The sequence below is a fragment of the Halichoerus grypus genome, chromosome 7 (assembly GCF_964656455.1).
Source record: "Halichoerus grypus chromosome 7, mHalGry1.hap1.1, whole genome shotgun sequence".
Lineage (NCBI taxonomy): Eukaryota > Metazoa > Chordata > Mammalia > Carnivora > Phocidae > Halichoerus > Halichoerus grypus.
The window spans coordinates 99,794,596-99,866,684 of record NC_135718.1 but is presented as its reverse complement, the minus strand read 5'-3'; the positions used below and the strand labels follow the sequence as shown (position 1 = coordinate 99,866,684).

The 72,089-nt window shown below is 39.8% G+C and overlaps 2 protein-coding genes across 4 annotated transcripts; both read left to right on the top strand.

Moving 5' to 3' along the window:
* The first annotated feature begins 11,813 nt into the window (after positions 1-11,813).
* Positions 11,814-20,691, top strand: SELE (selectin E). 2 transcript variants are annotated; one of them, XM_036097985.2, is made up of 14 exons: positions 11,814-11,914; positions 12,249-12,335; positions 12,891-13,277; positions 13,793-13,900; positions 14,114-14,299; positions 15,106-15,291; positions 15,398-15,586; positions 16,531-16,719; positions 16,832-17,020; positions 17,229-17,405; positions 17,912-18,022; positions 18,780-18,801; positions 18,910-18,979; positions 19,656-20,691. In XM_036097985.2, the coding sequence occupies exons 2-13, from the start codon at positions 12,299-12,301 to the stop codon at positions 18,953-18,955; spliced, it is 1,827 nt and encodes a 608-aa protein (XP_035953878.1). In that variant the 5' UTR covers positions 11,814-11,914; positions 12,249-12,298; the 3' UTR covers positions 18,956-18,979; positions 19,656-20,691. The 2 variants fall into 2 exon arrangements, with proteins under 2 accessions (XP_035953878.1, XP_035953877.1); XM_036097984.2 differs by having other exon boundaries at positions 18,907-18,979.
* A 6,257-nt stretch (positions 20,692-26,948) lies between these two features.
* SELL (selectin L) lies at positions 26,949-48,468 on the top strand. Of its 2 annotated transcripts, XM_036097987.2 has the most exons (9): positions 26,949-27,089; positions 27,929-28,010; positions 29,889-30,275; positions 31,185-31,292; positions 35,233-35,418; positions 36,989-37,174; positions 38,471-38,599; positions 43,103-43,121; positions 48,064-48,468. In XM_036097987.2, exons 1-9 carry the CDS (start codon positions 27,087-27,089, stop codon positions 48,080-48,082), a joined length of 1,119 nt encoding a protein of 372 aa, XP_035953880.1. In that variant the 5' UTR covers positions 26,949-27,086; the 3' UTR covers positions 48,083-48,468. The 2 variants fall into 2 exon arrangements, with proteins under 2 accessions (XP_035953880.1, XP_035953879.1); XM_036097986.2 differs by lacking the exon at positions 43,103-43,121.
* Positions 48,469-72,089: the final 23,621 nt, after the last annotated feature.

Sequence of the window (72,089 nt, the reverse complement as noted above, 5' to 3'; positions counted from 1 at the left end):
CAAGAGTCTTATTATTGAATAAAAGAGTATAAACATTTTTTATAACCCTTTCCACATTACTAGGCAAAAGGCCTGTATGAACCTAAGTGACACATACAAATAAGTGTAAAGTTAGATATTTTCAAAAGGAACCCTGCTGTTTTCCATTTCTGGCAATACAATGAATCTCCAAATTAAAATAGCTAACATACCGAAGAAAATATGAAAACTATCTTCTTAAATGAATTACTGACCTGACAAGAAAATAAGGAATCTAACATCCTCAAATTAAAATCAACAACCCCAGAGAGTAAGTAACAAAGCTGGGTCTTCGCTTTAGGTGGCTTGCTCAACACGAAAGAATACTACATTGATGAGGTTGTATTCTTCCCAGCATATCATTTTAGGAGACACATGATTCAGTTTGATCCATTATTGGTTATGTTAAGTTTGATCATTAGAATAAGGTGGTATCTGTCAGATTTCTCCATTGTAAGGGCACCTTTTCTCATTGGTAATTAATAAATTACCGGTAGGGTGATATCTTAAGACTGTATGAATACCTTGTTCCCCAACTATTTTTACTCAATGATAATACATCCATTAATAGTATTCTTGCCTGAAAGAAGGTGATTTCCCCCATCACTTAAGTATTGTTAAATTCAAACTGTTTCAGCCAATTTGCCCTTCTACTAGCAGGGTGTGAGAGTTTCCAACATTCCATATCTTCACCAAGCTTGCTAAGGTCAGACTGACCAAGTTTTATCATCTTAATGGATACGGGATGGTATTTTCTACTGATGGTTAGATTTAGAGGCTTGTTCTAGATTCAGGTTCATTTATTTAGTCAAGAAAACTTCATACATGATGGTGTATACTTCCTGTTATATCACATCAAGAGGCACATAAATGCCTGGTTGTTAATCAACAGGTTCAAATGTGTTTGACCTGATCTACCAATAGACCAGTAAGTTTTCTCATTAAAAAAAAAAAAAAAAAAACTTTGCATATGGTATTATTTATTCTTTTTACAAAACAAAAAGTTTCATATGTGTATCCATATGTCTTTAAAATGCCTGTATTGATTAATACAATTGTCATTTACAAAACAATTTTTCCTCCAGTTCTGTCATTTCTTCTTTATTTATTATTTGATATTCTTCAATAAGTAAGAACTTCCCCTTCTGTTTTCCTCCATGGGCTATGGATTCTTTTTTATTCAAAGTATTATAATCTATTAATCTCAATATTCTTTTTAATGCTCAAATTATCTCAAATTTCACCAGTGAGGATTACTTCAAGCTGTCATGTTTCCCTAAGTTTTTGTGCACTTGCTTATTTCTGGCACAGCAAGAAACTCCTGGCTCACCTTGTACATTACCTGCTTCAGACCTGGAGTCAGTCATTTCCCCAAGGAAACCTTGTTCCATTTGGAGAAAGGTACTTAGAAATCAAGTTCTGTGTAATAGATGCACTTATTTCCACTAGGATATAGCTGAGTCTAAGCCCTGTCAGTGGATAGAACTAGGAGATATATTTTTTTTAAACAATGACTTTATATGGATACCTCACCACAGGGTCTTTCTCTCATTTGTCAAATCCACATTTATATTTCTCTTCTCCCACAGTGATAATCTTAGTTCCTTATAACATCAATATATTTATTCACTTACTCAATCCTATAATACACAAAAAGTAGTTTCTGGATTAGTGTATCAATGTTACTACCAATAAAATCCTACAAGCTAAAGTCCAAGATATTTTTGTAGTTCCTTTTGTCCTTAGAATATATCCACTGAGCATGGACAGAGTACTATGTTCCACTGATATTTGGATTGGCTCTTTTTTTTTCTTCTTTGAGTTTATGTTAGTTTATTTTTATTTTTGAGTATGTAAACATGAATATGGTCTCCCAGTCAAAACCATATGTAGACACATACTCAAAGAAGCCTCATTCTCTTCCACTTTATCCCCACTAACAACAAGGAGATGACCAATCTTATTAGTTTCTGATTTAATCTTCTTGTGCTTATTTGCAAATAAGCAAATGCACACATATTTATCTTATTTCCCTTCTTCTATGCTAAAGGTGCATACTATACACTCCTTGGCACCTTGAGTTTTTAAAATTAACAACATAATTGAACAGCACTCCATTGTAAAGATGTATTATTGTCTATTCATTATGTTTCCTATTTTGTCCATTTAGAATATTCCCAGTATTTTTGCTATTAAAATTATACCCTAATGTATAAACTTGTGCATATATACTTTTATACTGTTAGAGTTATCTTCACCCCAATTTCCTAGAAGTGGGATTGTTTGGTTAAAGAATAAATGCATGTGTAGTTTTGCTATATATTGCCAAATTCTCCTCTATAATGGTGGTACCATCCACACCAGCAACATAGGAAAATGATGTTTCCCCTCAGTCTCACTATAAGAGTGTGCTGTCAAGCTTTTGAAGAGAACCGCCCCCCCACTCTTCAAATAGTTTGATCTCATCTGGTCCCAATTCTCCTTCTTTCTCCCACCTTCCATAATTGTTTCTTTGCTTTGTTGGGACTTTCTTTGGTTCTGTTAAATCTCCAGAAATAGCACAAACTGAGGAGTATATCGTATTTGCCTTGGAATTTTTACATTTGCAACATTTTGAGAGAATCTGCTTCTCTGTAATTAGTCTGGTCTAAGGCAGGAAGGCTCTGTTGCATAGTCTTAGAACATCTAACCAAATAAAAATAGTTCTAAAAATGATTAGTTCTGAAAAATTCACACACTATTATGATGAACTTTGCAAAAGCAAAGCCAAATTTCTTCTGGGATCAGTCACTCAGCAAAACAAATCTCACAAGTTTCTCCTGCCTTGAACTCTTACATGACTATGTGCAAAAGGAAAAATGAGTGTCCAAGCCAATGCCAAAGGTTGTAAGATAGATGGGAAAAAATGATAGGAAAACATCTTATATTTCTGTTTATGTAGGTAGGAGGCTGGAGAATCTTATTCTTGTACAAAATGTTTTCCTTATTTTTATCAACAGGATTATTTTCATTAGAGGAGAACCAATGTTTATAGAAACACTTGTCTATACAGTGGACCCTTGGTTATGAAGGCAATTTATTTGCAGATTTCAGTATTGAAGGGACACAATATTTGGTAATTTATAATTTTGCTAAGACTGGAATTTGAATGGTTTATAGAGCACACAAGAAAGGCAAGTATACATTGGTAGAATGTCCCTTAGCTAGTGGGTAAGTCATTCTCTCTAGGGCTCAGTGAGTTTTAATTATATATACATAGATTATGGTAAAGGGTAAATGCTGTGCATTTTAATTTAGATTGTTCCCAATATTTTGCTTTTAAAAATTATGTCCATAATGAATAACCATGTGAGTTTTTTTTCATACTGTTAGAGGTAGATCAGAGAATGGTGTTGTAGGGGGGAAAGTATCCATAATCAAGTAGATTGGGAACATATTGAGTTAGACAGATGTGAACACACATCTGCTATTCTGAAGGACTTCTCAGAGCCTTTAACATGTTCTTCAAGACTCTTCAAGAAAGGAGCTACATCATGCAGTGTTTCCAAACTTATTTGCCTGTGAGATATATATATATATATATATATATATATATATATATATATATGCACAGGCAATATATTACATCTGTGGAAAGTAGTGTTCTAGGGAATATATTTTGTAAACATATTTTGCTGTGGTGGCATTTATACACCTGGGGACTCTGGTAGGCCTTGGTACCCACTTCACAGGAAGGTCGAGTGTCTTTTCTACTTCACCTTCCAGAGTTCAATCCATCCTCTCCAAACTTTCAGACGGCTGTGTTGCTTTACCATGGGCAGTCTTTCCTATTTCTTTTCCTTCATTCAATCCAGGATCTGTTTCTCAAGGAAAGAGCTTCACAAAGCTAGCCTGGAAATTTCCCACCTGCCCAGGTGGATAGAGTCTACTTTAGGATTCAGGCATTTGCTAACAATTATTTAGTCCTGGTATAAAGGCCAGGCAAATCTTCATTTGCCAGAAATTAACATTTCTATGGGCAACTGGGTGGCTCGGTTGGTTAAGCGTCTGACTCTTGATTTCAGCTCAGGTCATGATCTCAGGGTTGTGAGATTCTCTCTTTCCCTCTGCCCCTCCCTCCCAAAATAAAATAAAATTAGCATTTCTAGCAGTATTTTACGTGGTACTATTTATTGAGTGACTATACACGCTAAGTGCTTTATTCATATTATTTCATCTATTTTTACTTTTTAAAAAAACCCACAGCATTACATTGTAGAAAGAATTCCCATTTTAGATACCATATTATTTTACAGATGATGAACCTGAACTTCAGAGAGATTTAATACCTCACTGAAAATCACACAGCCAGTTTGTGGCATTATCCAAAATGTTTGTTTTGCTGATTTACATAACTACAATGACCAGATTTTTCTTCTACTTCATGCTGCTTCCCAGTAATTCAACAAAGCCAAGACATTAGTCAATTATCTATTAGATACAGAAAACCCAAAAGAATATATTTTTGCTTCAATTTTCTGAATATTTCAAGGGAGGAAAGTGACTCATTTCTGATCACTCCAGATAATTGCCTTATTTCTCTGAGTTTTTTGTCAGTGGGAATTATGGCCAGCTCACACTCCCATCGGAGAAAGTGTTTCATTTCCCTAAGTCAGACAAGGCTCTCTTAATTAAGGGAAACATTCCACTTGTTAGAATCAAAAGACGCTCCCGTGCTAATTACCCTTAGCCAGACTGACTGGAGGCATCTTTCTGTAAGATAAAGCGATAAAACTGAGCTTTTAAAAAGGTATTGTTCATCTCTTCCTGTCTTCCTATCAACTAGAAGCAGAGATGAGGCCTTGCTGGTTTGTGAAACAGCCCTCTGTATTCCTGTAACATTCCCCAGGGGATGACCTGTGGGTTTTTGAGTTCTGTTTTCTCTCCAAAATCAACATTGTTGAACAAGGAAAGGAACCTCTAACCATCGAAGGTCAAGGAAGCCAACATCCAGAGAGCAAGGAAATTCTGTTTTGAAAGTTAGTCCCAAATCTTCTTCCGCAGTCCTCCTTCTGGACAATGCCTGCGTGCTCCTCATTGTCAGATTTATCATCTCTTCACCCTGCATGCTCTGCTCCACACAAACATTAACTTGGCCCCCTACACCACTGGCAAACAAGGTGAAGTGGATGAGGCTGACCGCCTGACTCCTGCATCATACATAGATGGCTCTTGTCTGTAGAAAAGGCACAGTGGTACACACACAGAGGCAGGGCAAGGATGGCTGACTTGGTGTGGGAGGGGCCCAGACCAGGATTCTTCTTTCTAGACATCCTCATCATAAAAGAGATTGGTTTCCTACTTTTGTTCTAGCATTGTCCCGTTTTGACATGAACTTTATAACTTCCCAGAATTAGTTGGGGGAGGTTTCACATATTCTAGTAAAATTTTAAGATTTTTTTTTTTAAGTAGGCTCCATGCCCAGTGTGGAGCACAACATAGGGCTTGAACTCATGACCCTGAGATCAAGACCTGAGCTGTGATCAAGAGTTGAACACTTAACCAACTGAGCCACCCAGAATTTTAGGATATTTTAAAGAAGGTTTACAAATGCTATAGGTCAGAATGATTCCTTATTGAGAAAAATCTCCTACTGCTTTTAGAGATAAAAACACTTCTAATAATTGAGCCTCATTATTTTCAGTGTGGAAGTGTCCCCCTAAAGGAGTGCTCCTTGCTTTCCTGTGATCTGACTACAGGTAGGCACTCAGCATGAAGAGGTATGTGCATAAGCATCATCAATCCTCTCACTTAGCTTCTCAAAGTTGGCATTCAGTTTGGTACTAGGAGATATTGAGGCTGGCAGCTTTTCCCAAATGGTTTTCTGTCTTTACACTGTACAAGATTAAAGTAGAAAGAACACTTCCTTTTTAGGATGCCAACTGTTCTGAAATGCATGATTAGGACACAAAAGCAAATGTTTTAATTTCAAGTGACTTCATTCATTTATTAATTCAACAAATATCTATGATCATTTACTAAAAGCCAGGCAAAGTTGGGAGCTGGGGATACAACAACAAATAAAATACTCTATGAGAAGGCATCATTATGATGTCCAGAATTACCCCCATTTTTCAGGAAAAATTTGAACACCAGCAACTAATGGACAATAAGTAAAACTGGGTTATAGCAAACATCATGTATTGGAAAATGATTCCATACAGTGAATCAGTCCTTCCATATCTCTCTTTCTTAGGACAACTCAGCAAAATAAAACTCCAATTTATTATTAGACAACATTGTTTCACATACACATCACACAGGCCAAAAAATAAGCAGCAAGTTCATAGATCAAAAAAGGGAGAAAAAAAAAGCTTTTATCTTTGGCCTTGTTAACCATTTTATACAAACCAACTCTTGATAGTACAGCTAAGCATAAACACACAAAAAAGTTATGGAATGTTCAGAATAAGATTTTTTGTTGTTGTTGTTTTTGCCTTTTTTATAAGTTTTATTTTTCTCCTTTGAGATTACAGCAAATATGGTCACACCATAAGTAGAGTCAGAAGTAGGACAGAAAACATGCTGAAGCCTGGTTAGGTCATCTGAGATCCTTAAAAATGGCTGACTCCTAACAACATGTATAAAAATATAAAATGCAAATAAAAATTACAACTGTCCTTTTTTAAAGCACTTTCAACAAAAAAAGCATGGCCTTGGGAATCTTGGTTCCTCTGTCCTTCCCCATTTCAAATCCACACAGAAGTGGTGGCCAGAAAAGCAATGAGGCAGAAGAAGTTGGAGAGATTTGAGAGAAGGATTCAGCCACTGCTGAGTTTGGAAGGTGAAGGGGTCATAAACCAGGGAATGTAGGTGGCCCCTAGACACTGAGAGTGACTCCTGGCTGACAGCCAGCAAGGAAACAGGGACCTCAGTACTACAACCATAAAAATCTGTATTCTGTCAACCATCTGAATGACCTTGGAAGTAGATTCTTCCCAGAGTCTCCCAAGAAGAGCCCAACTGACTTACACTTTGATTTTGACAAAATGAAACCCAGAGCAGAGAAACCATCCACCATACTTCCGACCTATAGAAACCATGAAATAATAAATTTGGGTTGTTTTCAGCCATCAGATTTGCAGTAATTTGTTACAGCAGTGGTAGGAAACTAACACATCCATCTTGTCCCAACACGACATACAGAAGTCAGATCATGTCATTTCCACTTGCAAGCACCTGCCACTCACTGTGGTGGGCTTTGTCTGGCCTCAGGAATCAATTTGGAAGTGCAGAAATTAACCACCTCCTCCCAGGGTCAGCCTTCAGCCAATGACAGACTGGAATTGGTAGGTCCACCCCAGCTCCCTCACCCCTCCTTTGGGCTATAGTTAGATATCTCCCAGAGCTCCCTGCAGGGGGTGGGCCGCTGAGGCCTTGTTCCCACAGTGGTAACCTGCCTATTAGCATACACTTTACCAGGTTCCTTCCTTTCCCTGTCTTACTTCCTCACTTGTTTACTATGCTCCTTGGATCATCTCCCAAATAAACGATTTTCACCCACATCCTTGTCTTAGGGTCTACTATGAAAGGATCCCAACCAAAGACACTGAATTTACAGGGCCAGCTAGGGGTATGGGAAGTGAAAGAGGTTGCTTTAACACTTTTTTCACACAAAAACTCAGGTATATTTCCTTCTGGGGTTTCTGTCTGAGCAGGCATGGAATGAACACAAAGGATGTGGTCTTTAGAAGAACACAAACATGGATTTGAATCCCTGCTGACCATTTAGTAACTCAAAAACACCACAGGCACATTGTTTAACTTCTCTAGGTCCATGTTTCATCCTCTGCAAAATGAAATTAATAATGTCTGCCTTTTATTATGTGAAATGTGTATGAAGTAATGTATGTAAAGCACTTGGTATCCATTAGGTGCTTTATATATGATATCATTATTGATTATTACCTAAAAACGTCACAGCTAGGAAAAATAATGAATAGTTGGATTTAAATTGGTGTCCTTTCCTATTATTTTTTTAATAGTTTTTTTTATTATGTTATGCTAATCACCATACATTACAACATTAGTTTTTGATGTAGTGTTCCATGATTCATTGTTTGCGTATAACACCCAGTGCTCCATGCAATATGTGCCCTCTTTAATACCCACCACCAGGCTAACCCATCCTCCCACCCCCCTCCCCTCTGGAACCCTCAGTTTGTTCCTCAGAGTCCGTAGTCTCTCATGGTTCGTCTTCCTATTATTACACAGTATGTTATAATATATTATAGCAGCAAGGACTTAATCAAACACCTTTGGTTCTCAGATGGGAAATCTAGGGCTTGAAGAGACAAAAAATCTTGCTCCACACCGCCACGGAGCTAACTAGTATGAAACAGCAATCTCTTGGTATTCAGTGACCAGACCCCAACTTTTCTGATATGAAGCACTGAGAGCAAAGCTAAGAATAGTCCTTTAGGAAACCTCTATGTTACAAAACAAGCAGCGCTGGGGCCAAGGAAAACAAGCAAGGGGACTTTTCTGAAAACCAGGGATATTTTCTGCAGCCAGTTACCCAGTGTCGGCAAACAGTCTGGCTACACTCAGGAAAAGCTCTGTCAATCCACCAGGCTGCCCGCACTTGTTTCTTCTGCTTTGGGAATTCACCGCAGTTGGCTCATTTTGAAGATATTCCCATTAGTTAGTTCTTAGATCCCAAAACAGAAACCGGAAACTTCAAGATAAGGTACTGCCAGATAGGAAGCAAGGAAACACATCAAATTTGTAAGTCTCAGAATTGTTTAGGAAGTTCATAATGGTGACTTAGTGGAAATACAGGGTCCTTTTGAAGGAAGGTAGGAAATTAACTGAATATCTCCATACTCACATCATTTCTTCAGCAGCTATTCTCTTTCTTTGGTTAAAAACCATTTACTTTTCATGTATAAGAACTCAGAGCATCCACTCATCCCAAATGTTCCTTGTTTGGGACCAGCACTGTTATAAGCAGAGCCTCTAGCTTTTCAGCAGAGAAGGTGTCAGGATTGGCTACAGTGACATTTTGGTCGAAATTCTGGTACCTGTAATTGAGCACCAGCCATAGGGTCTTCTTGATATTCTCTCCTAACTTAGGTGGCCTTGGGCTGTTCTATCTCAAACTGTGGTGGGGTTTGGGCATCTGTCTCAGAATCACCTGAGATGTTCATTGATAGTGTACATTCCTGGGCCCACCCAGACCCACTGAATCAGAGTCTCTGAAGTGTTGGACCTGAAGGCATGCATTTTAAACAAGCTCCCTGGGTATGGGAGCTCAGACAGAGAAAGCCCAGGGCTCCTGCCTGACCCAGGTGTTCTAAGATAGCTACAAATCCCAGATGAGTGAACATGCCTTCCTGGGGAATAAATCCAGAGGGAACCAGACCAGTTTTCCATCAAATAGTCTTATGCTCTGACGAAACAAGAAATGCCATTTTTATACCATGATATTGTTAATTTTATTTCACAATGTTGGGTGTGTGAGAAATATCAGATTTTTATTCTGTAAATAGAATTATATCCATATTGGGATTTCTTCTCCCCACATTAGACTCTGCAGAAGCACATTAGGTGTTTGGCAGAGTAGAATGTGGGGGGAAGCTATCAAGGCTTTAAAAAAAAAGTGCCCAACAAAACTGCTCAGACATAAAGGAACCAACTGAAAGCCTTGGGAAGGTCAGTGCCCATACCTTGCAGTTCCCTTCAGCAGTGAGGACCCAAAGCCAAATTCACACCTTGACCGTTGGTCTTGCCCCATGTGGTTATGGCTGGTGCTACCTCCCATTAAACCCAATAGTCTCCTGTCTGTAGCTTTTATTTGTCCCTAGCTATTGGTAGTGTACAGCTTTGGATAAAAATGGAACATTTGTCTTGGCAACCCCCAAATCCTGTTCCTGGCCATCTCTCACTCCCTCGGGGATGCCTCTTCACCATAAAGGTAGGAATGGATCTGGGCACGGAAGGGAAACTTGGTAAAGTCCTTAATGCCCATTAAAGGCTGGAGAGGAGAAGACAAATGACTTCCAGGAAAAAAGATGAAGAAGCCAGGAAGTGTGGCGCCTCACAGATGAAATAGCTCTGGTAGTGGCGCCTGGGGTGAGCCCATGTTTGCACTGTCTTTCCTCTTCCCTTAGCCCTCCCAGTGTGGATGCTGTAAAGGAGTCCATATGAAGCCGGAGTTGAAACCCAGCTACATCTTCAGAGCCTGGGAGATTCAATGGGGCCTTGAAGCACCTCTAGTCAGCCTGTTACTCAGGGAACATAGGTTTATTTGGGGGAGGGGGAGATAACACTCAACATCCCCAACTATTCAGCTCTCACCCAATTTCTTCAACTCATCCTCAATCTCTAGCAAGTGGGTGCCCTCATCAGATCCTGACAGTCACTGTCACCCCCTCCTACCCCTCACTGTGCTGACGTCTCTCCATGAGAGGCAGACTGAGGAAAGCCCCTCAGCCCCCAGTCCCCAGGTGCCTAATTTGCTGGCTCAACCTCAGGGTCATATTCTGGGAGAATGCAGGATAACTTTAAGGGTGAGTGGGTTTGGAATATCCCCCCCATACCTCTAATAATAAATTATCTTTACTCTCAAATTTCTTCCATGTCTTCTTTCTGTTATACCTCCTTCTGGTATTGGGTTCTCTCCCCGAAGTTCTCTCAATGTAAATTTAGCCACAGAGAGAATTTGCTTTGGAATTAGGATCTTCTGGAAGGCACTTGTAGGGGTCAACAACTTTTCCTGTGGAAATTAAAATGATCCCCATTTACTGTGTCTATTGTTTAAATTAGACAAGATGCAGATTTGGAGATATCACCCCAAAGAAATATCACAATGAAGAGCAGAATAAGTGATATTATATATATCTCCTTCAGTTGCATTTGGACACAGGATTCTTTATACTGTGTTATTTTTACTATAAAAGTAATGGAGGGCCATTGCCAAAGTTGGAAAATGCTGAAAATAATCATGAAGAATATAAAACTTACCCCAAGTCTTGCCATGAGAGATAGCCACTGTTAACATTTTGGTATAGTTTTGTTATTCTTTACACATACATATTTTAAAACTGTTAAATAAAATTGGAGTCAAGTAACTATGAGTGCATATAGTTTTCATCTTTATTTTTTCTCACTTAACAAATCATGAATAAGCATTTTCCAGACATGGACAACTAAGTCTGTTTCCCATTTTTGTTATTTTTAAGAAACAAAGCCTTATTTCAAACATTTACCTGGGAGATATTATTTCTAGTAATTTAGCTATAACTATCCACAGAATTTAAGGATTAATATATACCTTGTGATTCATTCCTCTATGAGACAGTGTACCTTAAAATGGGTTGTGCTGGTAGGTGAGAGAGAGAAAAAACAAAAGATTGGTGGTCCACTGTTGATAGCTACAGATAAGAAAATTAAGAATGGTAGCCCACAGATAATAAAACTAAGGCTGAATTTGCTTATGTTCATGAAATTCTGGTTACTACCACAATTACAGGAGAGATGCTGCTAAAGAGCAAAGTTTTCAAATTTTTTAAAGACATCAATTTTATGTTATTTAAAACCCCACATCTGTGCCATATTAATAGGATTCATGTAAAATAAAAAGGCTTGGAGGACTTGAGTTTCTGACATCACTGTAATTTTTTGGTGTTATGGATATTCCCGGGAAAATTTTGGATGCTACTGGGGAATTCCTCTTTACTGGGTTTGGAAATTACTCACAGGAAGCGAGCTTCCCTATAAAGGGGCTCCGGCAGGAGCAGCGCTCTGCTGTTCTTGGCTGACTTCACATCAGAACTGCTAAGTGGCACGAGACAGAAGCAGCAGTGACACAAACAGGATTCCAACGCGGGCACCAAAGCCACCACTTGACAGAACAGTAAGTGCAAAAGAGTCTTTACAAGGGTGGCCTTGAAACAGGATTGTCAATATGAATAGAGATGCAGAAAGCCTTTTGATAAAAGACCTGTGCATGTTCTTGTTGTATCCAGACCAGTTAAACTCTGGCTTTTCTCTTTCACCTAAATGATGAAAACCTTAAATTTTGTATGTATTCATTCCAGTCGACTTCCTTGAAACAAACTAAGATGATGGCGCTGTTATCCTTTAGCTAAAATCTTATGATACTGCTGAAAACATCTTCATAAAATGATCTCAGTAACCAGCTACCTAAAATTTCTTTCTGTAATGAATTCTGTACTTTTTCCCCCCAGAAGGGCATTTCAAGACTCATCTTTTGATAAAAAAAAGAATCCTAGAAGTCATGATCGCTTCACAGCTTCTCCCTGTTCTCACTCTTGGTAAGTCAATATCATTCGTTAGATCAGGGTTTTTCATCCTGGACACTTGGCATTTCAGGCAGGATAATTCCTCTTTGTGGGGGGTCCATGCTTTGTAGGATGTTTAGCAGCATCTCTGGCCTCTCTGCACAATGCATTCCATCCTGGGTTAGGGACAATTTACCTCTTTGTGTCTCAACTTCCTAAAGTGTAAAGTGTTGATCATGAGTGGCCTATTTCTCAGAGGCATTGTGAGGATCCATTATGGAAATGGCCTCAGACAGTTCTGTGGTGCATATTAAGTGCTCAGTAAACTTAGTTATTCTGATTATTATTCTACTGTAGTGGATACCCTGATAGATTGTGGTGAGTGAGTGCAGACAGGCTCAACCACAAAAGATACACACAATAAATGGTTTCTCCATCTATACCTCTTCTTACTTTGGAAAAGGTGAAAAAATTTCAAGTCATTCCAAGGCCACTGGTTGATGAAAATAAGACTGTAAAAAGCCCAGTTAATAGAGTCAAACTATAGCAGGACTAACCTTTCCATGCCTTTCACACTTTCCCTTTTAGTGCTTCTCCTGTTTAAAGAGAGTGAGGCCTGGTCGTACAATGCCTCCACAGAAACCATGACTTTTGACGAAGCTAGTGCTTACTGTCAGCAAAGGTACACGCATCTGGTTGCGATTCAAAACCAAGAAGAAATTAAGTACCTGAACTCCATGCTCAGCTATTCACCAACTTACTACTGGATCGGAATCAGAAAGGTCAATAAGCAGTGGACCTGGATAGGGACCCAGAAGCTTCTGACCGAAGAAGCCAAGAACTGGGCTCCAGGCGAACCGAACAATAAGCAAACCAATGAAGACTGTGTGGAGATCTACATCAAGAGAGACAAGGATACGGGCAAGTGGAATGATGAGAGATGCGACAAAAAGAAGCTTGCCTTGTGTTACACAGGTACGGGACTTGAGGCAGCCGTGGGAGGGAGTTTCAGGCTGAGGGCATCTTGACAAATTATTGCAGTATGCAAAACCTGGTCTCTATTATGGTAATGCTATGTTCTTAAAAAATATAATTTTAAAACATTCTGTTGGCAAATTATATCTTTTTGCTTCTTTGTGTGAATGTAGGCAAGAATGTATGTATATTTGTAGGTCAATACATAGGCAGTGTATGCACATACAATGCATATTTTAGTTACTCATTTATTTGTAGAAGGAAAACTATCTTGAAAGTTTGTGATAAAGAGAATTTTCTAATCTTGATGCCAATGACAGCTGTACCCCTGACACCTGCATATTAACATCAGCTTAGCTTAAAACCCAGCTTTGGCATTGTGTGAAGCACTTCAGCTAAAATCTCTGGACGTCCCTATAAATGGTGACATCTCTGTCACACACTGTTGATCCTCAACCCAAAGAAATGCATTATAAGCACAATGACGATCCTCTTCCTCATTGTGTTTTCTGCAGCTGCCTGTACCCCTACATCCTGCAGCGGCCATGGTGAGTGTGTGGAGACTGTCAACAGCTACACCTGTGAGTGCTACCCCGGCTTCAGTGGACTCAGGTGTGAGCAAGGTAGGTCCCCATCTCACCTGCTCCTTCACTTGAGTCGGTAGCACTTTCCCGTGTCCCAGCTGGCTTGGGTGTCAGGTGTGCATGTCCTCCCTTCCCCGGGCATGTAGTGTCATGTGGTGCTTAAGAGCCCTGGCTTCAAATCCCAGATTTACCACCAGGGCTTTCTCACTTTATGCTAGGCGACAGAGGATCTGATGTGGTTTCTCCTTTCAGTTGTGACCTGTCGAGCACAGGAAGACCCTGGGCACGGAAGCCTGGTTTGCACTCACCCTCTGGGGCACTTCAGCTACAATTCTTCCTGCTCCGTCAGCTGTGAAAAGGGTTACCTCCCAAGCAGCACAGAGACCACGTGGTGTACTTCCACAGGGGACTGGAGTGCTCCTCTTCCAGCCTGCAATGGTAAATCTCTCTCTAAATGCACACAACACTCTCTGACTCATCCCTCGTGGCCTTGGTTGTTTTTTTTTTTTTTTTTTTATCTAACTTATAGCACTTTCAAAACTCTAGGGAAAGTTCTTTTTGTAATGTTGTTCTTAATAAGACCTCTTCTCCCAGCCAATATGTGTTGGTCAGTAGGGTGCCTGCTTGGTTTGAGAGAGGTTTTTAGAAAAACCACCGTGTTTGAGATGGGTGCTTCTGAGGCTCTGGTGATGTGTAAGAGAGTGCCCATAGCGCTGGCACCATGCTCAGGAAATCCTCACGACTCCTGGTCGGCCCTTCTTGATGCAGTAGATGCATAAGACCATGGGAGTCAAGCAGTCCCAACAGCTCTTTTTCTCTCTCAGGCTTATCTTTCTAGGCTGGAGATGAAGACTTTTTGCCTCCAGGTCCTGCTGGGCTGACATAAATGAATGTCCTGTGTATGTCAGTATTTTTGTTTTCACAACTAGTCATAAATCCTGATTGAGAAACTTTTTTTCTTTGTTTTTGCCTTCCGTAAAGTAGATCAGAGACATGAGAGATATGATAACATAGATCAGAGACCACTCAACGTAGTCAAAGTATAAATCAATCAGAGAAGATGAAAGTATTAATAAAAGAGCATAAAAACTTTATAGTGTATGTGCATGTCCCCCCAGATTAATTTAGGACTTTGGGATTTACTGTTTGAAAGCTGCTTCCTTGCCCTCTTATAAATTTCAACTCTCTAGGAAGTGAACATATCATTCTTCTGTAAAATTCACGGTGTTCTTTCAAATCCCCAGTGGTTGAGTGCAATGCTTTGACAAAGCCTGCCAATGGCACTATGGACTGTCTCGAAAGCTCTGGAAACTTCCCATGGAACACAACTTGTGCCTTTGAGTGTGAAGAAGGATTTGAACTAATGGGACCCAAGCGCCTCCAGTGTACCTCATCTGGGAATTGGGACAACAAGAAGCCAACGTGTAAAGGTAGAGTTGCTCCATGTCAAGATTTACTGTAAACGTTCTTTTTCTCAACCTGTACTTGAAATGGTCAGGCCAGACCTGCTAATGTACTTGGGTGTCTATGTTACAGCTGTGACATGTGAGGCCATTGACCATCCTCAGAATGGGTCTGTGAGCTGCAGCCACTCCCCAGCTGGCGAGTTCACCTTCGGGTCCTCCTGCAATTTCACATGCGAGGAAGGCTTCCTGGTGCAGGGGCCAGCCCAACTTGAATGCACCGCACAAGGGAAATGGAATCAGCAAGTCCCAGTTTGTGAAGGTAAGCCCAAGAGCTTCTCCTTTACATACCCCCTTCCTTAAAGGGCAGCAATCTTCGAACTTGGGCAGTTAAAATGAAACCAGATGCTTACTTTAACTAGAGTAATCAGATGTGATGGGCAATGTTCATCTTATGTTTTTGAGTTTCATATAAAAGAACCAATGCTTATCCAGGGAAAGGATTGTACGTACTAAGAGTGGATGCTTTGCCGGTTTCTTGTGCTGTGCTAATGTGGCTTTGTAGACATTGGCACGGAGTAGGCAGACACCTTAATCTAAAGGGAAATCACATGAGAACATTTAAAAGTAGGATTGTGAGAACATGACTTGATTTTAAAACTCTTGTAATACTTTTCTTCTGAAACTGCTCATAATTAGCAGTGACGAGAATGTGCCATGTGTTGTGTCATGTGTGAAGACACCCTTAATACCTACATAAGCACTAAAATTTAATTCACTTTAAAGCAAGAGCAGTGATGTTGAAAACAAGCAGTTTTCATTATCATGTCCTGGTATTTCTGTCGCCAAATATAGCACAGAATGATTTCCAGTGGTAAGAAGCCACAAGACCAAAACCAAACTGCAAAGCAGACCCATTTTTTGTGCTGCCTTCTTACCTTCCTTTTGTGTTTTGGCATCATCTGTTAGCATCCGGGACCCATAATTTGCTCTCTGCTTTCTCTTGACTGTAACTTCTTTCAATGTCAGAACGGTGCTCAGGAACCACTGGTTCTATTAAAGGCTATCCTTTACTGAGTGCCATTATCAATGAAGGGATTGGCATTCAAAGAAAACACCCTCATCTTCCCAGTTGTCCAGGGAGTAATGAAGAGCCTTGAGATCGCTGAGCATTGCTTTGTCCAAAATGAATGGGTTCATTCATCAAATGCTAAGCACTCTCCAGTTCCACTGCAGTATTTTCTGACCATCATTTTGGTATCTCAGCTTTTCAGTGCAAAGCCTTGTCCATCCCAGAGAAAGGCTACATGAGTTGTCTTCCTAGTGCTTCTGGAAATTTCCAAAGTGAGTCCAGCTGTGAGTTCTTCTGTGAGAAGGGATTTGTGTTGAAGGGATCCAAAAAACTCCAGTGTGGCCCCACAGGCGAATGGGACAGTGAGGAGCCCACATGTGAAGGTACAGTTTTTGTTTTTAAGATAAAAACAATTGAAGAGCTAGGGACTTGATGACATGAGAAAACTGTTGCTTCCTGATACAGACTTCTAATGTGCTTACTCATATCTTTCAGCTGTGAAATGTGATGCTGTCCGGCAGCTCCAGCGTGGCTCCGTGAGGTGCGCCCATTCCTCTACTGGAGAGTTCAGCTACAGGTCCTCCTGTGCCTTCAGCTGTGAGGAAGGCTTTGAATTACATGGGTCAGCTCAGCTTGAGTGCACATCTCAGGGACAGTGGACACAGGAGGTCCCCTCCTGCCAAGGTAGGATTGAATTTAGACTTTAAGGGGTAAGGTCAAATATTTCATACGTGTCTGAAGCTAGATTGCCCTAATGGGTGTGATCCTAGTTTCCTACATGCTGAAAACTAAGTAGTGCTTATAAGTTACGTTTATGATGACTTTTCAGCCAGTTTTAGACATTTTCCAGGAGACTTTTGTTAACCTCCACCCATGTGTCCATAATTTGCAGTGGTACAATGTTCAAGTCTGGCAGTTTCTGGAAAGATGAATGTGAGCTGCAGCGGGGAGCCCGTGTTTGGCGCTGTGTGTGCGTTTGCATGTCCTGAAGGATGGACACTCAATGGGTCTGCAGCTCTGACATGTGATGCCACAGGACACTGGTCTGGGATGCCGCCTACCTGTGAAGGTGAAGTACTGATTGGTGCCGGGGCTGTCTGGGAGGGCTAGACAGAAGAAGGGGAAGGTAACGAACCGTTCATTATGTTCACACTAGGAAGGTTCCAAGGTTGAGAAGCTGGTGCATATTTAATATTATGGCGATAGAGAGGAAACAGAAGAGGTGACGGGTGGATGGAATGGGTAGAATTCTGACAAGTGGAAAAAGGAGAGCTAGAGGTCAAAGTAGGGAAAAGGAAGACAAGTAATGGAGAGAGCACGCATGTAGTCTTGACCGAGGTGCAGTGGGTTCTGTGAAGAGCTTGGCAGGTTAGAGGTCTCTTGGCAGTGGCGGGAGACAAGCTGCCACAGGTGGTTTGGGCCCATCTCAGAAGCCTTTAGTCCCTACCATGTCTCCTCCGTATGTATTGAAGTAGACGGCTCATCAGTGTGCAAAGGAAAGGGCAAATGGACAGAACAGAAAGACTTTAAATTCATTTTCTTCTCGTGACAGTTCTTCCCTCTCTGTTTCCCTAGCTCCCACTGAGTCCAATGCTCCCCTGGCAATCGGACTCGCCACTGCTGGGACCTCCCTCTTGACATCAGCCTCATTTCTCCTCTGGCTCCTGAAACGCCTACGCAAGAGAGGTAAGGGAGCTTGGGAGCATACTTCAAAAATGTTCTTGAAAAATGTATTTCTTTTTCTCATTGATGAGTCATGTTCTCTCTTGCACATTAGTAATTTGACTCGAGTTACTAGAGAAACACTAATGAACAGTATAATTGAGCCATGGTCTTAGAGAAAGAGTATATAGTACAACTCAAAGTGGGAAGAGTTTTAGGAAATATACATGTTATTTAACAGTGGACAGCTCCAAGGGATGCCATTCACAGGGAATTCTGTGGCCCCCCTGAGAGTTGTGCAGTGAGGCGATAGGGTTGTGCTCCCAGGAAATGGCGAAAACGTTTCCAAAACATTTATTGGGAATACAGGCTTAAATGTGGGAGTATCTCCTGGGGACCCTGCAAACACATCTAGCCACACTCACAGTTTGTTTGGCTTATGGAATAGTTAACATTTTTTAAAATTAAGTTCTGACATTTATAAAATGGGAAATCTTACATAAAATCTAGATTTGGGACTTCTCATGAAAAACTGGCAGATGAACTCTGCACGCTGAGCCTGCAGCTGTCACTAGCATTAGGAAACTGCTGGGCCCTTAGGATGAGTGTGTGCTTTGCATGTCACCCCCTTGGCACCAAGCTGTGTTTGCACTCTGCTTATCACAGGGGCCCTGAAGGCGTAGAGTTTGCAGTCCCTGGTGAATAGAACCATATTGTTTCTGAATGTGGTATCTCCTTAAAAGTCCTTTAGTCCAAATTAATGGTTTTCTTTTTCTTGCAGCAAAGAAATTTGTTCCTGCCAGGTAAGTTGCACTCTTGTCCAAAGCATGCCCTTGAATATTCTACACATTTTTCTCTGTTTATGTTGGAAAACAGGGCTTAATTTAGTGTTCTCGTGTATTCCGCAGCAGCTGCCAAAGCCTTCAATCAGACGGATCCTTCCACATGCCTTTGTAGTCATTTTAAGTCAAAAGGAATCAGGTAAGACTTGAAATCACATATGATTTTGAAAGAACGTATCCTCTCTTCATGTTCTGTTGCTCCTTGAGCCCTCCAAACCTGCTGGTTTCTTGGGGGAGAATCACCAGCTTCATGGTGTTTTATGGAAGGTTGTTTCATTTCTTTGTAGAAGGAGAGGAAAAAAACAAGATTTGGCCTTTATCGAGTCATTTCACTTTTGAAAGTTAATAATAATAATGCTGATTGTTAACCCTTATGTGGCACTTACTATCTTCTAGAAACTGTTCTAAACTAGGAATTGCATGAGATATGGACTGTTGCTATATAACTAGAATTCTAACATACCCCTGAACCTCCAATGTCTTCTGTTATTAACAACTTGTGTTAGTGTGGCATTTTGTTACAATTGATGGGCCAATACAAATCCATTATTATTAACTAAAGTCCACAGTTTACATTAGAGTTCCCTCTTGTTTTTGTATATTCTATGGGATTTGACAAGTGTATAATGACATGTATCCACCATTCCAGTATCATACAGAATAGTTTCACTGCCCTAACTGAATAGGATTTTGTTGTTCATACTTGGACTCTCCAGTGACAGTGAACACAGTGGTCTGTGCTAGAAGGTGAATTTTGTTGTTGCTATTAATGCAGAATATTAAGTGTCCTGACGGCATGCATTCTTTGTTTGCAGGAACACAGGTACCTCCAGGGAACTAGAGAAATACCCTGATGATGGCAGAGACAGAAAGGGCTCCTTTGGTCTCTGGTACTTCTCAGCTCCTACATCCACTGCTTTTATAGCTGGGAGCATGGCACCCATGAGGACTTCAACGGTCCACACTCTAGTGGGCGAGGCCAGCCTGCCACCAGCAAGACTCAACTTTCTCTTTCCTGTTCTCAGCATCTGGAAAGTGCTGGATGATGGAGGAAAAGCATATTCTCTTCTGGACAAAAGTAAAGAGACTCAGGCTCTGGAATCTCAGAATTCCTGTTTTAACTCTCTCCCCTGCTCACTATGAGATCTCAGTGGAGAAACACAGTATTTTTGGTAGTGTTTCTTTCTTTTGCCCCTCACTGTGTCTCAACTACTGATTACATGGTTGCTGTCACGGGGATGAATAATTCTCAGGAGTTTAGGGAAAACAACTTGGCCAAAGATATTCTATCACCAAAGTGCAAAAAATGATAATTTTTTAATGCCCACAGGCAAGTGCCTGGGGAAATCCTACTTAATACTCTGTGTGAGGATTACTAAGCACAGTCTTAATCACTTTTATCCCTGTGGGACTCAGTGCTTTATAAAGTGCTCTTAGAGATTGTGTTCTTTTATTTGCATTGACTAAAGTACAATCTTCCCTAATTCTTAATTCAATACAAGTGTTGTAGGGACTCTAAAATATGTACATGTTAAGACTATGTTAAGGTAAAAGTTACTTATCCCAGATCTTTGTTTATTAACAAACATAATGTTATGTCTATAGTAAATTTATTTCAAAAAAGGACAAATGCTGTCCCCCAGCAATGTATAATGTTAACCAGTATAAAGTTGTGAATGTTTTACTATAGTTGCTTTTAAAAACATGAGTAGTGGGGCTCCTGCGTGGCTCAGTCTGTTAAGTATCTGACTCCTGATCTCAGCTCAGGTCTTGGTCTCAGGGTCATGAGTTCAAGCTCGCATTGGGCTCCATGCTGGGCATGGAGCCCACTTAAAAAAAAATAAGTAAAAACATGAGTAGTATCAGGAGAGTAGAACCTGAATGGCATACGCTTGTACACTGTCATCTCTGTTTTCAGAGGTATGTGGTTTTCCATGATGAAAAACTTCCATGAGGCCAAGTGTTCTGATTTGAAAAAAAGTGTAAATGCAAACAAATGAAGGTACACTTTTATGCATATCTTTGTTGAAAAAAAATGTAGAAATATGGATGTGCTTTGCATCCCTACAAAGATGTTGTCAGATGCGATGCATCAACATATAATTCTTGCATATTGTGTAAGATTTTAAATTCATGATAGGAACTCACCATGTAAAGGATTTGTCCAGTGGATTTTTTTTTTTAGTGGAGACTTTTAATGTTTATTCCCTAATTGTGTTATTCTGTTTGTTAGGGTGTTCATGAAGAAAGGAAGGTCTGGATGAGCGTGTATTTATATTTATTTATAAAGGAGGTTAAAACTCCTAAGGAATCTCCAGTTATCAGTTGATCATTGGCAGTGAGAAATTCTTGGCCTGTCCAACGCCAGAGCTTCTCACTCCATCCTGCAAATGACATGAGAATCAAAACTCTCCCACACTTTCACTAATCTAGGATGTGTTGAAAAAGCAAAGTTTTGGACAAGTGCTGGCTGTATGTTGGCCAAGGTGAAGCCAAAAGCAAACAGGGAGGAATGCTAAGGGTCAGAAGGTCAGAGATTTTGACAGAGCGAAAGAACTCTGTGAAATAAGGGAGAGAGAAATAAACAACTATTGCAAGCAGGCTACCTATGGAATGGATTATTATTTTCTCTGAAATTGTTCAAATGTTGTAAATATAAATATTTATATATACTGCAATGGAAGTAGCTGTGTGCAATGTAAATGTGGTCTGTGTTTCGGTTTAATAAAGTATTTTAAATTATGATTTAAAATATTTTATAGTTTTTAAAGTATGTATTTATTTAAGCTTATGCCATACCCATTTTGTATTTGATATGGCAGTGCAAAGTTTGATAATAAACATGTTTATATTTAGTTCTGTGTGTAGGTTCTTTCTTAAAAGTTCTATTTTATTTAGATAAAATTCACGTTCCATAAAATTCACCCTTCTTAAGTGAACAGTCCAATAGTTTTGGTATATTCATAAGATGGTTCAACCAACACCACAAGAGAGTTTTGGCTATAATTAAGGGGATTTTGTTCTTCTCCTTACTCTCCCAATGGTGCCAAATCCTTCCTATCAATAGTTCTTGTAATAACCCTTAACCAGCTGTTCTCTCACCGACAGCCTCAGAACAGATCCTTATCACAACCCCTGGATTAAATGATAAAATCTCCGGAGTCTCCAGGCTCTCAGTCTGCTGTTGGGAGGGATTGTGACACAGCCCACAAGTCACACAAAATCTAGTCTTGCCTGTCTCCCATCCTCATTTCACGCCATGCCCCTTCAGGCATTGCACTCCATCCACAATGGAGAGCTGTGTCTGCCCACTTTGATGCCTTTGAACACATCGGCTTCTTTCACCTGCAGTTACCCACCCTCCTCATCAAGGAGTCCGCCATTCTTTGCCTGCTTGACTCCTACTCAGGTTTCAGGTTCTCTGCTCAAAAATCCCTTTATGGCAATTGACTCCTTAGATTAAGTCACCTCTTTAATGCTCTCACAGCCCATATTTTTCTTCCTTCCTTTAATCCTAATTAACTAATTATTGTGTAATTGCTTAATACCTGTCTTTTCTACTAGATTCTAAGTTCCTTAAGGGTAGAAGCAATTTACCTTGTTCATTGCTCTGTTCCTAGAATGTAGCATATTCCTGATATACCATAGATACTTAACAAATATTTTTTGAATGAATGAATGAATATGTGGACAAACAAATGCAGATGGGCTCATGATAAGGAACAGGACCAATTTTCTCAAGTGGAATGAGTTGTCTCAGAAGGCAAGGTTTGAAATCCAGTTATGGAGACAAGATAGGTTTGACAATAGTACAGAACAGAATGGAAATAAAGATGAAATAAAGGAACTAGTTAATGGCCTGGAGGTTCAGTGAGGTATGATTGACAAGGGCTGCAGTGAGATACTTGAGCACCAGATCTACAAGAATAGGCGACCGTGATTAAAGGCAGGGATGCTGGAGTATGTGATTTTGAAGTCGACACAGTTTGAGGCTGTGTCCAAGGGAGAAGGTAGTTCAAGCTGAGTGGAGGAGTAGCATGCTATTGGAGAACTGGGCACCCTGGCTATGGGGTTACTGGTTGTTGTGTGAGACTGTGCATTCCTTCTACCCATGATAAACTCATGTTGGAAACTGCAGTGAACGCAGCTTTGGTTGGCAGCAATGAACAAGTAAGCCTTGCAGTCATCTGTGATGGGGGAGAGGCACAAGGGAAGGCTTCTTCTGTCAGTGGCACTCAATGACCCAAATAGTTCTCCAGCATTGGTTTCAATCTCTCTGGGGTTTTGCGATGGTTTATAATGCTCACCTACTCATTCTAGTTTTGCCCTTTGGGGACCACAGAATAGCCAAATAACCACTCTTCTCCTGACAACCTTCAAGTGGCTGCTAACCTGTCCCATGGCCTTGCCTACCCCAAATCTTCTCTTTAGATTGAATGTGCACTATTTTTAAAATTATTATTATTGAGGTAAGGTTTATATAACATAAAAGCAACCACTTTAAAGTGTACAATTCAGAGTGATATTTAGTACATTCATAGTGTTGTGCAATCACCACCTCTATCTACTTAAAAATATTCTCAGCAAAAGAAAACCCTATACCCATTAAACAGTCAGTCCCTAGTCCTCTCTCCCCAGAGCCCCTGGCAACCACCAGTTTGCTTTCTGTCTCTGTGGATTTGCCTATTCTAGATATTTCATATAAATGGGATCACACAATCTCTGGCCTTTTGTGTCTGGTGTCTTTCACTAAGCCTAATGCATTCAAGGTACATCCACACTATGTCATGTATCAGTACTTCATTCCTTTTCGTGGCTGAATCATATTCCATGGTATAGATGAATGTGTATTAAATTTAAGCTAAATTTGTCACTGTACATTCAAGAAAAGTGTTTTTAGCAAATACAAAATCCATCCATATGACTCAAAAACATCCATATGAAAAATGCTTTGATAAAAGCCAAAAAACACAGATTTGATGGACTCAGTGAGGGGAACTTAGTGAGGGGCTAAGTTGATGTGGTCTGAGTCCTTTAGAAACCTAACTTGATATAAGGCCAGAATTTAAAATGTATAGAAAAGTGAATAAATTGAGTGTATATCTGACAATGTCACTAAATAACCACCCCCACCCTCCCAAAACCCAACTTTGGATGGACCCAAGGTCTCTCCTTCTCTTGGACAAGGGCCTGAAATGTTGGTGTACCTCGTAGACATGGTGCAAGTCGGGAGCTTGAATGTAGTTTTGGCTGGATGCCTGATGACCTAAACCAGCTTTCTGAAGAAAACCCTGGATCTTGGTTTTCAAAGAATAAGAATGTCCAACAAACCAGTAGAACAACAAAGATATCCAACAAAATAATGAGACTAAAAAAAAAAAAAGGAGATAAAGTCTTTCCTTAAAAAAGAAAGGGACATATGCAGTTTATGACCAAAAAGGGGTTTATTTATCCACTTATTCAATTGGCATTTATTGAATGCTAGACCTTCTGCTTCTGAAAATATAGAGGATTAATATTCTGAAAACTCTTCTGCTATAATATTTTAAATTTCTAGGTGAAATTTAAATAAATAAATTTAAATGAATAACTGAGCTTACAAAAAAGAATGGAAATCTCAGAGGACAAAAGTGATTAGGAAGCAGGTGCCTGACCATGTAAGATTTTGTGAGCCAACGTAAGGACTTTAGATTTTACTCTGGGTGGGATGAGAAGCCACTAGAGGGTCTGACGTGTGTTTTCTCTTGCTGGTTATTTTCTTCCCCTCTGCTGCCCTCCCTCACTACCCATCCATTCTCAGGTCTCCCTGCCCTGTGTCCCAGAGGCTGAGCCCTGCAGACTGCATCACTGGCGGGCTGGTGTCTGATTGGTTTGACTAATAAGAGGCTCATACAGGAGATCAAAGAGCAAGAAGAGAGAGTCGTCAGGATATGTCTTACCCAACCTTTGCCTGCACAGGTGTTCTCTCTAGAAGAAGCTGTATCTCTCCTCCAGTATAGCTCCTGATGGGTGGCTTCTCCTTTAGGGTTGCAATTCTCACTGGATTCTAACACCATCTCCTCCTTTGAATCTTCAGTCCCAGAGGTACAGCTGCATCCTGCTACTGCCAGACTCTGGATGCCTCATCCTCTCATGTTTGTTTTCTTAGCCTTGCCCAATCTATGTGAGTGGTCCCTCTAGTAAAGACTCTTCAGTGGGTGAAGAATTCACTCATCTGGGGTGAATTCTGTTTCTGGCTGGGACCCTGAGTGATACACATTTTAACTGAATCATTTAAGTTGTTTTGTTGAAAATAGGCCATAAAAAGAAGAGGGTAGAAACGTGGAGTCTACATGGGGGGACTTCTGCAATAATAGAGGTGAGAGATGATGGTGGTTTGGATGCATAATAGAATGGAAGTGATTGGATATTTTGATAGCAAAGCCAACAAAATTTGCTGACCTATTAGATATAATTTGTCAGAAGAAGAGGGGAATCTCAATTAACTCCAAAAGCTTTGGCTTAAGGAACTTAAAGAATGGAGTTATAATTTACTGAGATGTCAAGAGGCTTGGGAAGAGGAATTCAGAAGTTCAGTTTGGCACGTGTAAAATTTGAGAGGCTTTTTAAACAACTAAATGGAGATATATCAGGTAGGCATTTGGCTGGGAACAGTCCTTGCTGGAAATACAAATTTAGGAGTCATCAAACATTTAGATGCTCTTCAAGGTGAAGAGGCTGGCTTGCATCACCAAGTCAGTGGGGGTAGAAAAGAAAAAAAACAGTGGTGAGCACTGGAGCACTCTGAAGGTTTGCAGAGTGGAGAGATGAGGGCAGACCAACAAATGAAACAGAGAAGGAACAGTCCATGAAGTAGGAGGAGAGCCAAGGGCTGATTGGCCAAATAACATGAGGACAGAGGACCTTGGTGGGAGCAGTCTCAGGGAATTGGTGTGATTGAAAGCCTGATTAGACAAGGGTCAAGTGAGAATTGAAGGAGAAGACTCAGAAATACAAGTCTAGATATTCCTTCGGGGTATGATAGTAAGAACGTCGGCACTTTGCCGGGCTCCTTGGCTCCAGGTTTGTCCCCACATCAACTTATCATTCCAAACTCCTGGCGGAAGATGAGCTCCCTAATCATCAAGAGCATGGGCTTCAGAACTGACTGGCCTGGGTTCAAAACCCCAACTGTGTTTCTTACTAGCTTTGTGACTAAACACAACTTTCTTAAGCTTTCCGACACTCTTTTAAAATGGGGATGATGATAGTGCCTGCTGGGGAATAGTAGTACTTAACCTTCATGAAGACTCAATGAGGTGATCCATGTGTACTGTTCGTTGAGCTCTCCAGCTATTACTGTTATTACTCATCTTCTAAAAACTACAAATGTGATTTTGTCATCACTCTTCCTTTCCACTGCCCTCCATCATATAGGTCCTAATTTCATATGCAGTCTATTTCCTTCACATTTTACACTCCAGAAATGCAAAAGTACTCTAGGCCCCCAAACTCCCCAAGGCAAAAACCTCCCCTGGGCTTTGCTCTCTTTAGGGCTCAACTCTAGGAGATGCCATTACCAGGGATCTCCACTAGGGGGCGAGCAAGGACAGAGGGAGCAGGAACTGTCTACTGAAGCTTGACAGGCATCAGGAATTGGTGTTCTGATCCTGTGGTGTTTGCAGTAATCTGGGGCTCACTACCAAGGATAGCCAAGAGGTAGCACAGGTTTTATCCAAAAAGAAAGGAGGGAAAGAGAGAGAGAGATGGGGGTGGAGGGGAGGGAGGGAGGCAGAGAGAGGGAGAAGGAGGAGGAGAAGACAGGAGGGAAGGAAGGAAGGAAGGTGGGAAAGAAGGAAAGAAGGAAGGAGGGAAGGAAGGAAAGAAGGAAGGAAAGAAAGGAAGGAAGGAAGGAAGGAAGGAAGGAAGGAAGGAAGGAAGGAAGGAAGGAGGGAAAGGAGGGAAGGAGGAGAGAATCTAGCGACAATGCCCCTGGTCAGCAGCTCTTCTTTTCTCAGGGTGGTGACAGAAGGCAGATTAGGAAAGGGGTGGGGAAAGAGGAGCGAGAAGAGGTGGGGAAAGGTGGGGGGAAGGGGAGGAGGATGTGAAACTCAGTCTGAGAAATGAAAAAAAAAGAAGCCTTTCTGGTGGCACTCCACACAGCCTCCCGAAGCACAGCGCACCCAGCTGTGGGCAAGGACCCAGACACCCTGGTGCTGAGTTGAGAGGCTGAAGTCCAGAAGAGCTAAAGAAGGACAAATAAAGCCATGGTGAGCTTTTCATCCTCAAAGATTTCCAGATGTTCAGATAGAACCCCTTGAGATTGCAAAGACAGGTGGCAAAGGACAAGAAACAACACACTTCATTTTTGGTTTTAACAAAGCCAATAATTAAAAATGCTGAGTCTAAAAGGTGCTTCTAGAATCTTTCTTCTCAGATGTGCTGATTTCTCTTCATTGATTTATCTCTGGTGAGATTCTTGAGGAAGTACTATCTTGTTGAAATGAACACTTTTGCAGGTGAACACTGGGGCTACCTGAGAGGTGATACACTTCAGAAAATATGGTTTTAAGGTGTGCAGAGAACTTGTGGTCTGGATTCTGCAAAATGTATTTTTTTAATTGAAAAAGAAATGAACTGCTTTTCTTTATTGATGTCTGGCTATCTAATACTTTTAAGTATTTGAAGCATCGAACCATTGTAATCCAGTGTAAGATTTTAACATTTAAATCTCAGACCTCAATAGTTCATTAAGCATCAAAGAACACCTTGAAAATATACATATTAAATATCAAGTAGTTTCATCTAACAGCTCAGCAGAAAGAAAGTACAAAAAAATATTGAAATGTAGAAAAAAATCAGAGTAGTAATAATCAGCAACCTAAGGCTAAAACATGAAAAAGAAAAGAAACAACTCTGTATCAGTTTTGAAGCAAATTTAATGCTACTTTTTCATGCACATCTAAGAAACCTCTTCCTTCAGACAGGGTTAGTGAGCATATGTATTTTATTTTGAACTTTAAGAAAGTTGCAGCCACCTCCTCAAGGTGCTCTAAAAATTGTGATTTAAGAATATAAATCTAAGTATAATTTTGTATTTTCTTTGCAGATATTTCCATGGAAATGTCAGAGCTCTCAGAGGGGCTCATGGAATATCTTCAAGTTGTGGGTCTGGACAGTGCTATGTTGTGGTACGTTATGGTATTTGTATATTGCTAAGCCCTTTTTAACTTACGCTTATTTTTCTTAAATATCCACTGGGTGCATGTAGTCACAGGGAAGAATATTAGATAGATAGTTGTTAGTTCTATCCTTTCTATGAACGTCCTTTTCTTCTGTTACTTTTAGTACTTCCCCCGGAAACCTTCTAAGCCTGCCACACCCTTGTTGCATGGTCCAGATCCTGATAATCCCACAAAAGTCTTAATTATGAAGAAATAAAGTCAATTAAGGAAAATCTGATGGGACCCTTACAATCCATACCCAATATTTAGCAGGGTACTTTTATTTTTTTTAAAAGATTTTATTTTCAAGTAATCTCTATACCCAACATGGGACTTGAACTCACAAGCCCAAGATCAAGAGTCACATGCTCTTCCAACTCAGCCAGCCGGGTGCTCGGTACTTTCTATTTTTTTTTTTTTCAATAATTTAGTGCATGTCAATGTTATTTCTACAATTATAGTGTGCCTTTTATATATATATTTTTTATTCTTCTCCCATTAGTGTGATAAGTTTTATGTCTGATTCTTGAAGACTCTCCAGCAGTTGTTTTGAACCTTCTTTCCCCTTCCTAAGTAAGTTAGTCCTTCTTACTCCCTGGCTTAGATTTTGAGCTCTGGCCAAGCAAATGTGCTTTTCTCTGCCCCTGACACATTCCTTATGCCATGTCTGCCTCATGTCACCTGCAAAGCTAGTGCTCTTTTCATTCAACAAGTGTTTTCCAAGTTCCTATAATGTGCCAGGCACTGTCCTAGGCACTGAGGATACAGCACTGAACCAAACAGTTTCTTCTCTCTTAGAACTTATATTCTGGTAGAATGTTCCTTCAAAACTCTGTTCCAAATGTTTATTTTATTACATTCCTTACTCATTAATCATATCTGTTTCTCAGTTCTCTGTTCACTTCTGATATGTTTAATTGGATCAAGATTAATTATGTTTTCTTTGCATCAGTTATTCCTTGTTCGGAATCCTTAGGAGACTGTAAAAATTGGATCTATGTTTTCTTTGGTATTCCTCCATGGTTTTTGCCCTACATAGTGAAAACTCAATAAATATTGATGACCATAAAAACGTTTACCGTAATGGTAGAACAGCATTTCACATAGATCATACCATGCTTAGACTGGCATATGATACCATGAGGTCATTGCATAATTATGTGTTTGTTTCGGTTTTGTCAAAGCCCTCCTATTTGAAGAGCCCATATGATTATTAAACACGATCAGCTGAGTATTTTTGTGCACAGAACACGATCTAAATCAATTTCATAATCCTGCAGCATTTGGTTTTGTAAATTATTCTTTTTAAAAAATATAGTTAGATATATAAGGCTTGAGCTATGTATTGAGGCTTTCCCAGAAGCAGCTCTTCCTGTGGAAAAGATTACCTTTTTGATATGAAAGAGAATACTTAAAAGTATGTTGTTATTCCTGTCCTTATATTACTTCTCCCACAGAAACATAAATGTTGGCTTTTAGGAAATTATCCCAGGATAAAAAAGTGGGCAGTAAGTTTTAGGGATATATATTATACAGAAATAGAAAAAGAAATATGAATTTTTAAAATACATTGGTTAAATTTCACTTGGAAGAATTTTGAGGAAAAAAATGAGGTTATGAAATAAAATCTAGGAAGCTACCAAATTTGTGATGAGCAAAAAGTATTATATATTACTGTGAAAAGTGATCAGGACCCGAAGGTCTAGGTTCCACTTAAAATCTGCAAATGACTGATTCTGTGGTCTTGGTTTCGTCATCTTTAAGTGGCAAGCTCAGCCTGGATTACTTCTAGGTTCTTTTCAGTTGTAACTGAGAGTCTGCATAATTCACACTGATGTCTTTCAGATTTCCTTGCACGTCGTGGAACCAATGGCTGGACTTATCACTATTCTGAAAAATCCATGAACTGGGCGAGGGCTAGAAGGTTCTGCCAAGAGGATTACACAGATTTAGTTGCCATACAAAACAAGGGGGAAATTGAGTACCTGGAGAGGACACTTCCCCGCAGCCAAACTTACTACTGGATAGGAATCCGGAAAGTAGGGGGAATATGGACTTGGGTGGGAACCAACAAGTCTCTTACAAAAGAAGCGGAGAACTGGGGAGATGGAGAGCCTAACAACAAGAAGTCCAAAGAGGACTGTGTGGAGATTTACATCAAGAGGATCAAAGACGCAGGAAAGTGGAATGATGACTCCTGCTACAAACAAAAGAGAGCCCTCTGTTACACAGGTAGGGAGTGGCCAAAGTGGAGAGAATGATGGGACTCATCCCAGGAGGATGATAGGGAAGAAAGTAGTTCCTAGTACATTCTAAAATAAATCCAGTCCTCTAAAAAAATAAAAAGAAAATCATGTCACTTCTGTGCATTTTTGGCATGTGAGGCTGCTCCTAACACCCCAAAACTACACCTCTAAATCAATTTACAGCAACATGTAAGTGTATGTGAGAAGTAAGGCAGGGAAGTAGAAGCAGAGAGATGGGTCTGGCCAGGAGCTCAGGCTCACATGATCCCCGTTTCCTCACTGTAAGGTAGGGGGATTTATGCTCATGTTTCCTCCTTGGCTTAATCTTACATAATTCTATAAAATGAAATATTGCCATGTTTCATTATCTGTGGAGGTTGGAAACTTCTGTTTTCAGTTCCAAAACAGTCAGTGTTTTTCCAAGTCATATTTCAACAATGAAACATAGTTAATTTGATCTCTTGTAAATTGGGCTCTCTACTGATTTAACAAGTTCAGACTTAATCTTTCTCTAGTATTTTCTATAAAGGAAGGGATTGTCAAGCATATTGCAGAAATGGTTGGGGTTGGGTCATCATTTAACCTACTTATAACATTTAAAACAAAGTATTCCAAGAGTTTCAAAGTATGTCACTAAGTTTCTCTGAAGCGTTATAGAGTATTGGCCTTGGTAAATTCATCCTATGTATATGTCTGTGGCTATATGGCCAGTATATTACATAAATAAAAAATTCTAGCATATGGTTTTATTGCAAAAAAAGCTATGAATGTACAAATAAACCTTTCCTGTTCATTAAGTAGTCGCAGCCAGAAAGTTATCTATACCTGAAGAAATGATTATGAGTACTAAGAAGTAATCACGTTAAAATAATTTATTTCTGACCCTCCCTTAAAGCTTCTTGTCAGCCCTGGTCATGTGGCAACCATGGAGAATGTGTGGAAACCATCAATAATTACACCTGCAACTGTGATGTGGGCTACTATGGGCCCCAGTGTCAATTTGGTAAGCCCCCATCCTGACTTGTTTCTTCCTATATATAGTTATAAGCGTTCTTGTAACTTGTGGAGGTTGACTGGGACAAAATGATACCCGCCATTCCGAGAAATGAGAAGTTTTGATCAGAAGGATATGCTTGCACAATGTTGTTATGTTTTCTGAAAGATTTCATAAGTCAGCATGAAGTTTCAAATCACTTCTTAGCACGTCTTTTTGAGTTTCACAAAGAAGGCAGCTTGGTAGATTCCTGTTGTTAGGGAACTCATAATCTAGCCAACTTGTTGGATTCGTTAGAAGTCTAAAGCTTGAAAGAAACATTGCCATTTATTGTTAGGAGGGTGAGTTAACCATTAGGTAATCTTGCTCTTTTATGTAATCCTCAAAGTTATGACAGGGCAAGGCTGAAAAGAAAAGTTCACATAATGATACAAAATATAGGTCAGAGAAATATAGTAATAAATCCAACACATTTATTTGGGCTAGGTATTTTGGGGGATACAAAAACAAATCTATTATAGATTCTGCCCATAAAGGATTTGCAATTAGCTAGTGGAAATTATGTATGCTCATAATTTAGTTCGATGGAAAGCAAGGTAAGCTGGAGTTAACTGCCTAATGAAAGAATCTGGCCTTTATTTGACAATGGGAGGCCACTTAGTATCTTAAGACCTGCATTTGGGGCAATATTCCTAGAAGCAATGCATAAGATGGATTGAGGAACAAAAAGAGAGGATGGAGAGAATCACTAGGAGTCTACTGAAATTATTCACAGATATGATGGTAGAAAATAGAAAGGAAAGAGTACATAGACTCAAAGTCAAGGAGTCTTTGACCCAGTCAACTCACTACCGAAAGAAACATCAAATCCTTTGATTGACATTGATTGAGTTTCAAAACTATGGTTGAAGTATCTGGTGCATAGGATAGAAAATTATAAGAAGAGAACAGCAATGTTTGTAAAGGATAAAGAATTAAAGCTAAAATAAATTTAAATATCAACCAACTGGAATAGGTCTAACTCATTTCATTCAATTCCTACCCAATACTTTCACTCCACTGCTGAAGTTTATTTTTTATTATTTATTTATCCTTAATATTTTTATATTTTATTTTTTAATTCTTATATCATTGGCATGCCCATTTCACTCCCTTTTGAACATTTTATTCTTTTTTTTTTTTGCCTCTGCTTCCATTTTATCATTCTTTTCTGGTCTTCTTTCTACCTATAATCATTTCTCCTTGGGTTTCTTCATGGGCACTTATCCAAACCCATACACTATTGTTATTTCTCATTTTCTTCTATCTTTTGTCCAGGGACTCTACATGACCCCGCTTTGGTCAAACTTACCAACTTCTGTGGACTCACAGATTCATGTGAGCTTTGGACTGACAAATCTTTGTCCAGCCCTGAATAATTCCAAATATGCTAAGTATATCTTTTGCGATGCCCCAAAGATTGTAAAATCAATTGTCCCAGCCAACTTTCCTTTTCATATTTCTATTTCAGTATGAGGCACCCCCATTTACATGGGTACTCTGGTATGAAACTCTTCCACCTCCCCTTTTATGCAAAGTAACACACTGTTCATTTTTATAACTTACTGTTTCTCTAATTTTCCTCCTACTTGTCAATTCTGCTACTACTGCCCTCATCCTCCTAGATTATTGCTTTAGTTTCTTGGCTGAGTTCCACAAGGTTAAATTAGCTCCCCTTAAATATACTATTCATACTATAGGCAGGCTGATTAATCAAAAACAAACAAACATCACACATATATCTACCCTTTAATTTCTAACTATCATTTGTCCTACAGGATGAAATCTGAACTCCTCAAGCTTAGAGAAATGCTTAATACATAGTAGGTATTCAATAAATAATTGAAAAAAAGATAACAGCATTTTACCTTAGCTCCTACCTTTCTTTCTAATCTCATCTCCCATCAGCTCCTGCCTCCTCTTTCCTTCTAGTAACATTAAAATGCTTGTAGTTCTCCACACTTTTCATGCGTGCTTTGTATCTCATTGACTTGCTCATGGCTTTCTCCCTCATTTTGCACATGGCTAACACACCTGTTCATCTTTAAGACATAGTTCAGGGACGAATTTTCTTCAGAAAGCTTTCTTTGGACCCTAAGGCAAGCTAAGTCTCTAAATTCCATGTCCCAATAGCTGCACATATTTCTCTCTTGTTTATCCCACATTTGTTGAAGTCATCCATGTACTTGTCTGTATCCCCTGGTAGACTGACAGCTGCTTGAGATCAGTATTATTTACCATTTCATATGTCAGATTTGAGACTATGCCTGGATATATTAGGCACTTACTTGCAGGCATGAGTTGAACTGGAGAACGTAAGTTAATTTGGGCTTATACTGTATATGGAAAATATAAAAATTATCTAGTTCTTCAAGTCCATTCTTCACTGAAATCTCAAAACTAAGGTCACAATGATGGCTCACATTTGATAATCAATAGGACACAAGAGTTGAAATAGTTGTTCAAATGGCATGGCAGGGCCTAAAAATGTGAAGAATGATTTCCAAGGCTCAATTTGATCTACTATGATACCACAAGTCAGAGCAGGGAAATAGTTTCTGGAGGGGACTGAAGGTAGGAGCTAGAGAGGGTGGAGACAGAATCAAGGCTGAGATGTTTCCTAAAGCTTTCCCACTCTTTTTCCACACCTCCTGCTCCCAGCACTCTAATATATCTAGGAGCTCTGATGTGACAGTTATTTCCAAATTGAGCTGGTCGTTCCCATGTGAACCTATGTAGGTTTAAACATTCTCTCCTCAGATAATGCCAACAATAATAAAAAGACTAGCTAGTGTTTAATTAGGACTTCCTATGAGCCAGGTTCTCTCTCTCTTTTTTTTATTATGTTATGTTAATCACCATACATTACATCATTAGTTTTTGATGTAGTGTTCCATGATTCATTGTTTGCGTATAACACCCAGTGCTCCATGCAGAACGTGCCCTCTTTAATACCCATCACCAGGCTAACCCATTCCCCCACCCCCTCCCCTCTAGAACCCTCAGTTTGTTTTTCAGAGTCCATAGTCTCTCATGGTTCGTCTCCCCCTCCAATTTCCCCCCCTTCATTCTTCCCCTCCTGCTATCTTTTTCTTCTTTTTTTTTTTTTAACATATAATGTATTATTTGTTTCAGAGGTACAGATCTGTGATTCAACAGTCTTACACAATTCACAGCACTCACCATAGCACATACCCTCCCCAATGTCCATCACCCAGGCACCCCATTCATCCCACCTCCCACCACTCCAGCAACCCTCAGTTTGTTTCCTGAGATTAAGAATTCCTCATATCAGTGAAGTCGTATGATACATGTCTTTCTCTGATTGACTTATTTCGCTCAGCATAACACCCTCCAGTTCCAACCACGTCGTTGCAAATGGCAAGATCTCATTCCTTTTGATGGCTGCATAATATTCCATTGTATATATATACCACATCTTCTTTATCCATTCATCTGTCGATGGACATCTTGAGCCAGGTTCTCTTTTAAGCCCTTGACTTACATTAGATCATTTAATTCCCATACCAACTCTAGGAAGTTAACACAGTCATGATTCCTGTTTCTTTCTTTTTTTTTTTTTTAAGATTTTATTTATTTATTTGAGAGAGCGAGCGAGAGAGAGCATGAGGAGTGGGGAGAGGCAGAGGGAGAAGGAGAAGCAGACTCTCCACTGAGCAGGGAGCCCGATGCGGGATTCAATCCCAGGAACCTGGGATCATGACCAGAGCCGAAGGCTGAGGTCATGAGATCCGACTGAGCCACCCAGGCTTCCATGATTCCTCTTTCATAGATGAAGAGACTGAAGCTGGAAGGGTTAATTTACCTCGTGCCAAGGCAGAGCTGGGATTTAAACCCAGACATCAGGTCCTCTTCACACTAGCCAATGCTGTTTCTTTTGTTACTGCAGTGATTCAGTGTGAGCCTTTGGAAGCCCCTGATTTGGGGAGCATGGACTGTAGTCACCCCTTGGGGAACTTTAGCTTTATTTCCACATGCACCTTCAACTGCTCTGAGGGAACAGACCTCATTGGGATTGAGGAAACCACTTGTGGACCTTTCGGAAACTGGTCATCTCAAGAACCAACCTGTGAAAGTGAGTAACTCTTCAGACTAGAGGTTTTGTCATGGCCGCCTTGGGTTTACAAACTGAGAAAATGCAGTAGAGACTTGCTAAGAAGTCTCTGTCCTCTTTGGAACATAGTTTAATCTAACTTAGATCACACTATGATGTTTTTTAAAGGGATTGTTGTTGCTCAAATCAAAAAGAAAAACCACAAACAAAAAACAACCAAATATCTCTGAAACCATCTCACAATATGTACATAATTTCAGTAATACATGGTGTGATTATACTGTAATTTTTATTTTAGTTTTCTCATTGTCTTGGCAAAAATAGTCTTGCTGAACCTCAGTTAAATGTTGGTTGTTCTGTCCTCTCAATAACCCTTTTTATGTGGCATCTTACTGAACACCAACGAATTTCCTTCCCAGGGGGTTGAGGGTTTTGGTGTTCTTTTTTTTTTTTAAGTGGGCTCCACACCCAGTGTACCCAACATAGGGCTTGAATTCACAATCCTGACTGAGATCAAGACATGAGCTGAGATTAAGAGTCAGACACTTAAGCACCTGAGCCACCCAGGAGCCCCAATAGAAGGTTTTTTTGATTGTTTTATTTGGTTAATTCTTTTTTTTTTTTTTTTTAAAGATTTTTTTTTTTAATTTATTTATTTGAGAGAGAGAGAATGAGAGAGAGCAAGCACATGAGAGGCGGGAGGGTCAGAGGGAGAAGCAGACTCCCTGCCGAGCAGGGAGCCCGATGCGGGACTCGATCCAGGGACTCCAGGATCATGACCTGAGCCGAAGGCAGTCGCTTAACCAACTGAGCCACCCAGGCGCCCTTATTTGGTTTATTCTTAAAATCATTTTTACTTTTCCTCCTCTGTGAATTCTCAGGGGAATAACAACTACTGTGAAAAACAAACACATAGTCTCTTGATCTTTTTTTTTCATTTGAAATATGGTGGGTTTTTCTTTTTAACTGTCAAGAAGACTATCCCTATATGGGAGAAAACTGGTGGCATCTGTACCTGTGAAGTTTTGGTTACATTTTCTACATTTATGCATCTGACTCACTAATTATAAGTGTTTTAATTCTCAAAAAATTATCAAAATCATATTGAAATCATAGAACTAAGTTGCCCAACCTGCTGAATTTACAAAAGTTGAGTGACCTGCTTCAGAGAATTAGGGTGTTTTTCAACACTGCTTGTCAAGTGAAAGGGTGGGAATTCTCTGCATTCACTGAGCATATTCCATGAGAGCTCTTGAGGCCAAGGCCATGTAGCATGGCACACTTCCAGCAGTGCTGGAGAGTTACCAAGACTGGGGCAACAACCTAGAGCAGCCAACTCTACCCTCCGCTCACCTCCTTATCACCTCCCAAGGGCGGTCAGTGCTCCTGGCTTCCCCTCTGACTCACCATTCTCCATTATTCTCAAGAAAATAAAGTCTGGAAGCAGCATTATCGAACTAATTTTTAGAGATTATAAATGTCTAGATTCAATCAGGTGGTTCTACAGTTGAGTCAAGCAACTTTGGCTAAAAACCTTTGGTCAAGGGAGGGTCCCTGCTCAGAAATACTGCTTTCTTCTTTTTCATTGAAGTGATTCAATGTGAGGCTTTGGAGGCCCCTGATTTGGGGACCATGGACTGTAGTCACCCCTTGGGGAACTTCAGCTTTACCTCCACGTGCACCTTCCACTGCTCAGAAGAGACGGAGTTAATTGGGGAGAGGAAAACTATTTGTGGATCATCTGGAATCTGGTCAAGCCCTAGTCCAAAATGTCAAAGTGAGTAAATTTGCCCTGATATACTGAAGATTTAAAAATGGAGTTGGTAGATGGGGAGATAATGGGGAAAGATATATTAAACTTTTAAATTTCATTTTGCTAAATGTGTATGGCCTAAAGATAAATTTGTACACATTAATTTACTATAAAATCCTGGGCTGTTCTATGTCTTCCTTCAATGGCAACCATTTCTTTCTTCAGCTGATTTTCAACTCCTATCTTAACTCTTAACATCTAAAGGCACGGTCTCTGACTTATTTCTTATTCATTCTTCTATTCTACTACTATCTCACTTCCGTTAGTCCAGTAAAATGTCCCGACAAAGGTCACCAGTGACCACCTAATTCCCAAAATAGTGGATATTTCTCCATTATCACTAAGCTGATGCCTCCTTAATCTGTGTATGAGAAGGACTCTGTCTTCCTCATTTCCATGGACTCTCCACTCGACACGGTGCCCATGCTAAATCAGGTAAATAAATAAGTTGTCCTCTGTTTGGATCATCTGGGAACTTGAGCTTTTTTGCTATTATACATTTGGGTGTGAGAGTGGAAGCACCTCGAAAGAATTCATCAAAGTAACACCAAGAATAAGGGACACAGACCCTGTACTAATATGCAAAAGTATATTTGTTTAATTCATGGTATTGGAATGTAGACTTTTTTCATATGGGTAGTTTTTCAACAAAAGCTCCCAAATGAACTTAGTTCACTCTTTCAAGAGGATATAGGTGTATCCATCTACTTATTTGTGAAGGAAGTAGAAATATGTGGTAGGACCACATCATTTAAAAGACAGTTTAGTGTAGGTCCTTGGCATGCAAACAACAAGTGCATATGTTTGCACAGCTGTTTCAAAGTAAAAACACTAATAATTTCCTTTGATTGATATGTTACCTGGTTCAGATCACTGGCTTTTATTTTTCTTGAAGTCTTATTAGACATGTTAGGTCTTCTCAGTGTTGTAGAATCCCAACTATTGAACAAAGCCATGGAAATAAATACAATGATGACCACTTTTTGCCAAGATTTTTAGGTACTTCTTCTGGGAGTTCCATGAATTGCAAATCTGGAGACTAAGAATTTATAGGCATTGGGCTAGAAAAGTTTGTCCTGTTTCTGCTTCTGCTGTAGGCTCATCATGGTCTTTCCCATGCCAGTTTCATCATCTATCAAAGGGCATCAAATGGGCTATTACTGGGAGACGTGGGGAGGAACAAAGCCTAATGTCACGAGATGGCACTAAGTACATAGTGCTGTGGCCTCGTGCTCTGTTCCTTACTGATCTCTCTTTCAGAAGTGGACAGGAGTTTCTCAATGATCAAGAAGGGCGACTATAACCCTGTCTTCATTCCGGTGGCAGTCATGGTTACTGCTTTTGCTGGGCTGGCATTTATCATTTGGCTGGCGAGAAGATTAAAGAAAGGTATGTGAGTTTGCCTTCATATGAAAGTAATACAATTCAAAATGGAAAAAATATAGAAACACACAGGAAATTAAGTATGATCAGTTCAACTGAAGCAAGATACCAAGCTCCGTGTTCTATAGACATCATCCCTGAGGATGTGTGAAACAGCCCATGCATACTTCCATTAAAACAAGTTGGCTGATTTGTGATTTTCATCTGACAAACCTTTTAAAAATGCCTACTGTCTTCAAGGCACCATGCTAGGGTGATAATAGACAAATGAGATATTTTAATGGTTCTTTGCTCTTCTTTAATTCTGAAAAAAAAGGACGTATAATCTCTGTCCTCTAAGAGCCTAAATGCCTTTGATCTCAATGCTACAATTCCACTAGAAAAGGAATCTAATGTCCAATAAGGTTTTTAAGGCACTGTTCCCCAAAACCTGAGTCACATATCTGTCTGGCTTCTTACGTGCGGGAATTGCATTGTCTCTGGAAAAAAAATCCTCACGTTTTCCCCCCTGTGTCTATTCACTGAGGTCACAGTTCTAACCAAATGCACTGCATTTGCCTCCCCTCCACTCTGGCCTGGAGAAGAAAAAGGAATAAGGAGGGCTGTTTGAGAAGCCAATAGCTACTGCCTGGCACAATACATGGGACACCACCAGGGAAAAACAACAGCATCACTCCCCTCACCTCCCTCCTGAGTATGTCCAAAGCTTAAAGTGGGACCGACTTGCTGGTTATAGGCCCACAGTCTGTGGCAGACCCTGAGTATGCACTGCCACATTTGGCCAAACTCACCTGGCAGAAACATTTAAGACTAGGAAATTCATGGACATTAGCAGCTTTTGAGATATCACTGCCTTAAGTTCAGAGGCCATCAATGATCTCAAAATAACTGCTAACCAACTGTTTGGTGTTGCCTTTCTATGGAGTCAGTTGATTGCCATTTTAATTTTACTTCCATCAGTTAATTAGTATGTATTCTGTTCAATGAGTATGGTCTATAAAGGCTGCCTCTCACCCATCCTCACTGCCAGTTGCAGGAATGTTATCTACCAATCCCTAGTGGTCTTCTACTGTGATCTGATCTTTCATTCCAAATATAAGAATGATACTAGATTATTTTTATAACCAACCCAGAAAGATGATGGAAGGGGGCACTGTTGATGTGCAAGAGCTTCCTTCATGTCAAGTGAGGGCCCTGATCCACTCATGTGTCTCTGCTCCTGCTCTTGGAAATTCTGCTAAGACTGGATCCCATCATCTTACAGTACGATATGAAGTACTCAAGTATTACTCTAAGGCACAAGAAGAATGAGATTTTTTTTCTCCCGCCATTGATTATCCTTTCCATTGAGACTTCAAAGCCTGACCCCAATTGTCTTTTTTTCCCTCCTACCTTGGATGATGGTGACAGAACTGAGGGGTAGAGAATGCAGTGGACCATTACACACCACCCTCTGGGAGACGGGGCTGTTCTCTAAATAACCTTTAAGGATTTGGGGGCTGGGAGTCATCTTAATAAGTAGGATATCCCCAAATCCCAAAGTCTTTTAATAACTGTTAGTAGAATCTAAAGACTAGAATGAAGTCACTTGTATTCAGTGGCAGGGTGTGGGGTGCAGGGCGGGGGTTAGCTGGCGAAGGTGGCTCAGCAGGGGTGAGAAAGGCAGTGGGGTTGTTTTTAAATTTTTTTTACCCTGGAGTCATTTCTGTACAAGATCTCAAACTGATAACCTGAAAACTACATGCCCCTGCTGTGGGAATAAGTGTGGGGCAAACAGGAAACAGATAACGGGCAGTTGGGCTAGATAAATGTATGCCAACAAAAAGAACAGAAGCCCCGGAAGATCACTGACTCTGTAGGAGAGTCAGGGTATCTTTAATGTAGCATTTTAATAGCCTTCATTTGTGGAACATCTTCTGATATTTCCAACTTTCAAGTGACTTTATCTTCCAAAGATTGTAGTTGTAAGTTAGTTCTTTGCAACAAGAATGTTTTTCCTATAGAAACGGTGTTAGGAATGATGGTTAAGTTCCCAGGTTAACCCCCCAGAGCTTTTCTAACAGTGTAGCTGACACATTTACAAGAAAAAAAAGTTAAAAGCAATAAATCTGCATGTGTATAGTAGTTATCAACTCTGAGGAATTCATATGTGTTTTGGGTTCAGCAAGTTGGAAAAAGAGGACAGGTGAATATATAGGACGTAGTAGCCAGTGAAATGACTAGATTCTTGACTCCTGTCCTGTCCTTGGATGAATCTTCTGAACCTGCAGTTTGATACCTGCCCTAGTTGTCTTGATATCCAGGCTTTTGCTCCGTTCTTCTGGAAAAGACGTAAATGCAAGCTCCAGAAATGCATGCCCATCTGTATGGGCTTGTCTAGAAACACTTTTCCCCCTCGATAACCATTCTCTGATTAGTCATTATCACTGGCCCTGTTTGATAAATAAGGAAACTGAGGCAGGGATTTTAGGTCAAATGTCTCAAATCCCATATCAGCAGGGGCCAGAATCAGAGAGCAGACTCCCATCCACACATGCCCCTTAACACCAGTGGTCTTCAGATTAATGAAGCTCTTGGTTGGAAGAATTCCCCACCTGAACCAACCCACAAGGTTAGAACAAGACATGAAACTGAACATATGCCCCTTAGTTCCTTTTATTCAAAAAGAACTCTCTCAGTAGTAACAGATTCTTGCTCATGTATTGTTACGTGTGTCATTGTTCCTAAAAGGAAAATATATTTATATGAAGATAAACAAACAGAACCTGAAGTTAATTAAGACTTTTTTTTGACTTTTTTTATTGTTAATGTTAATCACCATACATTACATCATTAGTTTTTTTTTAATTTTTTTATTGTTATGTTAATCCCCATACATTACATCATTAGTTTTAGATATAGTGTTCCATGATTCATTGTTTGTGCATAACACCCAGTGCTCCATGCAGAACGTGCCCTCCTCAATACCCATCACCAGGCTAACCCATCCTCCCACCCCCCTCCCCTCTAGAACCCTCAGTTTGTTTTTCAGAGTCCATCGTCTCTCATGGTTCTTCTCCCCCTCCGATTTCCCCCCCTTCATTCTTCCCCTCCTGCTACATTCTTCTTCTTTTTTTCTTTCTTAACATATATTGCATTATTTGTTTCAGAGGTACAGATCTGAGATTCAACAGTCTTGCACAATTCACGGTGCTTACCAGAGCACATACCCTCCCCAGTGTCCATCACCCAGTCACCCCATCCCTCCCACCCCACCCCCCACTCCAGCAACCCAGCCATCAAAAGGAATGAAGTTAATTAAGATTTAATTCTCTTTGCTCACATGCAAACAGCCAATGTCATCAGCAGGCTGAATTTTGGAGGAAATGTGTAAAAGAGTAAATTCTAACATTTTAAAGGTTTAAAACAATATCTGAGCACTGTGTATGTGGTAGGCCCTGACCTAAGCAGTTTGAATATGTTTTATTTTACCAACTCAGTGAAGAATCATGCTCCTTTCACAGATGAAGGAACTGTGGCTTGAGAGGCTAAGCAGCTATTCAGAGACACACCACAGTTGATAAAACAGGATTTGCACTCGGACTGGATGATTCTAGAGCTCCAGTTTATAGCCACTGAAACACAGTGCTTCCCAGTGATTTTTTTTTTCTCAAAAAGCTTTTTTTTTTTTTTTTTTGCTTTTATTTCCTCTGGAGTCCAGCTCTGCAGTTCTTTCATTAATCTATTTATTTATACTCTTTTCTTTTTCAGAAATAATGTAAGATGGTTTATGAAATGTATTCAACATAGTAAGTTAAAATTAGTTTAAAAGTAGGTAAGGAAAGGAAGGCCAAAATTTAGGGCATAAAAAGAAGTTGGAGCAAGAGGTGAAGTTAGTACACAAAAATGTGTGTCACAAAGTCCTGTACACTTGATAGAAAAGGGTCTCAGCTCTGGCTCTGTTTCCCGGCAGCCAGTCAAAGAAGGGAGCATAAATAGTTATGATATTTACTGTGTTTGTAAGATAAAAACACATCAGTTACTCAGATGAATGAGTAATTCCTACCACCGAGACCCAAGTGAAATTTCTTTGTGGATTCTCACAGACAAGGTGGTGTGAGACGTAATGACACATATTCTTACAGTATTAGTAGCCAAGTCTCTTAGGGAAGAATCTGCAGGTGGGCTGAGATGGCGGGCGGGAAGAGGTAAACACGTGTATAGGCATAGCGGGACTGACCATCAGGCAATTCGGGCTAGACTTCTGTCTCTATGATCGGCATAAAGGATGAAATGGAATGCAGAAGCATCTGTATCAATGGGTCTATTATGTATGAATATATACCACTGTTTGAATTAGCACATTAAGCCAGCATCTCAAATCCCCTTACACACAGCTGGGGTCCACCAACAAATACACAATACACCTCAAAAGCCAATTTTGGGAGTAGAACTCACTCTGCCTTCTCTCTTACAATTGGGCTTGTCTACTTTCACTGATGCCATTTTTCCTATTTCTTCTATTTTTAGGTAAAGAGTCCCAGGAAAGGTAAGTTCCATCAGTGAGAAGTTTCTACATCTGTTGATCTTTTCTCTACCTTCCTTGAGGCACTTCCTGTTATAGCTAGACATGTTAACTCCTTAGTAACTATTTACATGAGGTCTCATTCAAATGAAGTTTCCATATAAAGTGATAATCCACCAGCCTCCTCTAAAAGCTGTGCTTTTGACTTTTTTGTGTGTGGGTGGTTTTGTTTTAGTGCCAGGGGATTAGAATGATTGATTGAATGAATGAATGAATGAATGAACAAATAATGCCCTATTAAGAAAGGACAGTTATGTGAAGGGAGCTCTTTCTGATTATCCCTGAATTTTCTATAAGGATTGGAAGCATGATGATTTATCTCTTCTTGTCCTAGAGGAATATAAGGGCAATACCAAATACAGTTTTTGGGAAACATTCAATTCATCAAGCATTTATTGAGAAACTAATAAATCCCAGGCCCTAAGAAGGTATAATTCTGGACCCCAGGCCTTCAGTGCCTAGTATAAGAATGTAAATGACTACTGCTCTGATAAGCATTGACCTTCAGAAACGTGAAAGAGGTAGGGAACATGAATTCTGCCTGTGGCTTCCGCAATGAGGCAATTTTTTTTTAGCTTGGTCTTGAACCTCAGATTTTTTCAGCTGGAGAAACACAGACTGAGAAGCAATGCAGGCATATGTAAATACACGGTTCAGTTGGCAGAAGTGAACATGGCAAAACATTTCTCAGTTTCAGGGGTTCAGTGACTTGCTTAGAGATTTTGGGAAGGAGAGTGTAAGTAGGAAGAACTATGAAAGTGAGACTTTGGTGACATACTGAGGGCCCAGTTAGAAAACTGAGCTCGTTTTAAAATGCTGGAAGAAGCAGGATGGTCCCTGAGGATGTTGGTTGCTTGTTCAGGCAACCATGCTACCAACCACAAATTGTTATGAAGAAGTTCTTACTAGTTCAGTGAACTGTAGCTTTGAGTGCAAAAGAGAAACCATGAGCCTCAACTATAGGGAACGAACTGAGGGTTGCTGGTGGTGAGATGGGTGGGGGGGATGGGGCGGGTGATGGGCATTAAGGAGGGCATGTGATGTAATGAGCACTGGGTGTTATATGCAACTGACGAATCACTAAATTCTACCCCAAAACTGATAATATCCTATATGTTAACTGAATTGAATTTAAATAAAATATTAAAAAAAGAGAAACTGGGGAGATATAAGACAACATAATCCAGATCATAGAGTAATTTATAAGCCATATTAAGGAACATGGACTTAATCCTCAGGTCTTTTCGGATAAAGCAGGTGAATGTCATGCTGAAATTTTCACCTTATGAGGATCATTCTGCAAACAGGGGAGTTGGGTGAGCCTGGAGGCAAATAACTGATTTGGAGGCATTTGAAGTTACTAGGTTAAAGCTGATGCTGCCTGTCTGGAGAAATAGCAGTGAGGTTGAGTTCATGAGGTAAGAGGTAAAATCAAGTGAATATGGTAATTAATTCGCTAAGTGGGAGAGAGAAGAATCAAAGAAGTCATCGTAGTTTTGATCAGGAACTGGTGGATGGTTACTGTCTATACTATACTATTTACTGAGAAGGGAACATAAAAGAATGAGAAGTTTTGGAGGTGGAGATCATAGGTTCAGTTTTGTCTGTGTTGAGCTTTAGGTGTCTGTGGCTCATCCACAGTTGATTGGTTCCGTCTGTTGCACAGGGGCCACCTTGGGGCAGGAGAGTGGATCTAGGGTTTCTCACATTCCAGGAGGTTAACCGCTCTTTTGGGAGCAGGTACAGTCATCTGGGAAGCATGTGGAGTGGGAGAACAGAAGATGATGTGGGAGAGAGGGCAGGAACCTGGGTAAAATCCATATCAAACAGGGTGACAAGGGGCTCAGATGGTTAAGCGTCTGCCTTCAACTCTGGTCATGATCCCAGGGTCCTGGGATTGAGTCCCACGTCGGACTCCTGGCTCAGCGGAGAGGCTGCTTCTCTCTCTCCCTCTGCCTCTCCCCCTGCTCATGCTCTCTCTCTCTGTATCCCTGTGCCTCAAATGAATAAATAAAAAAAAAAATCTTTAAAAAAACAAAACAAAACAAAAACGGGTTGACTGAGGAAAAGGAGAATGGGGAGAAGTTGCCAGAGAGGCAGAAGGAAGATGAGGAGAGTCTGGGTTATGAATGCCAAGGAAAGAAGGAAGTAGAAATTGTTTCAAGGGCTTCTGGGAGAGCCAGTGAATTCTCACTGAATGTAACAAGGGTATCAGTGCAGAGACTGTTCTGTTTGAGGTCATGATGGAAGAAGTCTGATAGCCAGGTGTTTAAGGTTCAGTGGGGATGAGGAAGTAGAGGCAGAACATGTAAGCCATCTCTTTAAAAAGCTTGCCTAGGAGATGAGACAGGAACTGGATGACTGGATAAGAATATCAGGTCAGTGGAGGTTCTCATATTCTATTTTATTTTATTGCCCTATCTTCCATTCAGTACTGTAGATGGGGACCTAGACCCTTCTCTGGGCTGGGCTCCCTATCTCTGTGGGCAGGAAATCCACAAGATGTAAAGATCTCTTTCATGCTCACACCCACTGAGTGAAAGTATTTTCTGGCACAATCCACCCAGAGCTGTTTTCTCGTCACAGGAACCACCTGTTTTTTAATTGCCACTAGATGGAAGCAGATCAATTCAATTTTTTAGGAGACCTTGGGGGACAGGAAGAGAGGCTGGCAGGAAGAGTATTAGCATTAAGTTCATTACCACACTCAGCTAATTGCCATATTAAGTTTAACGGCTCACTGATTTTTACAATGAATCAATCAATTATTGTTTATTGCATACTTTTGTGTTGGAACAATGCTAAGCTTGACTGAGACACCAAGAAGAGTAAGTCCTTGACCGTGACCTCAGGGAGATTATTATCTAGTTGAGCAATGAAGACAAAAAAATAAAAAAACATATTTTCAGAAAAATATAAGGCAGAGGATGGTAATAGACAATGAACTCTGTGTTAAAGGACTTTTTCAATACAGAAGAAGCTTGTTGATCACAGAAAATCTTATAAAGAAGGTGGACCCTGGGTTGGTTTTGAAGAATGGATGGGATTTAGGTGTATGAAGAGAAGCAGGGGAGACTACAGGGAAATGATTTAAACACGCTATGGTAGTGGGGCTGGGACAGCGTGTTCGGGGGGCAGTGACTGGAACTGCTGAGAGTCCAGGGTGTAGAGGAGCTGTGAACAGAAGTTGGCAAGGAAGGCTGGCCCCATCAAGATAGGTCCTGAATGAGTCACCAGATGTTCTAGAAGGACTCAGCAAAGAAGCAGTATTTGCCCAGCTGCCTTGAGACACCTCTCATTTATTGACCAAAGTGACTTTAATTCATAGAATTATAAAATTTTAGGTCTTGAAGGGATCTTGATGGACATCATTTTCAAACTCTATAACTGAGCTAAAGAACTTTCCTATAGGCCCTGAGCTAGTGACATAGTTAAGATAATTGTAAACATTTATGAAACATTAATTCCATGCTGCACACTGCTCTGAGTGTTTTAGGTGTCTGAAATCATTCAATGTTGCCTACAAGCCTGTGGGGGAGAAGTACTATTAATACTCTCATTTTACAGGTGAAGGAACTGAGGTAAAGAGAAACAAAATATCTGGTCTGAGGTCACTGAATAAATGACAAAGCTGAGATTTATACCCATCTGGATCCAAAGATCATGCTTCATCCTTATGCTTCTAGAACTCAGGACTCAGTGATTGAGCCCTAAGTCCCAGACACCCTCCTCTCCCAGTGATGTGATGATTTTTCTCCCCGAAACCATTTGTGATGGTACTGAGGAAGGGTGGGATGGAAGAAGTAGAGTGTGTTTCTAGAACAAGCCAAACATAAAATGAAAACCATCACACTAAATATTGGAGCATTTTTTTAAAGCCCTGGCACCAACCTGCATAGTCCTGTGTGCTCATCCTTAAAAGTTTTTCGCTGGTGAATGACCAACACCTAGGGCATTTGTGGTTTCAATTCTTGCCGGGTTATTTTCATTCTTCTGCAAATTGGTTCTGTTTACCACCTCATTTGGTTTCTAGTGTCTAAATTCTGCCTGGGTAAAAGCTACACCCAAGATTCACAGGAAGATACGATGCCAACCTCAGTGGAGGGTATATGTGAAATTTTGTTTTCAGAAACATTTTTATCTCTGTATTGGCAAGCACATTTGCAGCTGCTGAACTGTGGTTTACCCTGGCAGTTCATCATGAGAGCAGAGTCTCAGAATCTGGTTCTCCCTTTGAAAGGTGCTATTAAGACATGCCATAATTGCCTCCCCTCTCCTTCCCCCCTCCCCCATCCCCTGCAAGAATGAGACAACTGTGTCACACACACAAAAAGGTGTCATTTACTTCATGAAATTAGATTTGTAACCATTTCCTTAAATCATGTCCCACCAGAATCAGGCATTTAGAGTTACTACCATACCTTTCATAAGTTTTGATTTTTCTCTAATTTTTCTTTCTATTTGAGCATTGTCAACTTCTACTTTTCATTGACTGCCCACCGCTCAAAGTCTATCTAAAATGCCCTTCATACTCATTTGCTCCTAAAACAAAGGTTGTGCCCCAGAAACTTCTCCAGGTGTGGTCCATGGACCAGCAGCATGAGCATCACCAAAGAGCTTGTGAGAAATACAGAATCTCAGACCCCACCCAGACCTACTGAATCAGTCTGCATTTTAACACCACCGCTGGGTAGCAAGCACCTGCAAGTGTGAGAAGCATTGCTTTAGGGTTTTCTTCTCATTCCTTTGCCTTAGTGAATGTCCTGTGTCTTGTCCAACCTATCTGAAAGGCATTTCCTTCACTCCTTTTCTGACGTTCAGTGAATATTTACCTTTACTAACACTGTTAAGTTTTGCAATTTTTAATCTCCTTATTTTAATTTATATTCTCCTGTTTTTCATTCAGCACAAATGATCCATATTAAAGCAACCTCTGTGAAAAAAAATTCTTGGGATACTAAAGTGTCACTGGATCCTTCAAATCCCTCCCTGAAAAGTATCTCATGGTGGTGTCTCCTATATTGAAGATGGAATGCTTCTCTTTCTGTGCATCTGGAAAGATTTCTACAGGATCAGCAGCTCTTTCTGCTCCCTATGTGCCCCTCACCCACCCCTGCACCCCTGCCTACAGTTGTGCTTTATATTGCTTGTGTTTTATTCTCTTTTTCATGGACCATGGGGGGAGAAGATGGCTTTGGAATATAAAGATGTCCGATTTTGCTCTCTATCTTGACTCCATTTCCAGTTCCAACTCAGTGCTGTCCCTGATGGCCTTCTGTACCTGATGACCTTAAATACAGTGGAAACTTGATACATGTGTTCCTACAGACTCGATTTTGTTGCAAGTCACATTTTATCTCCCCTGCCCTCCAGTCGCTTCTAGGGGTACATTCTTAGAGATAACTTCATAAAAGTGATGTTATCCAACTCCAGCAAAGTAATGGAGTTCAGCTCCAAACAGAGAAAGTCCTACTTGCACAGTAGCCTCACCTTCTGTAAATGGAGGCCATCCTATTTAATTGCCTCAAGCCTCTCCACCTTCTGTCTCCTCTTCCCAGTTGGCTGGCTTCCACAGGTAGCATCTCATGAGCACCAAACCAAAAGAGAGAAGAGCGAGATAGCCTGCACTGATTTTTTTTTTTTTTTTTTTTTTTTTGGTTTTCAGTGTTGCTCTTTTTATTGGACCTACAAAGATGTCTTGTATTTGATGCTTTCTTTTTTTTAGCGACCACTATATTGTTAATAAAAAACATCACCAAAATGCTAGCTGCAGGCAACATGTCTTTGATGTCAGTTTAAACAAGAAGAAAGAGATTCCTCCCACCCCAGACCTCTTACCCATCTACCGAGATTCTCTCTAGTCTTTAAGATCCATCTCAAACACCCTCCCCACCCCACCTCCACTTCTTTCATAATTAGTCCTTTCATTGCTGGTCCAGACCTGTGGCCTCGTGCTGCAAGATTAGTCTACAACATGCAGTTTTGTACTTAGTTTTTTTTTTTAATGTTACCTGGTCTGTTATTTCAAAATTTATCATGCGTATGTTTTCTCTCAGTGAAATTCTACCCTCCTTAAAGGCAGAGAATGTGTCACATCCATGGAGTGTCTAGCTCATTACTAGACACTCAGTAAATGTGGATTCATGTAACTCAGAAAGAGCATACAGTGTACTGTTGATACAAGTTGCAGCAAAACCTCTCTCCATGCATGTAATGACTTGAACAGATACTCATCTAATGTGCCTCACTTCTTACAACAGAATAGGGGCCTGGTAAAAACTAGTTGAAATCCCTTCTTGCCGCATGGCCAATACTGCTTTCATACAAGAGTATACATGTTATGATAATGATTTTTTGCTAATGATTGTATTTTCTTTCCTCAAATCCATCTCAGATCCTGCTTTACAATATGAGCTGTTGCAAAAAAAATTCTCCATGTTCTATACTATGAACCTAGGCTATACCATTCACCTTCATGTAACTTAAGATATATCCTTTAGAGTTATACAGTGTACAACCTGCACAGACTCACACAGGAGCCCTTGTTGCAAGGCCTTATTTGACTAAGACATCAGAATCAAAGACACCACATGGTGGCTACTTCTTGGGAATAAGATGTGTATAGACTTAAAAACACAGTCCTTTGTTTGAGCCCTAAGGATTATGTATCATCCTAGGAATTATGTCATGCTATATCTGTTAGATAAAGACTCATTTTAGACCCAAAGACACCCCCAGATTGAAAGTAAGGGGATGGAAAACCATTTACCATGCTAATGGACACCAAAAGAAAGCTGGGCTGGCAATCCTTATATCAGACAAATTAGATTTTAAAACAAAGACTATAATAAGAGATGAGGAAGGACACTATATCCTACTTAAAGGGTCTATCCAACAAGAAGATCTAACAATTGTAAATATCTATGCCCCTAACATGGGAGCAGCCAATTATATAAGGCAATTAATAACAAAAGCAAAGAAACACATCGACAACAATACAATAATAGTGGGGAACTTTAACACCCCCCTCACTGAAATGGACAGATCATCTAAGCAAAAGATCAACAAGGAAATAAAGACTTTAAATGACACACTGGACCAAATGGACTTCACAGATATATTCAGAACATTCTATCTCAAAGCAACAGAATACACATTCTTTAATGCCCATGGAACATGCTCCAGAATAGATCACATCCTAGGTCACAAATCAGGTCTCAACCAGTACCAAAAGATTGGGATGAGTCCCTTTATATTTTCAGACCACAATGCTTTGAAACTAGAACTCAATCACAAGAGGAAAGTCGGAAAGAACTCAAGTACATGGAAGCTAAAGAGCATCCTACTGAAGAATGAATGGGTCAACCAGGAAATTAAAGAAGAATTTAAAAAATGCATGGAAACCAATGGAAATGAAAACACAACTGTTCAAAATCTTTGGGATGCAGCAAAGGCAGTCCTAAGAGGAAAGTATATAGCAATACAAGCCTTTCTCAAGGAACAAGAAAGGTCTCAAATACACAACCTAAACCTACACCTAAAGGAGCTGGAGAAAGAACAGCAAGTAAAGCCTAAACCCAGCAGGAGAAGAGAAATAATAAAGATCAGAGCAGAAATCAATGAAATAGAAAACCAAAAGAACAGTAGAACAGATCAACGAAACTAGGAGCTGGTTCTTTGAAAGAATTAACAAGATTGATAAACCCCTGGCCAGACTTATCAAAAAGAAAAGAGAAAAGACCCAAATAAATAAAGTCATGAATGAAAGAGGAGAGATCACAACCAACACCAAAGAAATACAAACAATTATAAGAACATATTATGAGCAACTGTATGCCAGCAAATTAGATAATCTGGAAGAAATGGATGCATTCCTAGAGATGTATCAACTACCAAAACTGAACCAGGAAGAAATAGAAAACCTGAACAGACCTATAACCACTAAGGAAATTGAAGCCGTAATCAAAAATCTCCCAACAAACAAAAGCCCAGGGCCAGATGGCTTCCCAGGGGAATTCTACCAAACATTTCAAGAAGAATTAATACTTATTCTTCTGAAACTGTTCCAAAAAATAGAAATGGAACGAAAACTTCCAAACTCGTTTTATGAGGCCACCATTACCTTGATCCCCAAACCAGACAAAGACCCTATCAAAAAGGAGAATTACAGACCAATATCCTTGATGAACATGGATGCAAAAATTCTCACCAAAATACTAGCCAACAGGATCCAACAGTACATTAAAAGGATTATTCACCACGACCAAGTGGGATTTATCCCTGGGCTGAAAGTTTGGTTCAACATCTGCAAATCAATCAATGTGATAAAATACATAAATAAAAGAAAGAACAAGAACCGTATGATCCTCTCAATAGATGCAGAAAAAGCATTTGACAAAGTACAGCATCCTTTCTTGATCAAAACTCTTCAGAGGATAGGGATCGAGGGTACATACCTCAATATCATAAAAGCCATCTATGAAAAACCTATAGTGAATATCATTCTCAATGGGGAAAAACTGAGAGCTTTCCCCCTAAGGTCAGGACCACGGCAGGGATGTCCACTATCACCACTGCTATTCAACATAGTATTAGAAGTCCTAGCCCCAGCAATCAAACAAAAAGAAATAAAATCATCCAAATTGGCAAAGAAGAAGTCAAACTCTCACTCTTTGCAGATAATATGATACTTTATGTGGAAAACCCAAAAGACTCCACCCCAAAACTGCTAGAACTCATACAGGAATTCAGTAAAGTGGCAGGATATAAAATCAATGCACAGAAATTAGTGGCATTCCTATACACCAACAACAAGACAGAAGAAAGAGAAATTAAGGCTTTGATCCCATTTACAATTGCACCCAAAACCATAAGACACCTAGGAATAAATCTAACCAAAGAGGCAAAGAATCTGTACTCAGAAAACTATAAAATACTCATGAAAGAAATTGAGGAAGACACAAAGAAATGGAAAAACGTTCCATGCTCATGGATTGGAAGAACAAATATTGTGAAGATGTCAATGCTACCTAAAGCAATCTACATATTTAATGCAATCCCTATCAAAATACCATCAACTGTTTTCAAAGAAATGGAACATATAATCCTAAAATTTGTATGGAACCGGAAAAGACCCCGAATAGCCAGAGGAATATTGAAGAAGAAAAGTAAAGCTGGCGGCATCACAATTCCGGACTTCCAGCTCTATTACAAAGCTGTCATCATCAAGACAGTATGGTACTGGCACAAAAACAGACACATAGATCAATGGAACAGAATAAAGAGCCCAGAAATGGACTCTCAACTCTATGGTCAACTACTCTTCGACAAAGCAGGAAAGAATGTTCAATGGAAAAAAGACAGTCTCTTCAACAAATGGTGTTGGGAAAATTGGACAGCCACATGCAGAAGAATGAAACTGGACCATTTCCTTACACCACACACAAAAATAGACTCCAAATGGTTGAAAGACCTAAATGTGAGACAGGAGTCCATCAAAATCCTGAAGGAGAACACAGGCAGCAACCTCTTCGACCTTAGCCGCAGCAACTTCTTCCTAGAAACATTGCCAAAGGCAAGGGAAGCAAGGGCAAAAATGAACTATTGGGACTTCATCAAGATAAAAAGCTTTTGCAGAGCAAAAGAAACAGTCCACAAAACCAAAAGACAACCGACAGAATGGGAGAAGATATTTGCAAATGACATATCAGATAAAGGGCTAGTATCCAAAATCTATAAAGAACTTATCAAACTCAACACCCAAGGAACAAATGATCCAATCAAGAAATGGGCAGAAGACATGAACAGACATTTTTCCAAAGAAGACATCCAAATAGCCAACAGACACATGAAAAAGTGCTCACCATCGCTCGGCATCAGGGAAATCCAAATCAAAACCTCAATGAGATACCACCTCACACCGGTCAGAATGGCTAAAATTAACAAGTCAGGAAAGGACAGATGTTGGCAGGGATGCGGAGAAAGGGGAACCCTCCTACACTGTTGGTGGGAATGCAAGCTGGTGTAACCACTCTGGAAAACAGTATGGAGGTTCCTCAAAAAGTTGAAAATAGAGCTACCATACGATCCAGCAATTACACTACTGGGTATTTACCCAAAGATACAAATGTAGGGATCCGAAGGGGTACATGCACCCTGATATTTATAGCAGCAATATCCACGATAGCCAAACTGTGGAAAGAGCCAAGATGTCCATCGACAGATGAATGGATAAAGAAGATTTGGTATATATATATACAATGGAATATTATGCAGCCATCAAAAGGAATGAAATTCTTGCCATTTGCAGCGAAGTGGATGGAACTGGAGGGTATTATGCTGAGCGAAATAAGTCAATCAGAGAAAGACATGTATCTATGACCTCACTGATATGAGGAATTCTTAATCTCAGGAAACAAACTGAGGGTTGCTGGAGTGGTGGGGGGTGGGAGGGATGGGGTACCTGGGTGATAGACATTGGGGAGGGTATGTGCTATGGTGAGCGCTGTGAATTTTGCAAGACTGTTGAATCACAGATCTGTACCTCTGAAACAAATAATACATTATATGTTAAAAAAAAAAGAAGAAGATAGCAGGAGGGGAAGAATGAAGGGGGGGAAATTGGAGGGGGAGATGAACCATGAGAGACGATGGACTCTGAAAAACAAACTGAGGGTTCTAGAGGGGAGAGGGGTGGGAGGATGGGTTAGCCTGGTGATGGGTATTAAAGAGGGCACGTTCTGCATGGAGCACTGGGTGTTATATGCAAACAATGGATCATGGAACACTACATCAAAAACTAATGATGTAATGTATGGTGATTAACATAATATAATAATAAAAAAATAAAATAAAAAAATTTAAAAAAAGATTCATAACAGTCATAAAAAAATAAATACGGGTTCATAAGAAAAATTTTTCAAAGACCTTGGGTTTAACCTCCGTAAAAACCTTCCTATTTCTTTATCTATAACATAATAATGAAATATGCCTTACTTACTTCCCAGGGTTATTGCGATAATTGAGTCAGGTATGAACTTGTTTTGTGAACTGAACCTTAAATGTAGATTGCTTTCCACCCAAATCTTGCTTTCCATGCTTTCTTGGTGTAGGATTTTGGATCTTATGCATGGGCTTGGGCAGAAGCTGGTCTGAGAACTTGTCCTGAGCTTAAAAACCAGAGGGTCCTTTGTGTTCAAATAGGATCCCAGTGCTCAGATTTTCACCACAGGTCAGCTTTGCTACCTGAACTCTTGCTGGGGTGACATGCAAGTGCACTGGCTGGGGAGCCCCACTCGGTAGGAATCCTGCCTCTACCCCTGTGGTATGACCCTACAAGTCATTAAGCTTTTGAATTTCAGATTTATTTATGAAATGGGGTTACCATTATCTTCCTCACATAGTTGTGCTCCAGATTAAATGAAATAACCCCTTTCTCTCATAACCCAGAATACCAGCTTTCATGAAACTGACAAGAGTCCAGGAAACAGAATTACCCATTCCTCTGGATTTGTTCACCAGAGCTCAGTTAGCCTGGGATTCCTCTGGATTTGTTCACCAGAGCTCAGTGAGGCTGGGCTATATTAATTTAGTTTCCTAGGGAAATATTTCATTAAATTTATATTTAATCTTATGACCTTAGCTCTGATATGAAAAACCTGTTACCGAGAGTCACACACTTCCCATGTATGCCCTAGTTTTCACCCTTGACCTCCCCAAGACTGTGCTCTGTTCTTTGACACAATCTGAAACAGACCTAGCTCCATAATGATTTAATGAGAAACAGATGAGTCAAGTAAGAGGCTTCATATCCAAATCGGACTGTGGAAAATTAATAAAGTTATCCTTTTTTAAAAGATTTTATTTATTTATTTGACAGAAACAGCGAGAGAGGGAACACAAGCAGGGGGAGCTGGAGAGGGAGAAGGAGGCTTCCCGCTGAGCAGGGAGCCCGATGCGGGGCTCGATCCCAGGACCCTGAGATCATGACCTGAGCCAAAGGCAGACGCTTAATGACTGAGCCACCAAGGTGCCCAATAAAGTTATCCTTTAGATGTCTATTCTCCTCCCCCTCACAGATCCTATTCTCTGGCAGGTATCTCTTCATTTTGTCTTTTCCCCAAAGTTCCTTGAACATTTCCCTGTCTTAACTCTAGCAATTTGATTCTTCCCTCTGTTTACATACCCCATTCAGGAAAGAGAAGTCACTAAAACCAAAACAACCCATAACCCATGACAAAGGAAAGGGAAATTATTAGCAGAAATAATGAGATTTTCACTTCCCTTTAGCCCTGGCCGTTTTGTCTTATCTAGTGGGCTGTCAGCATTCCATGAGGTACAGCCTTCCCTGTGTGACCCTGAAAGGTTAATTGGAACTAAGCTTTACTCAGGACCTTGGCTGAAGCTTGGTCCAAGCAACAGATCTGGCGGTAGGGTTTCCAGTACTAATAGTTGTAATAGCAGTAGTTGCCATGATGATGATAATAGTAGGGTAAGGGATTTTTAAAGTTAATTATCTTAAACTTATTTTAGTTGACATCTAATTATCTTATTTGACATCTAAATCCATACCATATCAGGAGAGAACTGTCTTTTCTTGATAAGGCTCTAAGGTAGAAGAACATTACAAGACATGTTACCAGAGGCTGTGGACACATGGGGCATCTAGAGGTGGAAGGAAAAATCACCTCTAATTGCAGGTCGAGGCAGCCTGTGCTGTGGGATGTTGAAGAGTGCAAGCCGGAGATGCTGTGGTTCAGAGAGGGAGGGTCCACGTGGCAAAGGGCAGCAGAATTTATAGGTAGAATTAGATCCTGAATGAGGTCTAATTAGCAATCAGAAGGTGAGTTAAGTACAAGGCAAAGGTATTGAAATCAGAGATGTCAGACAGGTTTTATGGGCTTTGCAGAGAACCAGCAATGAAAAAGGCATGAAACAGCTTTAAATCCCAGGTGAAAGCTTGCAAAATTTATTCTGGAGTTTCTGGGAACCCTTGAGCAAGAGTGGGACAGGATCACAGTGATATTCTGGGAAGATTAACACATCTAAGGGTTTAAGAGTGGAGAGAAACGGAAGCAGGGAGACTAGTCAGTAAATGTAATTATTCAGGTTTGATGCTTAGGGTGGGGTCAGGAAGATTCCAGTGTGAAACATTGTCAAGGCTTTGGTCTCAACTGTCTGGGGTGGAGGGACAGGGAAGGGAAATGCAAGGGAGTGCAACAAAGCATTCAGAAAGGAAAAACATAAAACAAAGGTTCTGGTTAAATATGGTTTATGCAAATGTTCTTTTTTTCAAAGAACTTGAAGGAAAGTCCCTCCTTTGTTATATTTCCTCTTCATGAACATATCTCTTTTATTGTTAATATAAGATTGAGTCAAGGATACAGTAAAAATGGCTTTGGATTCACAAAGGCAAGTGGTGGAGACTGAAAATAGGAAAAGTCCCCAAACTCAGAGCTCTTAAAAATATGGGTTTGAATCAGTTCTGACTCCTTAAATGAAAGCAATCTGAGTTTAGTTTCAGAAATGCAGTTTTGATAGAGACCCTGATGCAGACTGGCCAACATTGTCTCAAAGTGCTGGGAAGCTTCTGAAAATGCCTGTCGGCTGGGCTCACTTTGATTATGTGGTCAGTTTCATGTGGATTTAGACCTAATAGGAGAAGGCATGTTTGATGGGGCACATGACTTGCATGATGTGCTAATTACTTCTGGAGCATCATATGAACTTCCTAGAGAAATCAGCATCTCTCTAGAAACCATATAAATGCAGGACTAGTTTCCAAATTTTTCTATTATGAGGAACACTCATTAAAGATACAAAATTGCAAGATAGTAGTTATTTTTACTACCCATTAACTGAGAAAACACAGATGTATGGATGGATGATAAAAAAAAAAAGGCTTCTTGCCGGGAGGGTAGTTAAGGCCCAGAGATTAAAAATCACTGCTTGTCCCTATACTGCAATTTCTTCCTTTTTTTTCTTTTTTTTTTCTTTTTAAGATTTTATTTATTTGAGAGAGAGAGTGTGCACCTGCATGAGCAGGAGCCGGAGCATGAGTGAGGGGAGGGTCAGAGGGAGAGGGAGAAGCAGACTCCCTGCTGAGCCCAGAGCCAGACCTGGGGCTTGATCCCAGGATCCTGAGGCTTGATGCCAGGATCCTGGGATCATGACCTGAGCTGAAGTCAGATGCTTAACCCACTGAGCCATCCAGTGCCCTGCAATTTCATCAGATTGTGTATTCACCTGCAAACCCCATGCAAAAACACCTATGCTTGATTTCATGGATGTATATAGAACATTTCACTTAACAATTAAGCAATTCTACTACATTTGGAACATATACAGAAATAGATCATATATTGGACTATAAAGCAAGTGTCAATAAATTTCTAGGAACTAGAATCATACAGATCAAAGCCTCTTCTATTTGTTATAAGTTAATAATAAAAATAAATTTTTTAAAATTTCAGTATGCTTAAAAATTTAAATATATCTAAGTAACTTATAAGTCAAAAAATCACAAAAAAATTTTGAACTTTTAAAATTGAACAATATTAAAAATAGTACATACCAGCAACTGCGGGGTGTAGCAAAAGAAATGTCAAGGAAAATTTATCATTGTAATGCTTATATTAGAAAAGGAAAGAAGACTAAAACTTAAACATCCAACTTAAGGAGTTAGAGAAGCAAGTGATAGAATAAGCCATAAGAAAGTAAAAAGATGAAAATAATATATTTAAGAGCAGAAATTAACATAGAGAAACAAAGGACAATAGGATCAAAGAGGATCAACAAGTAGACAATCTAATAAAAAAAGAAAAATGGTATAAATATACAAAATTAGGAGTATAAAAAATATATCTCTAAAGATATCATGGGTGATCTTTTAAATTAAGAAAATAGTAAGAGCAATTTACTAAAAATGTGTTTGGTAATAGTCAATTTAAACACATTTGCTAAAAAAATTTACTTGAGAACTTTACTCCCCCCAAAATAGAAAGACTGAATGATCTCTTATAATCATTAAAAAATTTGAATCTGCAGTTAAACTCTTATCACAAAGAAAACATCAGGTTCGGGGTGCCTGGGTGGCTTAGCCGGTTAAGTGTTTGACTTCAGCTCAGGTAATGATCTCTGGGTATTGGGACCTCGCCCCACGTTGGGCTCCCTGTTCAGTGGTGAGTCTGCTTCCCCCTCTTCCTCTGCCTCTCCCCCTCTTTCTCTCTCTCTCTCTCAAATAAATAAATAAAATCTTTAAAAAAAAGAAAACATCAGGCTAAGATAGTTCTACAGGTGAGTTCTACCAATTTTCAAACAATAAAGAAACCCCAGATTTTACCACATATGTTCAATAATTTCTAGAGATATAAAATAATGAACTATTCCCCAATTATTCTGAGGCCAAAATATTCTTGATTCAAAAACCAGAAAAAAACTTTGCAAGAAAAAAGTTATAGTCCAATGTCACTCATGAATATATGTTAAAAATTTCTAAACATAGTATTAACAAGCCATATATAGCAGAAAATAAACAAAAAAAATAACCTTGTGTTCAATTTAGGTTTATTTCTGGAATATAAGAGTAGAATTTACATTAGAAAATCTTTATAAATCACCAGATTAATATATTAGAAGAGAAAAACCATATCATCATCTCAAAATTGCAAAAAAAAATATTATTTTTAAAAAGGAAAAGGAAAACTTTTGGCAAGCCAGAAAAGGGAATTGCCTTAAACACACACACACACACACACACACACACACACACACACACACAGGCTACCCAACAATTACTGCTGCAAACTTTATCATTAGTGGTGAACTGTTAGAAGCTGTGCCTCTTTACTCAGGAGTCATTCCGTGATGCCGACCAGATGTGGAAGCCATGGACACCACTCGGATCTCCTGTTCAGGGGCGGCGTGGACTGACAATCCAGCTGCTGCCGCTCTGGAACCACCATCCCTTTCATGCTGAGGCTACACATCCCTGGGTCTGCTCTCAAGCCAATGACTGACAACAACAGCACAGGCTCTTCCTGTGGGGGTGGGGCTCCTGCCTTGAAGATTCCCTGCTGGCCTGGCCAAAGCAGTCAGGGCTGTGCTCCAGTCTGCAGTGCCTGCCACCCCTTCTTCCTTCCTTTCCCCCTTCTTCTATACGTGTCAGGCTTTCACCTTGTTCTAAAGGTTCTTCCTCCCTACTATGATTTGTTTCTTTTAGCCTTCATGGGTGTCTCTTCCAACACAGCTCTTGAACCAGAAGATATCTATCTCCCCGTTTAAGTGTCTGGGCCTTGGAGAACCTGATGTGACACACTGTCACTACTTCTATTCACCATTACGCTGTGTGCCGGACGTCTGGCTGGTGCAGGCTCTGGCCCTCAGCTTCGGTTCTAGACACGCTCACGTAGTTGCCTTTCCTGAACTTGCTCTGTGCTTTCTTATTTCTAAATCTTCACTTGAGTCATTGCCTAAACCTTCCCCAATCACCATTTATTTACATCTAGCTCATCCTACAAGACCTAGCTCATGAAAGGGATTTCTCCTAAATCCCCAAATTGGAGTAATCTCTTCCTATACTAAAATTCAACCACATTCTGTGGGATTATAGTACTGATCACAATCGGTCATGCATATTTTATTTATGTGTATGATTCTTCTACCAGATGATTAGCTCCTGAAATATTGTCCATGGCCAGATAGATAATTAGCTCCTGAAAACTGCTCACAGCTATGCTCAGTAAATGTTAGAATTAAATCAAGATAAAAATGTAATCCATCTTTTTATGCCTTGTAAATACGAATAAAAACATTCTAACACGAAACATCCTCACTCATTCCACCATACTTTATTACAGGGATAATAGAATAAATGTCAGTGTGGACCCAAACCCTGAAGAGTTCTGCTCAGCGGCAAGATCATTTTCACTTTCCCTTTCCAGGAAGAAAACAGTTCCTCCACGAAAAAAAAAAAAAAAAACAGTTGCAACATGTCATTAAACTAGTATTCAGGAAGTTCTTCTTTACATCGAGCTTAAATTCCTCTTGCTGCAACTTCAGTATAGTTTCTCTTTTTGCGGGGAACTGATAGAGACAGATGTGATTGGCCAACTCTTCCACAGTATTCTAGTTACAGTTAACCCAAGATCATTTATTTTTGCCAACACTTGAGTGCCTTTAAAACTTTCAACAGAATCTGGTGGTGGTCCTGAACTATTACCCCCGGATAAGGGTCTGCTTCTCCTGGTTAGGGTTTGCATTTCTCCCATATGTGGTGCTGTTCTAGGCTGGGCCACTTCCTCAGATCAGGAGAGAGATTGTGTGGGCCATCTGGAAAAAGCCCCTGAGGTTATAGGCCACCATTTCCCCTTCCTGTTCTATTGAAAAGTAATGCCCAGGCTTGGCCGAAGCCTCCCTGGCCAAGCCCTCACCGGCCCCCAGATTGGCCCTTTAGTAACTACTCATCAAACACTTTCAGATGATGCCCAGAAGAAAGTCCTAGGGAAACCTCTTGGTTGGGGCCTGATTCATGCACTGGTAACAACAATAGCAATGCAAACAAATAACACATTTGGGTAACAGAGTGTGCTGGTATAAGCGAAGATAAATTTAGTTTCAGCTTTGTAATGCAGACAAGGAACATGCCAAGAAACTCACTTTTTCTCAGAAGCAACTTGCTATTGCCAAATATCCTGTTCATCTGATTGCAGAGGAGGGTCCGTGTATTCTGTGCCTCCGTCCTGACTATGGGCCCCAACTGAACTTCCCCTGAATGCAGAAGAGAGATGGGGTGCAGAATGGAGTTGGTATTACCTAGCTCTGGAGCATGACAGATGTTGATGAATGATAAGGAAGCGTATAGCACAAACACTGATACTAACTTTATTCAGAGTTTCCTTTATCCTTCTCCCTCTGTCACTGTGTTTATTGGGCTTTAGAGAATAGTGAACCTGAAATTTAAAAGGCTTGAGCTTAAACCCAGGCCCCATGTTTATGGTTGTGTCTCATTTTCCATGGCTTTAAAATGAGAATATCACTTGTAGAAGGTCTCTGCAGCTAATATTAATCCTGAATTGCTCTTATGGACCCCAAATACATCCAACCCTGAGAGACTGATAAAGGGCTACTTCATAATGATTATGAACTGCGAAGTCTACTGTGGATAGCCTCAGGGCTCCTATACTGCTCTATTCCAGGGGACATCATTTATGTTGTATTTCATATGGATGGTGCCCCCTTGGGTTAAGCAAAGCATTCACTCTGGATACTTTAATGTAATATTTGTACAAAAAATAGCTACCATTTATTGATAAACTATCACAATTATCTCAAATCTGCATAAAAATATGAGAAGGAATTATTTTTGTTTTATAGATGGGAAATCAGAGGCTCAGAAAAGTTCAGTCATTGACCTCCCTTCTCCCCAAAAAAGTCAACAGTTGAGGATGAAGGAATAAGGTTTGAAATCTGTTTGCCTGGGGGCACCTGGGTGGCTTAGTCGGTTGAGTGACTGACTTTTGATTTTGGCTCAGATCATGGTCTCAGGGTCATGAGATCGAGCCCCTCATCGGTCTCTGCATTCAGTGGGGAGTCTGCTTGAGATTCCCTCTCTCTCTCCTTCTTCCTCTGCCCCTTCCCCCACTTGCAAGCTTACTCTCTCTCTCTCTCTCAAATAAATAAAATCTGAAATCTGTTTGCCTGACTCAAAAATTGGGCATTTCCCACTGTTCTGTCAGTCTCAAATACCTCAGCAGTAAATGGGTATTCCTTCATTCAATAGATATTTATTGGATACCACTAAAAATAATAGTCAAAGTACTGAACACACATTATGTACTAGGCTGAGGATACAATGGGGAACAAGACTGACCGTTCAGGCAAGCAAGACAATAGTTTGGGCTTGATATGTGACATACATTGTTCCGCATGTCTTACGTACATTCATTTAATCCATATACCGACATTGTGAAGTAAATATTACTTTTATCTCTATTTTGCAAACGAAGAAGCTGAGGAAGAAGAGTAACTTGCTCAGGATTACATGGCCTGTCAATGACAGATCTGAGATTTAAATCCAGGGGGCTTAGCTCCAGAGTCCTGGCAATAGTAACAGTGATCATGTAAATCACTATTTCACAGCTGCTGTGATACATGCTATAAAGTCTAGGCATAGCATTAAAGCATATAACATTGCATTTATTTATTTTCATTCAAAGGTCATTGATTTCTCAGTTTTTATTAAAATCTATATAAGCATTTATATAGAGAAGGAAATCTAGGAATACGTGTATACATGTGTGAGTGTGTACATGCACATATGTAGATATTCTATATTAAATTCTTAACCACAACTATCTCTGGGTGGTAGAATTTCAAGCAACTTTTTGAAAAATTATTATTATTTATGACTTTTGTAATATCTAGTATTTACCAACAAGTATAATATATTAATTTTATTATAAACATGATAGCACATTTTGGAAAAATAGCCTATATACTCTAAGAACTAGATTTGGACTTAAAAAAGTATCTTCTAGTGAGGCTGATGGGGGGGAAAAAAGCTGATGTCTGAAGAGAAAAAAATTCACACTGAATCTTTCCATGACTTATCTCTGAAAAAATACATGAAAATTGAGACCTACATCCACTAAATTTCTCAACTAAATGTTGAGTAAGGGTCCTTTGGCTTCAGAAGATAGGATACTGTACTCAAATTTTTCATCATTTAACAGTAAATCTCAAACCTTTATATCAATATTTGCCTGACTTAAACACCGGGAAGGGGGTCCTCTTCATGGGAGGCATGCTATACTGTGGAAAAGCAAAGGCTTCAAATCATTCAGAACTGGGTCCAAATCCTGACTCTCCCACTTCCTAGTTAAATGACTTTGCCCCATCATTTCATCTCTGAGGCTCCATGTCCACATATGTATATATCATGGAGGATATGTCAGTGCTGCAGGATTATTATAAGATTCAACTCCACTGTGAGATTAAACATCACGTATGTAAGGTGCCAGGCTCTTTGCTCAATAAATGTTAATTTCTCCAGTGAACTAAACATTTTATTTTATTTTTTTTTAAAGATTTTATTTATTTATTTATTTGACAGAGAGAGACACAGCGAGAGAGGGAACACAAGCAGGGTGAGTGGGAGAGGGAGAAGCAGGCTTCCCGCTGAGCAGGGAGCCCGATGCGGGGCTCGATCCCAGGACCTGGAATCATGACCTGAGCCGAAGGCAGACGCTTAATGACTGAGCCACCCAGGCGCCCCTAAACATTTTATTTTAACACAAATGTTCAGATTTATACCACAAGGCATTTTAACCCTCCCCCACCTTCTTTTGGGTAAAGTGTGTTAGCAATACTCAGCAGGTATTAAGAGGTATTAAGAGGTATTAAGAGAGAAAGAAGTCCAGGATAGTATATGTATGTATGCGTACACGTACCGGTGCATACATGTACCATTCAAATACCACATTCTTTACTCTTATCTCTGGGTGATAGAATTTCAAGTGATTTTTAGAAATATATTCCTATTAAGATGAGACTTTCTTTTGCACTTGACTCTAAGTGCTAAGATGACTTCCATGTGCACTTCTTTGGGGAATCCTCCCTGGCCCCAGTCTGCTCTTTTCAGAATTGGCTCTGTGGGTGAGAAATGAAGAAGCAGCAGCAGATGGGACAGTCTCCATGGACTTAGGGAACAGAGCTTGAGAACAAAGGAAGAGAAGTCTGAAACTTCCATCCTATGGCATACATTTATTTTCAGATTATTTTCCCTGAAAATTTTAAATACTTTCTACTCCATCCGATAGGAAACTCCTTTTCCCTTTTTACCAAGTGTGGTTAAATGCATGCATCCGCTGTTGGAGGTGGAGGTTGTCTTCTTAGAAGAAAAAGACAGCATACTCTGACTCCTTAAGGGCTGGAATCAGGGAATAAGCCACGCTGCTGTAATGTGTGGGGAATAAACCCATAAATGACCAATTAAACCCAAGTTCTGAATATATTTACTCCAGTTCTGCCCCCCAAATTTGCCCATTCTTAAAATGATTGATGGCTTCTTTTCTGGAAAGGTGAAACCATGATCAAGCCAGAGCGCTGAGGCTAACTTAGCTAGTCATTATTGCTAATTACTGTTTGAAGTTTTTGAAATATAAAATACACACGGAAAAGGGTACATGTCAAGGACATACAGCTTGATGAATTTTCCCAAACTGAACCCATCCGTGTTATCAGCACCCAGATCAAGAAACCGATCATTACCACACCACAGAAGCTTCCCTCCTTATCTCTTCCAGTAGTTAACTGCCCCACCCACCCACCAAGGATAACCCCTTTCCTCGTTTCTAACAGCACAGATCGGTCCCACCTGTTTTGAACTTTATAGAGTCTTTCAGTTTCAGTCTGTCTCCTTTTTTTGGTTTTTGGTCCAGTTTCTTTCACTTATCATGAGACTCACCATGTTGTTGTATGGAGACTGTTTACCACCCTTGCTTTATAGCAACCTGTTCTACATGTAAAATTTTTCTTTCTCAGATATTTGTTTTCAACACATAAAAATGCTTACGTACCGATGTTAAAGCTTGCTTTCTCCAATTTCCGAAACCCTGTCCCAAAATGGAGTTTCCTAAAAGAGTTCAGCAAGGAAACTTTTCACTATAGAAAGGAAGATGTTGGATTCCCGTTAATTCTGGATTGTTTAGAGTTTTCCACAATGGAAGGTATTAAAAGGGAAGTACCATGCTGCCTGGGAAAGACATCCACCATTTATCATCCAAGTTTGCCAAGTCAGTGTAAGCGGCTTCCTGTGTAATTCTCCAGGAGCTTGAAGACAGGAAGAGACATTGCCGCCAGGCTGCACGGGTGGTGGTGCCCAAACCAAAGCTGGGGCCTGGCCCAATTGTGACCCGGGTTAAATCAGTCTCCGGCGCTGCCCCCATCCTGCTTATCACCATCTGCCACCTTATATGGCTCCCTAAGGAGTCTGTGATTATGGCCCTCTTTTCCATCAGTAGGTACACACCACCTAGAACTGATTGAACCTGGTGGTTTGCAACTGTTTCTCCATTACTTATTCCCCCAGTTGGGATCTTAGAGATGGTATGAGTAAGGCAGTTTTCCTAGACCATGCCATGACCCTTCGTATGTAGTTGAGTCTTTATACAAGAGATCCTTGAAGATTATCTCTCTTTTTTTAATTTTTAAAATGTTAATTGAAATATAGCTGACTTATAATATTAAATTAGTTTAATCAAAATGGTTTAATCAACAGTGATTCAAGAACTATATACATTACAAAATGCTCACTAAATAAGTGTATTACAATATTATTGACTATATTCCCTATGCTGCACTTCTCATCCCCGAGACTTATTTATCTATTTATTTTAAGGATTTATTTATTTATTTATTTTTAAATTTAAATTCAATTAATTAACATATAATGCATTATTAGTTTCAGAGGTAGAGCTCAGTGATTCATCAGTCTTATATAACACCCAGTGCTCATTACAGGAACGGGAAGACCCCAAAATCTGCTGCTTCCCTCTGTGCCTTCCTTTACCTGTTTTTTCATGGTCACACTGGGGAAATCCAGCTTTCCTCACTCTTCAAAATATTGGTCATCTCTTTCTTTTTCTTAGGTAATCGTTTAATCAACTTGCCTTGTACAAAGCATTTGCTCATACAAATGGCCAACAGACACATGAAAACATGCTCAACATCACTTGGCATCAAGGATTCAAATCAAAACCACAGTGAGATACTGCCTCGCACCAGTCAGAATGGCTAAAATTAACAACTCAGGAAACGACAGATGTTGGCGAGGGTGCGGAGAAAAGGGAACCCTCACACACTGTTGGTGGGAATGCAGGCTGGTGCAGCCACTCTGGAAAACAGTGTGGAGGTACCTCAAAAATTTAAAAGTAGAGCTACTCTGTGACCCAGAAATTGCACAAATAAGTTTTACCCAAAGGATACAAGCATAGTGATCCGAAGGGACAACTGCACCCCAATGTTTATAGCGGCAATGTCCACAATAGCCAAACTATGGAAAGAGCTCAGGTGTCCATCAACAGATGAATGGATAAAGAAGATGTGGTATATATATACAATGCAGTATTACTCAGCCATCAGAAAGGATGAAATTTTGACATTTGCAACGATATGGATTGAACTAGAGATTTTATGCTAAGCAAAATAAGTCAATCAGAGAAAGATAATTATCATATGATTTCATTCATATGTGGAATTCAAGGAACAAAATAGAGGAGCATAGAGGAAGGGAGGGAAAAATAAAACAGGAAAAAATCAGAGAGGGAGACAAGCCATTAGAGACTCTTAATCATAAGAAACAAACTAAAGGTTGCTGGAGGAGAGGGGGTGAAGGGATGCGGTGACTGGGTGATGGGCATTAAGGAGTGCATGTGATGTAATGAGCACTGGGTGTTATATGCAACGGATGAATCACTGAACTCCTCTGAAACTAATAATACACTATATGTTAATTAATTGAATTTAAATAAAATTAAATTAAATTTAAAAAAATAAATATAAACCAAACCATTGCTCAACAATAGTGATCATATTGTGCATGTCTATCTCTCCTAAGGAGGTTGGCATATTGATAGAAGATCCTGAGTGCCTAAATCCAAAGAATAAATACCAAGTTTATTGGTTAACATAAAAATAATAATAGGCATTATTTTATAGAGCATTTGCCGAATGCCAGGTGCTATGGTAAGACTGATAAATGTATTATCTTGTTTAATACTATTACCCTCATTTTATGAATGAAGCACAAAGCTCTAGTAATTTTTTCAAGGCCATATAGCTGATAAGTGACAGAATTGTAATTCAGTTAAAATCAAATCTACCTGACTCAAGAGCCAAGTTCTCAGTCATAGAGACTCCTTTGTATTGTGCATTTACTATGATACGGGAACAATTGCCATTTTTGCCATTATTTTCTTTGCTCTATCACATATTGTGAATTTGTTTTTTTCTCATATCTGTCCCTGATTCCATTTCCTCTTTTATTTCACTGAGTATGCAAATAACAAGTTGTGTAAAATTGTCTTCTGATTCTTCAGATTCACGAGGTCAAACACTTTCTGGAGGAAGGCTTTGTTTAGTTCATGATTTTATTTCTCCTTTTTAAACAACATTTTATAACTTTTCAACCATATTATATGATTTCTTATTGCAGTGTATTTGACATACAATAGTATTTTAGTTTCAGGTGTACAACATGGTGATACAACATTTATATACATTATAGGGGCACCTGGGTGGTTCAGTCATTAAGCGTCTGCCTTCGGCTCAGGTCATGATCTCAGGGGCCTGGGATCGAGCCCCGCATCAGGCTCCCTGCTCCGCCAGAAGCCTGCTTCTCCCTTTCCCACTCCTCCTGCTTGTGTTCCCTCTCTCGCTGTGTCTCTCTCTGCCAAATAAATAAATAAAATCTTTAAAAAAAAAGAACCACTTAAAAAAAAACATTTATATACATTATAAAGTAATCACAGCCATAAATCTAGTTACATCTGTCACCATACAAAGCTGTTACTTTATTAACTATATTTCCTATGCTGTACACGGTATCCCCACATCTTATTTATTTTAGAACTAGAAGTTTATACCTTTTAATCCTCTTTCCCTGTTTTGCCCATCCTCCTCCCTCCCTCCCTTCCTTCTGGCAGCCACTGTCAGATTATTCTCTGTATTTATGAGTCTTTTTCTGGTTTTTTTTTTTTTTTTTTGGCTGTTGTTCATTTGTTTTGTTTTTCAGATTCCGCATATGCTGTCTTTCTCTGTCTTATTTACTTCACTTAGCATAATAACCTCTATGTCCATCTATGTTGTTGCAATTGGCAAGATTTCATTCTTTTTTATGGCTGAGTAGTATTCGTGTGTGTGTGTGTGTGTGTGTGTGTGTGTCACATATTCTTTATTCATTCATTTATCAATGGACGCTTAGGTCAACTCCATATCTTGAGTATGTAAAAAGTGCTGCAATGAACATGGAGTGCATATATCTTTTTGAATTAGTGTTTTCATTTTCTTTGGGTAAGTACCCAGAATTGGAATTGCTGCACCGTAAGGTAGCTCTATTTTTAATTTTTGAGGAACCCCCATACTGTTTTCCACAGTGGTTGCACCCAGTTTGCATTCTTACCAACAGTGCACTGGGTTCCCTTTTCTCCACATCCTCACTAACACTTGTTATTTCTTGTCTTTTTGGTAATTGTCATTCTGACAGGTGTGAGGTGATCTCTCATTGTGGTTTTGATTTGCATTTTCCTGGTAATTAGTGATGTTGAGCATCTTTTTTGTGTGTCTGTTGGCCATCTGTATGTCTTCTTTGAAGAAATGTCTCTTTAGATTCTCTTCCCATTTTTAAATTGAATTGTTTGGTTTTTTGATATTAAGTTGTTTGAGTTCTTTATATGTTTCGGATGTGAAACCCTTATCAATTATGTCATTTGCAAATATCTTCTCTTATTCAGTGGGTTGTCTGTTGATGGTTTCCTTTCCTGTCACAAAAGCTTCTTATTTTTATGTAATCTCATGTGTTTATTTTTACTTTTTTGTCCTTGCCTTAGGAGACACTTGGAGTTTATTGTTTTATATGATGTAAGGAAGTGGTCCAGTGCCATTCTTTTGCATGTAATTGTCCAATCTTCACAACACCACTTATTGAAGAGACTGTCTTTTCTCCATAGCATTAGTTCCTCTTTATTACGAAGCATTTCTTTTCCATACTATTTAGTTTCTAAGTTTGACTTGTTGATCTTCATTGCCAACTGTCATTCACAAATTCAAAAGAGAGTTTTAAGTAGTCATCTTACTTATTGAAGCTTCTTAGGACAAGGCCACAGTAGCAGGCCACATGGAGTGGTAACCCTGAGCTCACACCAGGTGGGCCACTAGGATTTCCTTAGCTAGGATGGGGTACACAGGTCCCAAATCCCATTTCTGAAGCATAGTTATGCATAGATATTCCCTCCACAATGCATCTGCACGTCAAGGTTAGGCAATTTAGAGGAGAAAGCCAGACGATGGCAAAGTCTTACTCAGTTGTGGGGCAGGATGGAGCCTTTGTGTCACTGTTGCAATTACCGAAAAAACATTAAATTATAGCAAGGCATTGAAGACAAGGAGGTTGCTGACATTGCCACTTACTCCATGATCTTCCCAGAATTCCTGCAGCCTGAGTCTCCAATTATGGGATTTTCTGAAACTGAAATAGCCCAGGGAGGATAGAGAGCTTTTAGAAAGAAGCATCCCTGTGATCACATCACAGCTGTGGCCACTTGGCCTAAACAGCGCCCCATGGCGCCGTCGTGGGTAAACACTCAACTTATCCTTCGCTGCTGCTGCGGCAGCTCTTGACCTGTGCAGCTTTGTACTCAGGTCGTTTACGCTATGTGGCTGTTTCAGAAGCATTCGTGGCTCCAAAGAAAGACCCAGAGGAATGTACAGTGACTCCTTTTTTAGCCAAAAGAGGTCTCAGAAACCTGCAGGGTGACATGGAATGAACACAGGCTTTGAAGCCAGGCTTCGTGACCTCGAGTTTAGATGTGGATCCAACATTTACCTGCTCCGTAGTCCTGGACGAGGCAACTAGCTTGTTTACGCTTTAATTTATCATCTGTAAAGTGTCACTGACAGCCTATAATCAAGATACCAGTTTCTCCATTAGACGAAGGTGCATGGGCCTGGGACTTAGGTCTTGCTCATTACTCTATCCTGCCATGCCGAGTACAGCCAGCAAGGACAAGGTGCTCAGTAAATGTTTATTAAGTTAATAAGGATCTCTATAATAAGAATAAAAAAAAAAACCTGTGGGATTTTTGTTACACTTGTATTAAATCTATAGATCAGTTTTAGGAGTACTATATTTTTATGATTCATAAACATAATATATCATTTTATTTAGGTTTTCCATAACATTTTCAATAAAGTTTTATAATTTTTACTCTAAAGGCATTGCACACATTTTGTTAAATTCATCCCTAAGTATCTGAAATTTTTATAATACTGTAAAAGCCTTTTAATAAAAACATCACATTTTCTAATTCTTTATGTGGATGCTTAGAATGGCAACCTAGCTTTGTATATTGTGTCTTTATTGAGCCACATTTTGAAGGGTTTTTTTTTTCCATTAGCTCTAATAGTTTATCTGTAGATGCACTGAGGTTTTCTACTCAGATAATAGTATGTTTGCAAATAAAGAGCATTTTATTTCTTACTCTCCAATCCTTGTATCTTTTATTTTTTTCTTTTATTCTTTACTGCTTTGTCTAAGACATCTGGTACAACATTAAATAGAAGTGAAAATAGCAGGATGTGATCTTATTAGTGATCTTAAAGGGAATGTTTACAGTGTTTCCCACCAAGTATAATGTTTGCTGTAGGTTTACTTTGTAGATATCATTTATCACATTATGGAAGTTCCCTATCATTCTAATTTTTTTTAAATGAATGAATGTTAAATTTCATTGAACAATTTTTTGTGTATTGAAATAACATTTTTTCTTCTTTAATCTGTTAATATGGAGAACTATATAACTGATTTTCTAATGTTAAGCCAATTTTGCATTCCTGGAATAAATCCCAATTGGTCATGGTGCATTATGCAACCTCTTTATTATTTACATAGGTCAAGTAGGGAAAATTGAACTCCGAAAAGTTGAGCCACTTGCCCAAGGCCACATGGCCCAAGTTTTTTTTCAAAAGCAGATTACAAAAACTTTGAAGTTCTGAGCAATTTAAACCGGAAGACATGGATTGAAACTAAAAGGTGTTTAGAGGTTACCAGCAGACCATCCCATTCAGAAAGAACCACTCTGCCCCTTGGACAAGGCACGTAGAACTAAACTTCATTGCAGCACTGCTCTCTGGGACCCTGAGGTTCTAGTCATGGTCATACAGGGTCCCCATCATCTCTCTTTTTTTTTTTTTTGAGATATTTATTTATTTATTTAAGAGAGAGAGAGAGAGAGAGAGAGAGAGAGAGAGTGCGAGAGCTGGGGGAAGGGAGAGGGAGACAAACAGACTCCCCACTGAGCAGGGAGCCCAACACAGGGCTCAATTCCAGGACCCTGAGATCATGACCTGAGCCAAAATCAAGAGTCAGGTGCTTAATTGACTGAGCCACCCCAGCGCACCCCCATCATTTCTTAAGCGCATCCTTAGGGAGGCTATTAAAACTGGGTAGGGGAATTCCCTCCTATTAGAAGCCAGGATCATAGAACTATTTGAGGATTAAAAAATCAAACTTGAGGGGTGCCTGGGTGGCTCAGTCGGTTAAGCATCTGCCTTCAGCTCAGGTCTTGATCTCAGGGTCCTGGGATCGAGCCCCGCCTTGGGCTCTCTGCTCAGCGGGAAGTCTGCTTCTCCCTCTCCCTCTATGTTCTCTCATGCTCTCTCTCTCTCAAGTAAATAAAATATTTTAAAAAATCAAACTTGATTTGATTACTTCCAGTTAAGTGACCTTATGCAGTTGCTGTTTTTCCATTTCCTTATGTTACCATCTATTTTATATCACAGAGTATAAATATATTTCATTCAATGACCCATTTTGATTATCAAAGGATTTGGATATCGAGTGTTGTTCCACGATACATAGGGAGTTTTTATATGATTCATGTTCACATGTTTACCAGAATACCCCTCTTGAAGTTTAACAGATTTCTAGCAATTAAGTCTCCAGCACACCAAGGAATGAAACGCCTTTGTTTTCTAAAAACGAGTCACTTTACCAATCCTGCCGAAGGCAGTCAGACCAAAGTTGAACAGCTAGAGAAGAAGCAGCCACAAAACCCAGGGGGCAGTCCACAGTTGTGTCGTAGACTCCTATCTATTCATGCATTTTTCACCTTTGTTGAACCAGCCACCTTTCGTGCCTCACTGCTCGAGTCTGTACCA

What these genes read in the sequence shown, in the direction of transcription:
- SELL (XM_036097986.2), top strand. An exon ending in GAGAGCCCTCTGTTACACAG is followed by an intron (nt 30,276 to 31,184) that starts GTAGGGAGTGGC and finishes CCTCCCTTAAAG; the next exon opens with CTTCTTGTCAGCCCTGGTCA. An exon ending in TGGGCCCCAGTGTCAATTTG is followed by an intron (nt 31,293 to 35,232) that starts GTAAGCCCCCAT and finishes TTGTTACTGCAG; the next exon opens with TGATTCAGTGTGAGCCTTTG.
- SELE (XM_036097984.2), top strand. Translation starts at nt 12,299, where the DNA reads ATGATCGCTTCACAGCTTCTCCCTGTTCTCACTCTTG. An exon ending in TGGACTCAGGTGTGAGCAAG is followed by an intron (nt 13,901 to 14,113) that starts GTAGGTCCCCAT and finishes TTCTCCTTTCAG; the next exon opens with TTGTGACCTGTCGAGCACAG. An exon ending in GCAAGTCCCAGTTTGTGAAG is followed by an intron (nt 15,587 to 16,530) that starts GTAAGCCCAAGA and finishes TTGGTATCTCAG; the next exon opens with CTTTTCAGTGCAAAGCCTTG.